At 39.7% G+C, this 70,210-nt stretch overlaps 7 protein-coding genes across 14 annotated transcripts in view; 1 reads left to right on the top strand and 6 right to left on the bottom strand.

The window, feature by feature from the left end:
* LOC104935468 (alpha-tectorin) overlaps positions 1-6,086 on the bottom strand; it is an 11,700-nt gene extending 5,614 nt beyond the window's left edge. The window contains exons 1-10 of the mRNA XM_019263779.2: positions 6,041-6,086; positions 5,106-5,221; positions 4,580-4,858; positions 4,035-4,200; positions 3,777-3,778; positions 3,431-3,577; positions 2,759-3,335; positions 2,090-2,667; positions 1,645-1,963; positions 167-765 (exon numbers count right to left, since the gene is read on the bottom strand). Coding sequence (XP_019119324.2) covers positions 167-765; positions 1,645-1,963; positions 2,090-2,667; positions 2,759-3,335; positions 3,431-3,577; positions 3,777-3,778; positions 4,035-4,200; positions 4,580-4,858; positions 5,106-5,221; positions 6,041-6,086 — 2,829 coding nt within the window. The remainder of the gene's footprint in view (positions 1-166; positions 766-1,644; positions 1,964-2,089; positions 2,668-2,758; positions 3,336-3,430; positions 3,578-3,776; positions 3,779-4,034; positions 4,201-4,579; positions 4,859-5,105; positions 5,222-6,040) is intronic.
* A 4,295-nt stretch (positions 6,087-10,381) lies between these two features.
* LOC109141262 (neurexophilin-1) lies at positions 10,382-11,861 on the top strand. Its single transcript, XM_019270919.2, has 2 exons — positions 10,382-10,568; positions 10,880-11,861. The coding sequence occupies exons 1-2, from the start codon at positions 10,509-10,511 to the stop codon at positions 11,618-11,620; spliced, it is 801 nt and encodes a 266-aa protein (XP_019126464.1). The 5' UTR covers positions 10,382-10,508; the 3' UTR covers positions 11,621-11,861.
* A 1,377-nt stretch (positions 11,862-13,238) lies between these two features.
* On the bottom strand, positions 13,239-29,248 carry LOC109141258 (speckle-type POZ protein). The gene is made up of 10 exons (XM_019270887.2): positions 29,134-29,248; positions 19,975-20,196; positions 19,761-19,882; positions 18,907-19,058; positions 18,686-18,813; positions 18,406-18,583; positions 18,140-18,195; positions 16,795-16,917; positions 16,095-16,237; positions 13,239-15,020 (listed from the first exon to the last, which is right to left on the bottom strand). The coding sequence occupies exons 2-10, from the start codon at positions 20,050-20,052 to the stop codon at positions 14,876-14,878; spliced, it is 1,125 nt and encodes a 374-aa protein (XP_019126432.1). The 5' UTR covers positions 20,053-20,196; positions 29,134-29,248; the 3' UTR covers positions 13,239-14,875.
* Positions 29,249-31,014: 1,766 nt separating this feature from the next.
* On the bottom strand, positions 31,015-38,479 carry cenpt (centromere protein T). 8 transcript variants are annotated; one of them, XM_027284915.1, is made up of 14 exons: positions 38,088-38,477; positions 37,665-37,767; positions 37,448-37,577; positions 37,263-37,356; positions 36,933-37,069; positions 36,712-36,769; positions 36,484-36,620; positions 35,355-36,126; positions 34,894-35,264; positions 34,269-34,529; positions 34,078-34,177; positions 33,711-33,875; positions 33,491-33,595; positions 31,015-31,386 (listed from the first exon to the last, which is right to left on the bottom strand). In XM_027284915.1, exons 1-14 carry the CDS (start codon positions 38,171-38,173, stop codon positions 31,257-31,259), a joined length of 2,649 nt encoding a protein of 882 aa, XP_027140716.1. In that variant the 5' UTR covers positions 38,174-38,477; the 3' UTR covers positions 31,015-31,256. The 8 variants fall into 8 exon arrangements, 7 of the variants coding, with proteins under 7 accessions (XP_027140716.1, XP_027140713.1, XP_019126447.2 ...); XM_027284912.1 differs by having other exon boundaries at positions 34,894-35,307; positions 35,392-36,126; XM_019270902.2 differs by having other exon boundaries at positions 35,541-36,126; positions 38,088-38,476.
* A 2,079-nt stretch (positions 38,480-40,558) lies between these two features.
* Positions 40,559-42,674, bottom strand: ndufa4b (NDUFA4 mitochondrial complex associated b). Its single transcript, XM_010751301.3, has 4 exons — positions 42,449-42,674; positions 41,282-41,370; positions 41,067-41,127; positions 40,559-40,857 (listed from the first exon to the last, which is right to left on the bottom strand). Exons 1-4 carry the CDS (start codon positions 42,497-42,499, stop codon positions 40,801-40,803), a joined length of 258 nt encoding a protein of 85 aa, XP_010749603.1. The 5' UTR covers positions 42,500-42,674; the 3' UTR covers positions 40,559-40,800.
* A 3,141-nt stretch (positions 42,675-45,815) lies between these two features.
* LOC104935463 (protein FAM117A) lies at positions 45,816-53,756 on the bottom strand. The gene is made up of 8 exons (XM_019270885.2): positions 52,988-53,756; positions 51,954-52,099; positions 51,208-51,303; positions 50,711-50,827; positions 50,154-50,282; positions 49,834-50,023; positions 48,608-48,779; positions 45,816-47,688 (listed from the first exon to the last, which is right to left on the bottom strand). Exons 1-8 carry the CDS (start codon positions 53,109-53,111, stop codon positions 47,397-47,399), a joined length of 1,266 nt encoding a protein of 421 aa, XP_019126430.2. The 5' UTR covers positions 53,112-53,756; the 3' UTR covers positions 45,816-47,396.
* Positions 53,757-57,376: 3,620 nt separating this feature from the next.
* Positions 57,377-69,185, bottom strand: LOC104935464 (RUN domain-containing protein 3A). The gene is made up of 11 exons (XM_027283337.1): positions 68,837-69,185; positions 64,736-64,851; positions 64,171-64,298; positions 62,871-62,956; positions 62,690-62,779; positions 62,506-62,586; positions 62,021-62,186; positions 61,530-61,687; positions 61,293-61,412; positions 58,724-58,824; positions 57,377-58,610 (listed from the first exon to the last, which is right to left on the bottom strand). The coding sequence occupies exons 1-11, from the start codon at positions 68,941-68,943 to the stop codon at positions 58,468-58,470; spliced, it is 1,296 nt and encodes a 431-aa protein (XP_027139138.1). The 5' UTR covers positions 68,944-69,185; the 3' UTR covers positions 57,377-58,467.
* Between the last annotated feature and the right edge of the window lie 1,025 nt (positions 69,186-70,210).

The following is a 70,210-nucleotide window of genomic DNA, read 5'->3' as shown; positions in this document are numbered from 1 at the left end:
AGAAAAACAACATTGGAGGATTAATAATATTATATTTATTCATGTTACAATTATCTAATACTTTTCAAAATGATGTCTTTTTATATATTTTTCAACCAGCATATACCGTATTACAAATAGTGGAGTGGAGTGATTCAATAAAGATTGGTTAAATGTGTAATATCACCTGTACAACACCATTGCTCGACCCCGATAGGTGCACTTGATAGCCCGACACATTCACAAAAACCTCTTCTGTGCTTGAAAATGGCAACCCAAACCAAGGCTCATTCTTAGCTTCCACTGAAAACTGGGGGAGATTATCAGTGGCATTACAAGGGGTTGCCAGAACGTAGCGGCAGGTTCCCTGAAAGTCATAGGCCTTTCCATCAAAGGTGAGGTAGTGGGGGTCACCAGAGGCAGAGCAGATGCCATTCGGTTTGTGATGGCAGCCAAACTCGCCCTCTACCACACGGCAGGACTCCTGGGGACCACAGGAGCTGGGGATACAGTTGACTGCCGCAGTGGTGCCATTACATGTACACAAGTTCTGACATTCCTCACCATCCCAGAACTGTTCACCAGCTTGTACATAGCGTTCTTGGTGGTAGCATCCGCAGTCTGTTGGTCGCACACACCGGTTGCCATCGAGGACAAAACCATCATCACAGAAGCAACCTTCCTTGCACACAGTAATACAGGTGAAGGGGAAAGAGAGGCTTGGGCAGGTGGAAGGGCAAGGGCTTCCACAGAGGTCATAATGACTGTTTGGAGGGCAGTCTGTACCTAAAAATAAATGAACTCCAAATTATTAAAACAATTAAACTTAATCAGAAAGTTGCTAATACAAATCCACATCCGGTCGCATTTCTCCATTGTTGTATTGTGTGTGTGTGCCTCTGTAAGTAAGGGGGAAAAATTCAAAACTAGATAAATGTACACTAATGATGATGTAAATACTATTACTACCATTGTCACTATTAATACTATTACTGCTGGCAGCATATCTGGGAATTAAGCAGCACTGGCCCACCATCAGTAGCTCCAGTATGATTATCGATGTATGTATGTATGATTCTATGTATGATGTTGCGGAGAAAACTCCTCTTCACAACCTTTTATAATCATTCTTACATCACTGTTACATAGTCAAATCACCAGATATGAACCCAACCATCCTGTACTTTCTTATAATCATGTAGTCAGTGTTCTGAGCGTCATGTGAATGTAGTGCTGTCTGTGTGTTTCCCATGAGTGTGTATGGTGTGTGTGTGTGCTCGACTTCTCCCTAATCTGGTGAAGGCCGACCTGAAAACAGACTGACTGAATGTTATCTGGTGGCACAGGAACATTTAATACCGGCCGTATGTTTCCTAGCTGTGTCATCTGTGTGTCTGTATGTTTGTGTGTTTTGTGTGTCTGTGTGTATATTCCATTTAAAAGTATCCATGTATTACTCAGAACACTACAATGACTACTTAGTATGATTACTACAAGCTGCCCATTGTTGGCTTGCAAAACTGTTCCCAGACCCTAAGGTAGAGTGTAAGAGCATCATTTCACAGAACCTCACAGAGCATCACAGCATGCTGAAATTGGTTCGTCATGTCCCACCACTGGGCAAAAGGCCCTTGTGAAAAGAAAAAAAAAAGCCACAATACTCACCAATAATTATTGTGGACTTTACACACTCTGCAGTAAGGGAGCCATTTCTCCAGCTGTCTCCAAAGACCTGAGAGCTGTTGACCAGGATGCCATTGGGTGTGCGGAAGTCATCACCTGGGTGACCATTGTAATTACCACAGAGTCCACCTAGTGAGCCATTGTAGATACTGGGTGCAGTAACATGCACAATGTGAGACCCATCTGTCTCCACAGTTACACCAAAGGCAGTGCGAAGGATGATACTGTGAATGCTGCTGTGGTAGATTTGGATTCGGTTGGACGCTAAGCTGAATGGTAGTCTGATCTTCTGACCGTCAACCTATGGGTCAAGTTAGATTTCAAGACACTGTCAAATCCTTGATTGACCATAAATATTATGTATGTGTTATAGACATGTGAAAGATAACTGTTCACAACTTATTCACTCACATTTGTTAACACTTACCTGTACAATGCTACTAGACATAATGGACACCTGTGAATCCTCTACCTCAATCTTCAACAACGTGTCAAAGCCCTGCAGGCCTCTGGGTGTTTTTTCTATTGTCACCGAAAAGTGGTTGTGACTTGACATACCCATTACTTTGGCAAGGATCAAACGACATGCACCAGGATACTGGTATGTCAGTCCATCAAATGTTTGATATGACCCTGGGCCCCTTATCGAGCATGCTGCATAGCTGTTAGGTCTGCATCCTCTTTTTCCATCCACCACCTTGCAAGACTCTAGTGGGTCACATCCATGAGAGTGACAGGTCATGGAGCCATAACTGCAGCTACAACGTCTCCTACAGTCCTCGTCTGGTATTACAGTTTCTCCAGAGCGGTAGTAGCGACCCTCAAATGTGCAGCCACACTCAGAATGAGGGACACAGACCCCAGCACTAAGGATGTAGCCTGAATTGCAGATGCAGCTCTCCTGGGCTGGAAGAGGGCAGTCCTGGGTAGAATTGGGGTTGACACAGGTAGCTGGACATCCTGTGCCTTGGGATTCAAAGTGGCTGTTGGATGGACAAGGGATTTCTAGACAAAAGAAAACAACACTGACCTCAACATCATGGACATTTTACTCAAAGAATATTTTGTAATTATGCTGACTGATTAACAGACATACCACAGAAACCCTGTCTCCTCCAGCTTGGCACCTGTATACCAATCTGTTGACATTGACTGGCATACGTAGTTAGGGCTTGGCACAGAATGGGTTGATACCCTCCTGCTACACACAGATCAAACACACAGCTTTGCACAAATGCCTCTGGGGGAAGTCGTTGATGGCAAGCAGCAAAAGGTCCAGATTCACTCAGGAGGATACCACAATAGGCATTGTCACTGTATAAAGCTGTCTGATCCCTAGTGCATGCAGCACAGTCCAGACCTGCACACACCGGCTCACAACCAGGTTCATCATCCCCTGATGCTTTCCAGCTGTTGGCAAAATCAACATCAGAGTCCACAACCTCACCTTGGGGGGTTCGGAAGTCATCCCCAGGAATATTGTTAAAATTTCCACACAGGCCACATGTTGCATTCTGGTAAGTGTAGGGAACACTGATCCTGAGACGATAATATTTGTTATAAGACACCTCCAAGCCAAAGTCAGTACTGATGATCACAGAAAAACCTGACTCATAAACTTGGACAGTGCCATTGTTGAGATAGATCGGAGTGGCCAGAAAGATTCCATTAACCTGTAAGCAGACCAGCAAACAAAGACATAGTTGTAAAAAATATGAACTAAATAAAATTATTAGAGTAATAGAAGGATTAGTTTCTTATTACTAACCTTGGCCTCGCCACGACGTCCCTTGACAAGCTCAATGGTTTCATTGTAGACATACACTTTGACCAGTCGTGTCCAGGAAACTCGACTACTGCTTAGGTGCTCATTCTTGCCCTCTACTCTATAGTAGGGCAGCCCTCCACCGCATTGCTCAGAGACAACATAAGTGCAGGTGCCCTGAAAGTGAAATACTGCGTTGTCAAAGGTAAAGTAATGTGGATCACCAGTCACGATGCAGGTGCGTCTCTTCACCATCTGGCAAGAGAACTGAAAGGAAGTTGGCCGGCAGATTTTGGAAAATGAACAGGGCTCGCTGTGACACTGCAGACCTTCTGAAGTGCAGGTGCACTTCTGTGCACAGGTGCTGTCGCTCCAAAAAGAGTCACCCAGCTGCACTGGTTGACCTTAAAAAAAGCGAAGGAAATGGTCAACTAAAACTAATATCATATTAAATAACAATATACCATTACATAATGGACAACAAATTGGATTTTTTTTATGCAGATATGTTTCAGGAGTGGTCAACATGCACACCACTGAAAGTAAGGTTATAAAGTAGTAAGGTAATAATGTTTCACTTTCTCTCACCCTCTGTATTTGGCCTTACCATTGAAAATGCAGCCTCTTGTTCCATGGTCTGTTCGGAAAGCCCAGCGACCAGGTTTATTGACATTGCTACTCCAGCGAAAAGTTGACTTACTGCCTGTAGCATTGCTAGAGAATGATCCAGGAATTGTGAAATGGTGGGTGGAGTTTATTGTGTCATAGCCAGCCTGGAAATACACAACATGTCAAACAGATAAAAAGCTTTCATGTCAATTTATTTGTGATTTTGATTATTTTGTAAATTCAAAATATGCTTCAATATACTGCAATAACTGTAACCAGTTTTAGTTACAGCAATTGGAAAACATGTTTAAATTCTTCTTCTTTCTTAATTGATCATTCATAACTTTTGCCAGTTCTGACCTGTACTAGGCGAGTTGTGGCGGCTATATCCCCATAGTTCATCAGCACAAATGAGTATTGTCCACCAGAGATCAACACTGCTTGGACTGTTGTTTTCTGTGGAGAAAAAATGTTTACAGTACATCGTGAGATGAGTTGTGTGTATCTTTGGATTGTTTCAGCATTTTGAACAAGTTGACTTACCGTTCCTGAATTTGGAAAGTAGGCCACCTCATACCATGTTGCAACAAACACCCAGTTGGCATTGAAGTTCAAGGTTGGAAAATAATCATTTATGTCCTGTGTAGCTTGTTGTAGAACAATTCCACTGGTGTATTGGTTGTAGTAGACATAGCCAGATTCTCTGTTGTCCAAATCTGTCCAGAATGGAGCGATGACGTCTTTAGATCCATGCAATGGAAACTTTTGAGGAATGAAACTACTCCATATACCAAAAAATGTCAGGTGTCCATTCTGGTTGACCTGAAAACAAATGTTTGTATAAACCAATTAGAATTTCTACCAAAGAATGCTGACTATAGCGTTTGACACCAACATTTTGTCAAATATTGCCAGATATAGCTTAATATTAACTATTTCTTAGTGCAACATACATCAATACTTTTTCGTGAGAATAAATTCAATATTTTGTCTATGCCCTTAAAACTGTTTTTCTTTACAATATACAGAAATTTGACTATTGTATTTGAACAACAGCAGTTTTACATACAAAAATTTGATTATATGCCTGCCCAAAATAGACATATGATCGTTGCAGGGTTATCTTAGGAGAACCTCCATCATCTGATCGGTCAATTTCAGTTCCAGATATTGGGTAGAGGGGTCCTAGGAACAACAAAATGCACAGTCACTAAAAATTAAATTTTTCTGCAAAGAAAAATGCTCTTTGTTCCAGACTACTCTGCAAGAAATTACAGTACAAATTTCTTCTGCTGTTCTGCTAACCTGGACCACGTGTTTATTTTTTTTAAATTTGTGTTTGTTTTATCATTAAGATATTTGCCTAAATTCAATTATTAATTTATTATTTATTTTTTGCACTGTGCTGAGAATGTCTTGGGTTATCATAATAATCTCATATTATTTAATCTTTAATCTTATACACAATATCAATGTCAGCTCTGCATAACTTTAAAATGTCACACTGCAGATGTTTACTACAATGATCGAATATTATATCCTCATACAGCTGACATGGTTTATCAGAAATTATTATCTTGAACCATCATGCCATAAAAGTGTAAGTGTAATTAAGCATTATTAGTTGTGCATACATTTTCAGCATGAATCAATGAACTCTAAGCAGTAAACTTAACTAAACAGTCACACTGAAAATCATCCAGCATTAGCATTTGTTATAATTCTATTAATGTGATGTAGTCACTATGACCCAGTAAATGTGACATGAATATGTGAATGAATATTAATGATTTATTTAGACTTCAACTTACCTGAATCCTGAGGAGTCACCATCTCTGTAAAGTAAAAAAAAAAAATGCAAAGATGCACATGTAAATATATGGATTAAACTAGATATATCAAATTCAATAAAGCTTATATTTTTAAAGCATCAACTGACATACAGCAATGAGATCATATACATAAATACAAGAAAATTATTTTACATTTATTAAAACTACTTACTTATCATCCCCAAAAGTAGCACAGGCAGCATGATGGGATGTGCCATTCTGCCTTGCTATTTAGATCTGCTTTCCAAACATAACAAGTCTTTCAGAATTTACTATAATTGTTTTAAATTTCAAGCTTGGAAAGTACAGTATTAAATATTTACCTAATGATGCTGTCCTTCTTTATCGGTTTGAGAATGCAGGGCTAGAGTAAGGCTTTATACAGTTTTTAAAATGGGTCAGTACTGAATGGATCTTGCTTCTTCTCAAAACTAGGCACACCTCATTGTCATTACACAATAAAGAAGATTATCCAATTTTTACGTGAATAAAAGATGAAATCTAAAACTTGCCAATCTGCCAAAGCAATGACCTATTTCCTTGTTCCTTAAATTGCACAATTACCGTTCATTATTGTAATACTTTATTGTATGCATATTGGATATATTTACAGCATACTAACATTTGTTGACAGTGCTTTGTCAAAGCGTTAAAAAAAATCTGTAGGTACATCCAAGGAGATTGTGCTACAAGCATGGTGTATCAGCTTTTTAGCTTTTCAGACATGTTGGTATTTAGTGGCAAGTCAGATACTTTTAGGTCAGGGGTTGCCAACCTGCAGCTTGGAAACAAAAAATTCCCCAAAGGTACTGAACTTGGCAAGCACAAATTAAACACGCTGAAAAGTCAGGCAAAAAACAGACCCAGATGTTCCAACAATATGCCAAGCATACTGAGACAGTGACTCTTGCATCCTACAAAGTGCCGTGGAACAATGGCCGTGCTAAAAAAACATACGATGAAGGAAATTTTATTGAACAGTGCCCCACTGATGTGATTGAAATATCAGTGAGTGACTGAATGAGTGAGTAAAATAACTGGCCACTGGTAGGTAAGCAGGACTTGCAGTGTGATGTGAATCTGGCTGAGCAAAAGTCTGGCCTGTAGTCTTGGGATGAGTTTAAGGCCCATTTTTGTCAATCTCCTGTTTCATAGTGACGGGTGTGTGACATTTGTGACATGGTAATTTGTTAATATTTTCTTCTCATACTTCCACCCCTTTGCCTACCTATTTCCCACCTGCTTGCTATCTGTTGCAGGTGTATTAGTATGATGTACTAAAATACTTACAAATCTAATGGTTTGTCCGTGAGGTCCTTGCCTGTGTGAAGTTGTTTTTTTAACCAGGGATTTGCCACTAAATGAGCAACAGTAAATACACAAAGAATATTGGGAATGACTCTTGGATTCAGCAATAACACTGGGAATGTGGGGAATTTATTAAAATGTGATACCTTTACTCTATTCTCTAAACAGCTCACTAGCTAGTGAACTAATGCACATATCAACTTCTAACAAGTCACAATAGTTACTTGTTGTCTTTTTTAGTATCTCTAGTGATATTATTGAAAGGCTCTCTTCAAATTTCAGCCAGCTGTGGTTATACTATATTGTGCCATGGCCTCGTTTTGTCGCACGTGTGTTTAGACACATACTGACACAATATAATGTACTAGTTATAAAGATGTTTTTAATTGTTTTTTAGTGTAGACTTTTAGTGTTGTATCAACACTTATAACTCTGGCTATAAAGGTTTCTTTTCTATTATTCCAACTGTGTTTTCCTATATTGTCATGTCACCTATATCTGCTTACAACTACATTGTAGAGTGTCATTTAACTTTTACTTAAATATTAATTTAGTACTTAGAAATGCCAATGTGGAAAATGGGAATTGTAATGGGATATTAAAAATGTGATCCCCTCATCCTACACTCTAACACCTCACTAGTTAGTGATTCATGGCAAGTCACAGTAGTATTTAGTTACTCTCTTTCTTATTATCATCCCTAGTTCCTTTTTTGGAAGGCCATCTTCTTCAAATTTCAATCCTCAGTGTTGTTATGGCAGGTATGACATTCACCAAATACCGGTATATAATTACATCGGTTGTATCTGGTGTTATCTCTTGTTTGATAGTTTGCGTTACCTTTTAGCACTACACTTTGTACCCAACTGAACCAGCTTCACAGCTTTAATGTCTATTCTCACTTCATACACTTTCCTTGAATATGCGCCCACTGACTCAAACAATTGAGATGTAATGTTGTACTGTGACTCCTGTGTATTTAACAATGTACAGTACACATCAGGTTCTACCCCTTATCCTTATGCACCCCTTGCTACAGGGGTACCAGCAGTACTCTGTCTCAACAAGGTTCATCTGTTAAGCGCAGTCGCACACTGACTTGCAGTGTCCTGCACTGAAAAGTGACATTTGATTTTTTATTTATTTTTTTATTATGCACAAAAGAAATGCAACTTGTTTCCTTCTGCAGCCATGAAAGGCAGTCTGAGGCAAACGCCCAGGTGCTACTCAATCCTATCTAAAAATCTATGACCCAAAAAGCCAACGAAGGAGGCAAAATAGGAATTCGAAGGAACACAACATGATTTCATGTGAAGAACGATATCATCTCACTGGTATTGTGATGTATCATGTCAACATCTTTCTTTTAATAAACCGAATGTGCAGGGGAAAAAAATTTGCTGTAGACATTCTTCCAGTCCGCTGCCATGAGAAAATGTGTGTTACCACATACCAAAAATGTTGATAAGCCGTGAGTCAGACGATTGTGTCTTTAATTACGGCGTGACACAAAAATCCAGTGGGTCCACTCCCTTTTTAATTCATCTATTGTTATGTTGTCTATATGTCTTGTCGAAACAAAGACATGGGTGAAGAATCATCTTACTCTCACTCCGCCACTGACAAAAGATGGATTACTGTTCATAACAGACAATAAGACATCACTGGAATTACAAAGAAATAGAACATAGTATTCATACTAATTAATAATACAGATAGTCATGTTAAATAATAACTGAGTCTGAGTCATTCAACTTTAATGATGCTGCTGAAGTTTTATTTGTATTATTAGTGTTTGTAAATGCAACACTGAAGTAAACTGAATATACGGAGTAAGCAAATTCTTTAGACACTACAAACATCTTGTAATGTATAATATTGTATAATAATATACAGTAAAACTTGTTGAAAAAATTAAAAAGTGTTGCAAATGACTATGATCTTTGACATTTGATTTCTCAAAATGGAAGGCATTGCTGCTGCATTTGTCAACAGTTTAACTATTATATTAACTACTACCCCCCACAGGTGTTTCTGTGGGGGGTACTGAGGGAGTTTGGGGTATGGGGGCTATTGGTACGAGTCATCCAATCCTTGTACAACCAAAGTGAGAGCTGTGTCCATATTCTCTGCACAAAGTCAAATACATTCTCAGTGGGTGTTGGACTCCGCCAGGGCTGCCCCTTGTCTCCAATCCAGGTTGTGATATTCAAGGGCCAGATCTCAAGGCACAGCCAGGGTGAGGAGGGTGTCTGATTTTGCATGTCTGCTGTTTGCAGATGATGTGGTTCCGTTGGCTTCATCAGACCTCATCGTGACCTTCAGCACTCAGTGGGGCAATTTGCAGCTGGGATGAGAGTCAGCACCTCCAAGTCTGAGGACATGGTGCTCTGCTGGAAAACAGTGGAATGTTCCCTTCAGGTTGGATGCGAGTTGCTGCCCCAAGTGAGGGAATTCAAGTATCTCAGGGTCTTGTGATGGGAAAATGGAGGGTGAAATACCTAAATATTTGCCAAATATGTGTAAATGTCAGGGTGCCAACCTGCTGTGCTACAATACAAAATCTCACGTACAGATATATGTGCAGGCTGTCTGCTTCATAAAATGTGATTATCGTGGCATTGACCAATCCTGACCTGAGCCACTGGTGCTTAAGTTTGTATGTGGAAACAGTCTTTTAAATATAAAGTTTGCTATTTAGTTACTGTGTTTTATAATGTATTTTTGTACATTTTGTTTTTATCCAGCGTGCTGTGGACCTTTTTTCTACGTGTGTCCATAATAAAGATGCATAAAGAGGAAATTCTGGGAATTTAACCATATTGTAGTTTCTCATGGGAGAGGATGCATTTCGCTGTGTGGCCACAAGATGGCAGTATCACACTGATTTGGATTTTTGCCACCTCAACACCATGAATGAAAATAAATGCTCATTTGTAAATGTTAATTAAATGAATACATGAGTGGGAACATAATGTATAGATGTTTTTTGAGAAAGGAGTGGGGAAAAAAGGCTGTGTGTGTGATTGGGTGGGTGAGAGAGAGGGGTAATGAAAGAATGTGTGTGTGTGTGTGTGTGTGTGTGTGTGTGTGTGAGAGAGAGAGGGAGAGAGAGAGAGAGAGAGAGAGAGAGAGCAGACACAGCAAAAACAGAGTGTTAAAAATCTGGAGATCTGAGAAAGCCTCTCAGTGTGTGTGCTGTGAGTGGAGGTGAGCATCTCTCAGCGTTTAATGTGAATGAAGCTGTTCAAACATGGACTTCCAGAAGTTATTTCAGCCTGAATGAACATCTGCCGTGAGTGGATGGATCTTCTGACAAGAATTAATGCAGTATGGAGATGTACGCCAGGCATTGCTTCGTTTGGATACTTCTAAAAGGAACCTTCTGTTTGGTAAGTTAATAAAAAAAACTAGAATTACTCAACATAATTAGAAACATGTCTCTGAAGTTTTACTTAATCCAAGATATTTAAATATAACAGTTATATGTAACAGTATTTATGTGTACGTTCTTTAATTCTTCATAAGAGGTCATTTTATATTGGTTGCTTAAGAACATTTTTCTGCATCTTTCACAGTGTTTCTAATGTAGCTTTAGTACATATATTTTACATGACATACTGGTGTTTTTGGCAGTAGTTTAACATATAATCAATATTTTAGGGACTCATTGTCCAAATTTCTCTCCTGACTTTCTTTGCAGTTGGTTCTTGGACAACATCGTGGCAGCTTCACCTTCACCAAGAGAGAATCACCTGAACTCAACAGAGATCAAGACCCTTCTTCACAGAAAAACTGGGCGTCCCAGACTAGGAGTTTGATCCAGAACAGCAAACTACCCATCAGTCCTTTTATTCCTCTGTCAAAGCAGGGACTTCTGGAAATACTCGAAGGAAAGTCACAGTCATACTCAAACCCGTCCTTAAAGATAAAGCTGAGTCCCATCATGAAAGTTCATGGAACATCTAAATTCTCCAGGACGTTCAGTTGGGGGGACTTTTACTCAAATATCAAAACTGTCAAACTGAATTTGCTGATAATGGGCAAAATTGTGGATCACGGGAACGGCTCTCTTGGAGTCTACTTCCGCCACAACTCCACAGGTGTGGGCAACGTCTCTGTCAGCCTTGTCCCACCTATGAAAGAGGTGGAGTTTGATCTGGAGCGCCAAAGTGTAGTCAACCCTAAAGACTCAAAGACGTTCAACTGTAGGGTGGACTATGAGAAAACTGAACGCAACAAAAAGGTGATTCTGTGCAACTATGACCCGTCCAAGACGTGTGCTCAGGAGCAGACCCAGAGCCACGTCACCTGGATGTGCTCCAAACCTTTCCAGGTCATATGCGTCTACGTGTCTTTCTACAGCACAGACTACAGACTGGTCCAAAAAGTCTGTCCAGACTACAGCTACCAGAATCCAGGAGTCAACCTGCCCACAGGTTAAAGACGACAGTGAAGAGTAAAGTTTGAATAAATCCACTGGGAGCAGCTGTGTGATATGAGCTGTGGAAGTTTTTAGAATTATTCCAAAGTTTAGCATTTCTCCTACAGTTTACCAAGTCTCTGTTTTAGTGCGATATCTTACTTGTTGTAGATTACAAGAGTTGTATTAGACTGTTTTTATGGAAACATAATTATGACTGCAACTAACTATTTTCATTATTGATTAATGTGACGATATTTGTTTTGTTTTAGTACACAACCTTCAAATGATTTGTTTTGTCTGATCAAAACCTAAAGATATTTAGTTTATGATCACATAAGATCAGATTTTCTCTTTTTAAAAGAAAAATTGATGTGATTAATTGATTTTCAAAATAGTTGCTGATTAATTTTCTGAATCTGAATTCTGACCTTTGTAAGGGTAATATATCTCCATCCTATAATGTCTTTTGTTTGTAATGCTACAGATATCAGACTATAGATATATCAGGATAGACCCACACACTGATTTTGCATTTACTTTGTACACTTTTGTCATACTTGTGTCACTCTTTACTGTGTTGCCCAATAAAAAAAAACAAACACATTAAAAACAAATTTTAAAAGGCTGAAACGTGATTCATTTGATGATTTCCAGTCCTCCTCCTACAAGTAGTATTAATGCAATATAGAAATACTCTATTACAAGTCTTACATTTCATTGTCATTCAAGAAGTATTATTAAAAATATTACTAGCAAAATGTATTTAAAGTATCAAAAGAAAGAGTGTTATAATATATCACTGGATTATTATTACTGATGCATTCATGTGTTAACTGCATTTTACTGTTGTAGCTGGTCTCTTTTTGTTTTCTTTATGTTCTGTTGAATAGTTTTATCTATAGCAATGAGTCGTATTCTAGAAGATGATCATATTTTGTATTGAAATCTTAGTGAGTAAAATAAATGCAGTATTAAAGATTCCTTCAGAAATACAGTGGAGTAAAGTATGATTGGACTGAAGTACGGTACTTGGGTCATTACTGGCTTCAGTCTTATTCTCAAACCAATAACCGCCTTGTGTTATTTAAATGAGACTTGATGAACAGTGACAACATACAGCTCCTGTTTGTGGAGCAGGAGAAGCTCCTCATTGTTGTTAAATGAACACTACATTGTCTACTGTCACTGTAGAAAGGTGTAGTTTATGTTGTGTTAGGACGCAAACAGACTACAGCCCTAAAATCAAGCGTTTAACGACTGAAGAGATGAATTCAAACATATGTTATGGGCTTAAAGTAAGACAGCCAGGTTTGTTCATAATTAGCTTTATGCCACTGAAACTGGATCAGGTTTCATAAACCTGTTCAAGAACTGGGAGTTTTTGTTGTTGTGAAGCTAAATAGAAGATGCAACAATACCAAAGTTTGGATCTGTTCGTTTTATTCTCTTCTAAAACTTACTTTGAGTCATCAGGGACACTAAATGTCATAGAAAAAACACTTTAGGTGTGATTTGTTTCTGTGAAGTCTCATGATCACTTCCTAATGAAACTCGTGTTGTTTTACGCGACAGCCGAAAAATAACGACTTTAATACAAACACGTAATTCATACAAAAATACCCAGACAAAGTTTGCATTGCATTCAATACAAAATAGTTGTGGTTTATTCTTTTGGGAACAAAAAATGGCAACAACTAAGTGTCACTTCTCATAACCAGCGATATCTACAGGAAAGAAACAACAATGGTTCCTTCTATCGATTACCATTTTCCACCAGGTTCAAATGAGAACTTCAAATGCATTTCATGTGGTTTGCCTTGGTGTGCATTTTTTTTCACATTCTGTCTATTCTGAACATTAAAACGTGTTCATTTCAATTTAATTTCCCCTCAGTCTTCATGCCTGCAAAGAAAACATCTGTCCACTTTTTTTTTTTTAATTTTCATGGTTGAAAATGCTTCTTGACACAGCTTCAAAAACACTATTGTCTGTACAAATTCCTATGAAAAAAATAGAAATGACAGTTCTGAGGAAAAAAAAACAAATAGGAAATCCATCATAAAAGAACAATAACGTGCCTGATTGAATCCTAATGTTATTTTCAAATAATTTCTTGACTCATTTTACCTCCTCCATTTGTTGTCTCCTGGTTGATTTGTCCGTTGACACCTTAGAATTTTATTTTCTCTTAAGGGCGACAAAGACAGATCCACACACAAAATACAATTTCCCCAAAGAATGACATCCAGTTGTGCGTTGCTATTTTCTGTATCCTCTCTATACTGATTTTTTTTCTCCCCTGGCTATTTAAAAAATGAAAACAGACGCAGATGAAGCAGAGTTCTATATCGGAGTACATGTGTTGTTTTTTTGTCACTTGCTGATAAATCTTCTTAAAGGGTACTTGTTCTTGGTGGTCCAGCTGGGTCTTTAGTCCATGAAGCTTGCTTCAATGTGTGCTTGCCTACAGTATTTCTACTTTACTGCTGGTAAGGGTTGACAAGGGGTGACCTGTGACTTTAGTGCAATGTTTTCCCAACTTTCTTTGGGATTATTTTGATGATTTCGTCCCATATCTGCTTTTTTTTTTTTTACTAGCCCTTGGTTGCCTTTCTCAGGGGGAGCTTCTAGTTTGTAACTAACAAGCCCACTTCTTCCTCTTCTTCTTCTCTTGTCCCTCACAGGCCCACGTGTCCATTAGTTTGGGGGCTTTTCCGACTGCTCTACTCCAAATGCTAAGAACAGAGCAAAAAGAAGCCTTATGATAAAATAGTTAAAGACTTTGTTTATCTGCACTTTTTTTGTCCTTCAAGCCTCCAGATTTCCAGACAGTTGGCTCTTTTTGTGTCCAGTTCTTCCTCCTGAACGGATTCCAAAGTAGGAACTAACAGGATATCGAAGGATTTAACTTCACACATGGAAAAGAGCACAATGTCAGACCTCACTAAGCCGGAACGGAGGAGTAAAGGGGAGGGGTGTTGTGGTTTCTTTGTAAACAACAAACATCCACTTCATGAGCCCTTCAGCCCCTTTCTTCCATCTCCTCCTCATTCTCCTTCTCCTCCTTCATCTTCCCTCCATCTTTAGAAGAGACTAAATACAGCAGGTTTGGATGGGGCAGAAGGGGGAGATTCGGGGGAGGCTGTAGGTAGTGTAGTAGGTAACAGCAAGGGGAAAAGTTGTCCCTGTGTGTTTGAGGGGGCAATCTGTGTGTTTTTGTGTGTGTATGCATGTGAGTGTATGCATGAGGGTAGACGCCTTGCTGTGAGGCTGTTAGGATTGTTTGAGGCGCTTGCGTGGGGGTCCGAGGAAAGGGCACTGAGCCGACGCCAGGGAGCGGTAGGCTTCGGCCACCAGGTGAGGATGAGAGTCCACCATGGACTTCCAACCTGCTGTCTCCATCACCTCTGCAGCATGGCTGGAAGACAGGATGAGAGAGACAGAGACACAAAAAGTTACGTTTCAGCAATATTTTCTTAATTACTGGAGTAGCCTGAGTATATTTTTTTAGGGTTAGGACTATGCAATTATTTGTACATAACATGTTAAGTGAGACAGAATGTTTATAGCTTTAATGTTTAGAGTTGTTTAGAGTTGGTCACCTCTAAAAGTCTTTGTTAGCCCAGTTTAACCTGCAGCTTCTGTCTCAGAGGAATTCAGGCCAATAGTAATTAATAGTTTAGGCTATAAAACATCAGAAAAATGTGAGAAATGCCTGTTATGATGTCAAACTAATGCTCCCACACTTAGAGGCAGACCAACCTATTTGGCTTGTGTTGAGAGTACGGGACAAGTGATTTAAAGAACAGATGTGTGCCGTAGCAGACAAAAAAAAAAGCCATTTCGTTTCAGTTGTACTTTGAAAAATAAAGTAATTTCTACTCTAAGCTGCAGGTGTCAGAAATCCATGAGCTAAAAATGTTGACCTTTAAACAATATTTTAGAAAACAAAGCAAAGAAGAACTCTTTTTGTTCTTGAACTGACAAAGAAAAGCAAGAGAGAAAATCCTCACGACTTGTGTAAGTGTAACTACAGAACGTTTTGACCGTTTATAAATCGATTAATCAGCTCTTTCAGTTCAAGAAATATGAATAAATCGTATAGTTGATTAAAGGAAACAATCTAAAGAGATGTGTGTGAGCTGAACACCGCCACATGTTCAGTTATTATTCCACGTTCGTCTGAGTCAACAGAAGAGGTGACAGCAGACCTTGTGAGGAGTCAGGTTGCCCTGATCCCTCTGACAGCCACGACGTGTATCCGATGGACCACTCCACGAGGGGATATGTGAAATTAAATTAGTAACACCAAGAGATGAGGTGAGAGGATTGGTACTGTCCATAACGATGGCAAGATAAAAAACATGTAACAGAAGAGACCCAACAGCCGAGACAAAATGTTCAGTGGACTCAGTGGAGGTGTGACTCTTTAAAAAGGTGCAGAAGACCTAATTATTAGTGAGGACGAGCTCTCGTCTGCGTGTGAACTCACTAGTTGATGAAGTCGACGGCCTGTGTTTTGAGCTGGTCGGCACTGTGCAGGTCAGCCAGGATGAGGATCTCAGCGGCATTTTCCACAGACAGACTGGTACACAGCGCGTCCTCGCACATCACCTTCAGTCGTTCCAGAGCGTACTGAAAGACAGAGGGGAGACATCAGTCATCAGTATTCATGTGATATTTGCTGTGATGATATTAGCAAATACCATTCCAACGTCAGTCTGGCTCTATCGTGAGTGATGTCACACCTCTTACAGAGACCATCCAGTAACGTATCTGTTTTTTGTTTTTTCTTCAGATATAAATAAAAGAGTGTGAAATAAACGAGCCGTGTCTCATAGTCAGTCTCCATTTGCTGTCATGGAGGAGTGAGATCAGTGGGAAATCCTCCAACTGTTTCTTCTGAAATCCTGATGGCTTACTAGAATCAGGTTTAGTGGATACTGTGCACTTGTATCATCTCAAGTCTTTAATGCATCTTATTACCTTTACCTGTGGGAGTATCTGAAAGCTCAGGGTACGCTGCCAACAAAATAATAAGCAGCTCTCATCACATTACAGCCAAGACAGGAATATGAAACACATGCTGCAGTCTGCAGATTCTAAATATTTTAATTACAGGAATAACGTCTCAATCCATCAAAATCTATCAATTCAGCAGTTGTACAGTTTGTTATGTACTGTTATAATACCTTGTCGGCTGCTGCCAGCAAGTCATCAGCCATCTTGTCCAGGTTGGGAGCCTTGTCTGTGTAAATGAAGCACATCATCTCTTTGAAAACCTCCGGCTCCACGTCGTTGATCTCCACGCGGTTCTGACAGAAACAGACGAAGGATGAAGAGGTTCGATTAAAAGCACTTCCCCTGTCAATTATCGAATCAGGTTTTTTGCATGAAGCATTAAAAACAACGATATGTAATGCTGATGTTTGCACACGTGTGACAGCAAATAAATATGAACTATTATGTATCATGTACAATTGTTGAAGTCATGCTGTTTGATTACATATAATTTTAATATTATTTCTATCTTTTAAGCTTCCCCTTTTTTTCTTGCCACTTTCTTTTGGGTATTCGAGATTACTAGGCATCGTGCAGATGAGACCATGACGTATGATTAAACCACACGGGAGGGAAGTAACATGACCGACCTTTAGTCTAAACAATGAGATGAAGATGAAAGTTAACTCGATGAATGCTTCTGGGTTAAAATATACAAAATTCTGTGTGTGTGTATATATAAAATAAATAAAATATAAATATACAAAATATATGCAATATTTGGGGTCAAAATCAAGAGATAAAGAAAGTATTTGTACTTAAAGTAATCTTCTATTTTATATTCAAGATTCTTAACCCACATTGCGTGTTTAATTTCCTTTTAGTATCGTGCTGGCACCAAAATACTAAATTTCTTGTACATAAAAACCTATTTGACAATAATTCTGATGAAACAGGTTCTGCCAACTCTTAAAAAAACAAACAAACAAAACAGGCCTCCCCGTGTTTCTGAATTATGTCTGCTAGAGTTTAACACATTATGCGTTACTGTGTTAACAAGACATTTTGTTAGGACTCTTTAAAATCTTTCCCTTTATTCTATCAGGTGCTTTTCAGACAAAAAGGTGCTCCACATTTTAAATATTAAAGACCAAGTGAAACATTTTAAAAGTTTGCCACATAAAATCTTGAATGGCCTTGGTTTAAAAATCATCTGGGCAGCTTCTCCTACAATTTCATTTTGAACATTCACATGTGCACAAATGGAAAAAAAAAAAAAAGCAATTCTCTGCTTCTGCAGCTTTGTCAGTGAAGGATGAATCCTGACCCTCAACCAAGGCAGGACAATTTCATTTCAGGTGCGCTATCATTCAGTTTCAGCAAACAGCTCTGCGCTTGCAGCCGTTTGACAACACACAATCCTTCACTCACTTTAACCCCTCAACACAGCAGGGAAAAACTGAGCAGTTGAGCCGCTGATGGAACAAAACAAATTTATTTCTAAGAATAAAAAAAGCTTCAGGACCTTGGGCTCACCTTTTTGCTCTCTTCCATCTCATGCTCAAACATGGCGCTGAATACAGGGGAACGTGCTGAAAGCAGTGATATGGAAAGATATCAGGACAACAGCAAAAATGTTAATGTGTGAGTAATCATGGGATCAAGCAACAGTCAGAGGCAAACTAATAAATATATATACAAATACGTATAACCCCCCCACACACAGTGAAGCATTTAAAACTGCAGGAACAAACACACAGAACAAAGACGGTGCATGGGGTGTGTCTGACTCATGTCTGTACCTGCCAGGATGGCTTTGTGGGCTTGAAACTCCTGGCCGGCCACACACAGGGAGCAGTCTGTGAAGCGGGAGTTCTCCCACAGGCCTCCCAGCTCATCTGCTAGCCGGCAGTCAGGCACCTTCACCATGTTCATGGTGTTCTGTCCAGATATGTTGACCGAGTCCTGCACCACACTCACCTGAGGGAGAGAAATGACATGAAATACTCTTTTTGTGTTCATTGAAAAAAAAAAAAGCATTTAATTTAAGCTGTAAGCGAAGAAGCATCGTCAGCGTCACACCTCACAGAAGAGCGTGAGCTTGTCGTCAGGTAGAAGACCGTTGGCCTCATCTAGGAGAAAGTCTCTCCGGATGAACTTCTTAAAGCCCCAGTCTTTCCCCTGGACAAAACGATATGCCCTCTGGCTTTCTGCACACAGCCGGAACAAAAAACAGGTAAGAACAAATAAAAGCGTGAATTTAAAAATGCAGCATCCAGGATATGACTCTTTCGTGATCTCACCCATGGCTTTGGTCTCCTCTCCCTTGGCGTTGAGGATGGAGAACTTGAACTTGGCGCGCACCTCGGCCTTCGGACAGCTGACCAGCAGCAGGTAGAGAGACAGGTAGTCTTTGCTCTCCTCATCCAGCCCCTTGGGATTGACCCGCAAACACCTGATGGTGGTGGAGGAACGGTTAAGATCTCCAGTGAAGGGGATGGAGGTGATAATGTATTACAGACTGTATTATAGATCATTTTGATATGCCACACATGACCAAATTTATAAAGCTGTATTCATGTTTTTGTTTGCTGTAGTACAATTTTTTTTTCAATGACATTAAGATAAATTATTATCCTGACTGGGACACATGGGGATATTTCTAATTAACATAAAACAAAGATCTTCTCTTGATTACTCCTGAACATAGAGAGCACAGTTTTTAATTTAAATGATGCACATGTAAACCAACTCTAAGACAAAAGGCAATTAGTTTACAGTAACTGATCACAATGATTATTTTGAGGTGCATCACTACGTTAGTGACTTTTCTTTTCGGAAACCAGTTTTAATTATTTTATTATTATATATTTTAAATAAGTGCTTTTAAAGATCTCACTGAGAACTGATAAGGTTCTGCTGTTAAAACGTTGATTTGTAAGGCGTTATGTCAAAGCTGTTTGCTTGATAAAGAGGTCGAAATTAATGTAGATTAAAAAAAAGACCTTCATAGGACAGAATGTCCAAAGGTTCAAATGAAGTTTACACGACATGTTTGACTATAATGGGAGAGGATGAGACTTTAACAGTTCACTGCCTGCACAGTGCAGTAAGACTACAAATACGATGAAACAGAGCAGCTCTCTTGCCCGCCCACCATTTCAGCTTGTCATTGGCCCCAGAAGAGAAGGTGGAGCTCTTGATGACCTCGCCCATCTCCTCACGACAGAAGCTGAAGTTGTTGATGGTCCACATGTAAGAGAACTTCACCACTTTGATCTGGCAAAGCGAAAGACATTCAGTAAAGCTTTGTGCACTTTGAGATTAACACATAACAGTGTTACTGAGTTTGTGATCAACACTCATTTTACCTGTGTGTAACACCAGCTCTCGGCCACAGGCCCGCTGGACATTTCCGCAGGGGGAGGGGGACTCGGGACTCTTGACATTGCCAGCGTGACAGAAGGTGTCGGGGGCAAGAGGGTGAGGAGGAGAAGGAAGAGGAGGAGAAGGAATCCGTCACTTCCACTCGTCAATGCTCAGTCCCGACGTCCATCTGCATCAGTACACACCAGATGGAAGCAGTTTGCCCCCTAGAAACAGACAACGTGAGTGTGATTAATTGATCGGACTTGAGTTTCAATCCCATCTCCTTGATTTTCCTTGAAAATCCTGAAACATGATCTTCTAACAAAGAGGCAGTCGACCACACAGAAAACTGCTTTACAAAAAAAAAGGCTCAGCTGATTGTAATGCAACAAACAGCCAGTGTATCTTTCATTAATCCAGTTAAGATTCAATATCATTTAATTCATGTGGCCACACTGCCTGCTACAGAGGTTTGTGGTGTCAGGGCTAGATGAATTGTCCCTGACCCATTAGGGGACAGCAGGAGATCGATGGCCCATGCCTGTTCTGCGATCAATAGCCCCTGCAATTGCAATTAAGCCTCAAAAATGAACTGTAAATAAACAAGCTGCCTCACAGGACCGGTGGTGCGGGTTGGAGACACTGGCCAAATCCAAGGACCCTAAATTACCTTGAAGACACGCTGTAAGATCATGCAGATTTGTAACACACACACACACTCTCTCTCTCTCTCTCTCTCTCTCACACACACACACACCTCCCAAACTTCAACATCATGCTCGTATACTGTAGGTTATTCAACCCTGAAAGCCTGGCTCTCTTCAAAAGCTTAAACTGATCAGCAGTAACAATTTAATGCCAAAAAATCTCTTACATAATCCTAATCCTATGTAATTATTGCACTGCTGTCTTTTTGTAAACTTTGTCTGCTGCTGCTGTATCCGGCTTTATTATGTATCCTACTGTTATTATTTTATGATTTTATTGCCACGGCTATTCATCTTACTTTTTTCTTTTGCGACCATGTAATTCAAGTAGGTTATGTGAGCTGTATGTGTTGGAAAGATGTGGGAGTGCTGGGGAGGTTACGTGGGAACAGTGTGTGACATTGTATGTTTTCATGTGGGATCCTGAATTAAAAAAAAAAAAATCAACATAAAATTAAGAAATACTACAATTCTAATGGTACCTGACATGTCACACATGGATTTATGAAGGGAAACGTGAGTGTGAGCAGGTCTATTTGGGTTGTTGGCCTTTGAAATACAAGAACAGTCAGAGTTTAGACTTGACATTAAACCTGAGACTTCATAATCTACACATCAATAGATAAGACCCGTGATATATCATTATATGCTCTATACTTCTGTTATTGTAAACAAATCTTGCGATAGCACCAAGACAAAGTGCCTGATATAGCTTCCTCCTCCGTGTCACACACCTCTATTGTTGTCCAAAAACACAACTGTTGCACTGACTGAGTCATTCCCACATATACATCGTCCCACTGCCGTAAATATTCACCAAAGCATCGCGGTGTGTTAAACCACAACTGAAGATCCCCCCAAAAAATGTACTATTCATCGAGTCTGAGTTAAGTTTTTAAAAGCTATTTAAAGACTTTATTTAATCCCTTTTGGAATAAAAATCTAAATGTGTTCTGAAAGATTTACATTTGTCAAAAATAGGTTAATAAATTGCTGGCTTTGGTCTTTTTGAGTTATTCTGGACTGCAACTCACAAATTTTAACTAAGATCACACAAGAAGAACCCAATAATCTTAAAATCAACAGATATAATAACTGCAATTACATCTGGTGTGTGTAGTGTCAGGTAGAAACACCACTGGACTGGATCTGAGCCGCATTTATTGATCTTTTACCACTAATGCCTAACCTTTTTACTGTACTTACTGTAGGCTTATTATTTCTGGACCGTCTACCTTTAATACCAAACAAAAAGAAGTAGTGTTATTTTTATTCATTGTGTGGTTATGAATTAGGTCGTTGTTAATACTTATAGTGCCTTTGCATATACTTTGTATATTTCCAATAAATACATCTACACAAAATCAATATCTAGTGCGTGTTGGGATAAACTCCAGCCACCAGCAACCATAAACAGAATAAATAATGTAGGTAATATAAGAGAGGAATTTACAAATGCAAACACAGTACATCTGGCCTGCTGTAAAAAACTATTTGATTGTTAAAGTCATATCAGCAGCATGAACGGACGTCCTTTTTCCTGACTCATACAGGAAACAATTCCCGGCCCAGTGAAGGAGAAAACACATCACACCCACAATGCCCACCATTATAAAATGCCCGTCACTTGAGGCGAGCTGACAGCGGTAATGAGGACAGTGAGAACAAAACTAGCAGTTTGCCTCAGACGAGAAGACACACCCGTCAGTATCTCTGGTTAATTGTGTGATAAAGGTGTGCGGGTACTGTAATGCCCCCATTTCTACACCCAGCACTGGACACCGTCTTGACACAATGCCAGAAGCATAAGTCTTTTTCATTTTGCTGCAAGGTCAGTGGTTGAATGCACTCCGATATAACCCCAGTCTGTTTCTGTCTGAGCTCTCATGTTATTCATCTGTGGCCATTTTTTTTTTCCTCCACTGTTCAATCTTTTTTTTCTCTCTCTCACCAGTCTTCCAAACCTTCATCCATCTCTACTGTTCCCTCACACCCCAGAGCCTTTTAACGTCTTCGTCCATAAATTCAATTTGGGTCAAAATGCAGTGGAACAAATTGTGACGGCTGTGAGCCCGGCTTTCTGCTCCTGATGAATACGCTGAATGGAGGCGAGGCGTTGACAGCGATGCGGCTTAGAGGCTGTGAGGCACACTCTACAACAGATTTAAAACAGATTTCAGTCATGTGATGATGTGAACTAACATCCTTTAGGCTGCTTTGGATGAGCTGAACATTTAATGCTACAGTTAACTCCTTTAAAATAAAATGTATCTGACTGTCCATGTTTCCATGACATGACAGCACGTTCTGCCCACAATCAATGCAATGCGTCCTATTTTATAGATGTCGAAATTACCAATGTGTGACTGCGATGATACAGAAAAGTAAGAAACCTATCGCACGTCTATTAAACAGGGACTGAAGAATGATTAAGAAAAGTTTTTGGCCTCATCCTGTGACACAAAAGTCTTCTTCGACATGTCGAATACAGGAAGGTGTTAATAAAATGAATGATGGGTGAATTCCAGTTTCAGGGTGCTGGTATTGTCCATGCTCGTATGCTGTCGTGGCTGACGAGGATTACTGTATAGAACAGATCCAAAATGTGTGCCGCGTAAAAGGCCAATTTCATACTATATACCAGTCAACTGGAATCTGCAGAGTGATCACACCATAGATGATATAAATATGGACGGCGTGTCCATGACTTGATGAGGCTCAGAGTGCGGCGGCTCTGACACACAGATGTTGAACATCGACAGACCTGAGGCAGGCTGAATGACGCTATCTGTAACACAATACGCTCACAATAAAAAAAATAAAAACACCTCAATCTGTTACTTATGTATACAGTTGTCCCTCACTAAAACGCGGTTCACCTTTCGCGGCCTCGCTGTTTCTCAGATTTTTTTAAGTGTAATTTTGCATGCTTTTTTTACAGCGTACTGCACAGTATGAACGTGCATTGTGTTCGGCATCCTGATTAGCTAAGGGAGTACTGTATAAAATGTGGCGCCAGGACAAAGAGGCACCGTCAGAGGAACTGTGAAATACGCGTGAGTTACTGGTAATAAGTGTCAAACCTCAAAGATTGATCATTAAAATTAAATTTGTTAAAAATGTTTGGCCTTGAAAACAGGTTTTGATCTTTTCGTTTCATTTACTAATATAGTATTGTACTTATTTTTGTTAAATCCGCGAAAGTTTGAACTTTGAGAGTGTTTAAATAAGAGAGAAATGAGAGAAAATGTTAATGCCTGTCTGAGAAAAGTGCACAAAAGTGTGTGGTTAGGGGTTTTACAGCCTTAAAACATGTATAATAATTGTAAAAAATAAAGCTGATTACTTCGTGGATTTCGTCTATTGCGGGTTATTTTTAGAACGTTTCCCCCGCGATAAATGAGGGACCACTGTAAACTTAAGCCTTGATATAATTTAACGGGTTAATTATATATATATAAAAAAACTGTTTTATGTACCAGGCTGTAAAAATCTTTATTGCTGCTGTGAAGTTGGACGTTTTAACATGGCAGTCTAGAGACTGACTTGTCTGCAGCCAGCCTCAAGTGGCTGTTTGAGGAATTTTGAAGTTTTTGGCACTTCCAGCACAAGCCACAAATGTTGCCACTTACAGATTGAGTGACAAAAGTTAGGATGCATACAGCTGTTGGCGACTTTCGTCTGAGAAAAACCCTCAACCTAGTGTACTTAGGGTAAGTCCAGATATTTAATTTAATGTAATGTGACCGCAGTGGATAATTTGTTATCCACCCCTCTCGTGAAATTAGTCTAGACACAAAACAATCTGTGTCAGAAGCTCGGTTCAGCCCAATTCCAACTCAAAATGAAGAACCAACCAATCTTCTTGATTCTTTAAGTGTGGCGACTGGTAAGATAGAGTGAGACGAGGATTTAAAAAAAGAGGGGGGGGGTGTACGGGGAAAGAAAATGAAAAGAAAAGTGATAGAGAAGCCAAATGGAAAAACAGGTGGCGAATGAAAGATGGGCCACCGTCTGTGGAACCATTCAAAGAGATAAATTGCCACAAAAAGTGGTTAGATGGAGACAAAAGAAAATCAAACAGAGGTATGAGGGAGAAATCAAATACAGAATCGTGGACAGGCAGACTCTGATGAAGACGCGCGCTGCATTGAAACAGCCTCAGCGTCATTTTAACAGTTTGTGCTCTGCAGTTTTACCACAGATGGACTGAAAGAAAGAAAGAAAGAAAGAAAAATAAACACAGATTTTTCACAGATGCAGAAAGACTTATAGTCCATTAATTATGAAACAGCTGAACACACATCAGCCAAAATTATAATGAAAAAAAATATATAAATAAAAGTCTACTACAGCCTTCCAATGTATTTATGTTCAGCGATGATCTCTCTAGTGTCTAGCTTAGTGGCAGAGTCCGCCATTCCCACATTGTAGTCATACTGTCTACCTGAACATGGTGGACTCAAGACTGCATGCATGTAATCCAGTGCGATTTCCTCACACTGATCACAGCCTGACTGTTAAATGTAACACTGTGGCAGAGCTGTATGAAGCTGTTGCTGATGCAAACCAAACGTTTCCTGCTGCTGCTGCAAGTGTTGTGAAAAAAAGTCTACAAACAAAGACAACTGCAATTTTCTATATTTTTTGGGGGGGAGGAAGTGGAGCAGCCACAGTGAGCTGTCAGTAAGGTTGCAAAATGCTGGGAACTTTCTGAGTTGGAAACTTTCAATGGGAATTAATGGGAATAAACAGAAATTAACCCCAGGAAATTATAAAATTGAAGGTTGGCCCTTAACAGGGAACTTAAATACAGCTGGGAAAAATATATTTTAGCATAATTTTGACTAAAACAACCAGATTTCATGCAAGTACACATGAATATCTGCTATTCCTTCATCACATGCACGGATGATTTCTCCGAATCTCGACCACATTTTAGAGCCCAGAGGACAAGATTATTGAAGCAACACATTTGAGCCCAAATTGGAATATTTTCAAAACCTTCTCAAGGAAAGTTTCTTGAAATTGTTCCCACCTCTTTTCAACCCCAGCTGTTAGATGATGAGATTCAGCAACAGGCTGCACACCTTCAACTCCTATGACAACCAGATATATACTGCTGTTCTTCTGCAGCATGAAATCAAAATGATCACTGACTAACCTCTTAATTAAGTGTACATGCACTGTAAACAGATGAACCAGGCCCTCAAGATGAAACAGCTGGAGGAGTGTTTGCTTAACACGTGTCACCTGGAGTCAACTGGATGAAATCCTAAAAACTTTGTTCCTCTTACGATATGCAGCAGTCTACGCTGACGTAACTCTGGAAGATATATTGATCTATGTCACTTGTTTCCGAAAAACAAAAACTACCACCAGCACAGGTCAAACACAGGGAGATAAACTCCTGCAGTCGTCATCTGAACTTTCACCAGACAAACTATACACACAGATTATCTATGTCTAATAATCTGAGCAAATACAAAGACGTGACAAGGTATTTACAATGTAGAAGGTGGTTCAGGAGAGGAAAACAATCTATGAACTTTTCAATAAATGCAGTCTCAGTGAGAAAGTTCGCTTTTTCACTTTTCCAACACCAACAAACCTGTGGATACAAATCAAGACTGAATTACACAGCACTGTTCATACAATCCTGTTGATATTTGTGCCTGCAATAACACAGAATTAGATATGTTAAGTCCAAAAGACAAAAGTACAATGGTGGCAGTTATGAGCATGATGCTTTCCCCCCCTCCTCACTCACATTTCACTCTCCTGACCAAGTGAAAGAAAAGGGGTGGGGGGGGAATCAATCTCTGCTCTAAATTAAAGACTGAAGGAATGGAGGCATTTCAGACAGCAATATCCAAGAGGGGGATGAAAAAATTGCAAGCCTTGTCAAAGTGTCAGTGAACACAATGTCTATTTCCAAAGCTTTGGTCTTTGAGGACTGCAGTAAGCCAGAGACAAACCTTAAAAGTATAATTGGTACAGGGACCTGGGATCGATTGCACAGCGCGTGTTGGGCCTCTGTGGGAGTGATTTCATATTCTGCCCTTGGTCATGGTACTCCTCCTTTCCTAAAAACTCAATCTCAGAGAGGTATGAACTATTGATTTTGTTACAGCGATCAGCTTGCCTCGCTCTCATCCCTGACTTTGTGCAGACCTACAATTACATTGAAGGGGATTTGACAGGGCAAAAAAAAGCATTAGCACCCAGGCCTCACCTCCCGCCTGTACTTCCTCACTAAAACCCTTCTCACTTCACCAGGCACAGGAGGTTAAAGGGGGGAGGGACATCAATGCATATCTAATGTCTCCAGTCACCTGTTTCATAGCGCTACCAACAGTTACACCTGACACGTTGACCTCTAAGGGCAGACGGTCCTGGAGGCTGCAGAACATAGCAAGTAGTCCAGTCATTAGATTTAAAAAGGAGGGTTTCATGGGTATCTGAGGAGCAGTGGAGCTGTGCTACTAATTTATTGGAATTTGAGCTTTATCGTGAATCCGGCCACGCTGGAGTTGTTTGGTGCGTTAAACTGAAAGCATCAACATTGTGTGACAGACATTGCTGTTCATTATGATGCTGTAAAGTCACTGTTTCTGGACCCTGAACAAGAGTGCGACAAAAAAGCTCCAACACACTGTGAAAGCTCTGACTCAATATCAAAATGTGAATCTGATGAAACCAGTCAGTCAGGCCCGAAAACACAGAAGCATGAGCCGACCCTATTCAGCTGCAGGCAGTTTACGCAGGAGGCAGGTTTATTCTTAATAAGAGGATTTTATGTTGACTGTTGATGAGCTAATCGGGTGGAAAACTCCTGATCTGAATTTCTCTAACAATTATTGCACCATTTGGAGCCACGATTGCAGTGGCTGCAGAGTTTTTGAACTATTAATTTCACCTCCTTTTAATATCTCACCATCACGGATGCATGTACACATGCTGTGCATGAGCGAGAGCATGTAGCAGGCTCATACCGAAGTAAACATTAAAAACAGCAGTGATCTCATTTGAAATTTTGATATATTCTGGTGCTATAATGTGTTTTTAAACTGAGATTCTTCTGTGTACTACCTGTGCTATAGACACCACAGCCTGAGAACAATTACCATGAACTGAAAACTGTATTTTTTTTATTCTAAGACACACTTAAGACAGATAAATCGAACCTCAAAGTTACATTAGGAGAATAAGTACTTGTATCATGATGAGTTTCATGATATAAACATTGATCACATGCATCGCTGAGCTGTAGTAGCTGCAGTAGTTCTGTTTTTAGACATCATCATAATCATGAGCGGATGTTACTTTATGTCATAGCACTTGACGGTGAGCTCAGCTCAGTTATATTCAGGATACCTGGAAGGTAAAAAAGTAAAATAAAATAAATTTGGACTCAGGAAAAAGTTGAAGACCGTCTTAAAACTGCTGCGTGTCAGCACTTTTGTCTTTCAATATTAGGCAAAAAAAATGTTGCAAAAAAAAGACAATTCATCAGAATTGCAAGTACTGCAAGAAAGTACAGCCTCACACACAGAGCTACAACACATAATGAGTATCGCTGCCAACGCATTTACAGTGGAGTTCAAGGAGACCTGGCTGCAGGAATAGTTGTTTCTAGTTGCATATAGTCAAACATATCCTCAGCTGCAGGACAAATACATACAAAATATTGTTCAATTTAACCCTTCTGGACTAAATATGACAAGCATAATCTCAAAAAAGAGACTTTAAGTGATAAGACAAATCACTGCTGTGGTGTGTTTGGTCTGTTTCCAGTGATCCTGACTCATGTCCTGATGCGCAAACACAGAGGAGATATAACCCAGCCTCAGGGACACACAGCTTCAGCTTTAATTCATCCCCCTTTCATAGAAACACAGTTATAAGCTTAAAGAAAACAACAACATGAGCACTCCTGAGACTGAAGCTGCATTAAAATCATCCACACATGAAAAGTATGAGGGTATATATATATCTTTCTCCTGATATCTACTTGTTAACCGCACACATTTTAAATAGATTTGAGCCTTTATTTTAAATAAAACATGTTTCTAAGTTACCCTGAGCTTCCAGCAGAGACATTAGGCGGTGACAGCTGCAGGTAAATAACCTGCTACAGATGAACGCTCTCTTGTTTTAGTCTGTGTGTTCACTTTAGCTTACAGACCGCTGTGTTCACACGAGATAACAATAATAATAATTAATACATTGTTTACAGTAAACAAACCGTGTGAGACAATCTGGCGATAGCACGAGAAGTAGCTCGACCGAGCTAGCCACGCTAGCCCTGTTAATGTAGCTGAAACAAAAAGGTCGGCCGTGAAATATGCGACTTAAAAAGCCAAAAAACACCACGCAGCCGCCTCTGCCGTGTGATTTTAAGTGTTCAGTCCGTGTGTGCGTGTTTTCTGTTTCATTCATCCACAGGCTTACCTTCGTGTCAGGTTGAATTATAACGCTAGCTGCTCGGGAGCTTCTGTTGTTGTTTGCTAACAGGCTAGCTGTCTGTAGAGAGCTGACAGAGCCGGGCGGTGCCGCGCAGCGCGCCCCCTGCTGTCCGGGAGGAGGCACCACACACGCACACACGCACACACACGCACGCACACGCGCACACACGCGCGCGCGCGCACACACACACACACACACACACACCTAATTAAAATAATCATAGCTCTGTTATGTCTATAGTTCATTCACATAGTGATTAATGTTACCACCACTGGAAACTAATTTATCTTAATTTTTCATCAACAGACTGGATGAGCTAATGCCTTGATGCCAAGACAGCTTGCCAAGATTATAACAGATATCAACTGTTAAAGGTTGGATTTAATTAAAATGCAGATGAAAAATTAATCTCGCCCTGATTGTGTCTTTAATGCATCTTTAACCTCCAAATGTTTCGTAGCCCGACGTCTTTGTACTCTTGCAATGAAGTGTATGAACACAATGAGGTTTCTTTTCATTAATACTGCTACAGTACTTTGCTTATGTCAACAGAATAATTACTTTGCACCAGTTTGATTGATTGATTAATTGAGATGAAGGTTATTCATGATACATTTGCAGTACTGGGTAGTACAACCTCTGCAAAACATCCCACTTCAATTCACACCGGTGAACATCCAGGGGTCGGACATAGAGGTGGTGGAGAGGAGGTGAACTGGACTGGACTGATAACACACATGCTCTCTACAAGAAGGGCCAGAGTCGACTCCATCTGCTAAGGGGGCTGAGGTCTTTCGGAGTGTGCAGGGCTCTCCTCAGGACTTTCTATGGCTCTGTGGTGGCCTCAGCCATCTTTTATGCTGTGGTCTGCTGGAGAGGGGGCAGCACGGACAGGGACAGGAGCAGACCCAACAGACTGATTAGGAGAGCGAGCTCTGTCCTGGACTGTCCTCTGAACTCCATAGAGGAAGTGGGTGAGAGGAGGATGTTAGCTAAGCTGACATCCATCATGGACAACACCTCTCACCCCCTACATGACACTGTGGGGTCCCTGAGCAGCTCCTTCAGCAGCAGACTGCTACACCCACGCTGTAAGAAGGAGAGGTCCCACAGGTCCTTCATCCCTGCTGCTGTCAGACTTTACAACACCTGCACCACCTGATCATGTTGTAGTCTCCTGTTCATGTCTCATTTTTCTATTTTATTTTATTTATACCTTGCAGTTATTATTTATATCATGGTCACTTACTTTGTAATATTATTTATATTATGGTCACTACTCTTGCAATAATATTATTATTTGTAACATGGTCACTTTCTTTGCAATATTTCTTACATTATGGTCACTTTACATTACAATACTCTTTTTATATATCATGCCACTTTTATCCTGCCTTTTCTACTTTTTTCTAATTCTGTAGTGTATGCTACACTTTCCTCTGCTGCTGTAACAAGGAAACTTACTCGTGGTGGGATGAATAAAGTACATCTACTGTAATCTAAGTGTATGAACACAATGAGGATTTTTTTTCATTAATACCGCTACAGTACTTTGCTTATGTCAACAAAATAATTACTTTGCACCAGTCTGACTGATTGATTGACTGAGATGAAGGTTATTCATAATACATTTGCAGTACTGGGCAGTAAAACCTCTGCAAGACTTCCCTCGCAAATCCCTCAGCAAGAATATGCTTATTAAAAAAAATACACTCTTTTTTCCCCCCACACTTTGTTTTCATACAAATGAGAACTGGCCCTGTGTTAAGGAATGCTATTTCAACTTAAACTTTGACTTATTTCTTTCCCCCGCTGAGTGCAGGGGAAAGAGTACAGTTCAAATACTACAAATCACACACACAGAAATATGAAACAGAACTTTATTTCAACACTCACCCACTGTGTAGTGACACAAAGAGTTATACAGACATGACATACAAATTAAGTTTAGTACATTTACACATTTACAGAAGAGTTTATATTCTGATTCACAACATTGAATGAAGTCATCGTTTTACCAGATCAAATGCAGTGTGAGTAAAATATATATCGCAGTCCAAGAGATGAAACAAGATGAAACAAAATGTGGCTGTAAATTTAAAAAACGTTCACCTCCTCTTTTTAGGGATAACAACGTTCCCACTTGTTGCGATGGGGATCAGGAGCTTGCGCTGGTCCATGCGAAGATATTTTTCGATAAGCACTTCCACCGGCACCTTGTCATTCACATAACCCTGCCTGCAGAGTGAAAAAACACACAAGCTATATATATTAAAATGTAGAAAAACCCACATGTTAGGCATCAGTGAACATTGAATATTACACAGACATTTCAGAATTTCAGGGTTTATGCAGGAATCCCGAGGTTAAATTTAATGCCATTTAATACCTTTAATATTTTTTTAAAAACCTCAACGGCAACTAGTCATATAGCAAAAACAGGATCGATAAATACGGTTAATCCCTTAGTTATTGCCATGCAATAGCGTGCATGCGCTCCTATTTGACATCAGCTAGAGAAATGACACAATGTCTAAGATTTCAGCACCACTCCACAGATAACCATGTTCTCTGAAGACATTTTTTTTTGTCTTTTCATGTAATTTTCAGTCTATGAAATCAAACTTTTTTGTGCAAAGCTTGTTTCATGTTTTACTCCAGCAATCAACCTTGTACATAGTACTTTTCAGTACTTTTACTCCAGCAATCAACCTTGTACATAGTACTTTTCAGTACATGTTTTCAGGCTCAGGTTGAGGCTATATTCATGACTTTGTACTGTCATACTAACCACAAACTTCTTATTGAGAATCATCACAAAGTTCCAGGGCGTTCCCGTAACCATGGTAACTCACGGTGCCGGAGGAGAGGGAGCCTGAACGAAGCCGTTTTTACACGATAAGGTCCAGAGTAGAGTTGTTGTTTCACACATGCAGCACACAACAGGAGGCTCTGTGTGTCAGACGTGTTCTCACATGTTGACAGTCCATGCTGGCTGAACAGCTACACTTTAGCACCGATGCTCAGTGTGTGGGTCACACGCACGCTTTAAAACACCAGTGGCTGTGTGACAACCTGCCAATAAAAACATCACCCCCTCCTCGGATATACACTGATCTCATAAATGGCCTCTCTGAACTCTAAATGACAGAAATAGCGACGCAATGAGGCATTTAATACATTTTAATACTTTTTAAAGGTCTTTAATTTTCACCAAGTTGATTTACCACCTTTTAATAGTTTCCTTTCTTATAATTGCTGCTCATGGCACAATCACCTGTGCTTCTCTTGGAGCTCAAGCTTGCCACCTGGAGGTCAGTATAACCCTAGCGCGGCAGTGTTTCTGTTTGTTCTCCACACTACATGTGTGAACCGATCGATACCTGATGCCCGAGGTCTGTTTAGGATTTAACAAGCGTGTAAGTGTAACATTTGTGACTGCTGCGCATGTGATTTTAAAAAGCCATTTCATCTTGATTTGTTAAAGCAGCTCTAATCAATATTTTATATTAATGCGTCAAACGATTGTGTGTAATGTTGAAGGGGTTGTTCATACAGTCGAACCCACAGAGAATTATCAAAGGCTCTGCAGGTCCCTTGAGATTTACAGAGCCAGGCCAGTGTTTGTTCTCTTTACTCTCAGAAGTGTATTGTTGTGTTTATAGCTTTATACCAAAATATCCCTGAACGCAGGTTTGAGGATTGTGGAGTTGATTAATTAATTAACCCTAAATAGAAAGTTGGAACTGAAAATAATCTATAATTGAAAGTGTTTTACACCGAAACAGCCAAGTGTTGCATCCAGTTAACAAACATTCATGACATTCATGAGTTTCTTGTCACACACAAAGTCTTTAGTGCTGTCCCAATCTCTGAATTTCTATTGTCCAACAATGCTTTTGCCTCTAGGGGCATTGGCCAAAGATTCTGGGTTTCAGGTGTAGCCACCGGATATCCATTAAACGGATAACAGCCATCTGGGCCAAGACTTACTCTGCAGTTTCATCAGCAATTTAATACATTAGAATGACGAGAAAGACACATTTCTGCTAATCTCAATAAACAGATATCTGCATAGGAATGCAGATAACTTTCCAAAAAATCTAATAAAAAGCTAAATCGGCATCAGACGATAGCTGATGCCGATTTAGAGATTGCATTTTGCTCGATGCGTTCTACCTCTCCACGTGAACTGTTGCAACCAAAGCACGATCAGAGGTGACGGGTCAGTACTATTTGGACTACAAACAGAAACCAGAACTCTTCTGATGCCAACACCTTGTTTCCTCACCTACAGTTTCTGTATTCATATGCAGATCTCTGCACGCACATTCACACACACCTTTTCAACAGAAGTTCAGCATCTTCGACCTCTATGGTTTTCCTCTTTGCATGATGAGCATACGCCTCCAAGTCTCCTGCCAGCCGCTCAAAGAATTTATCCATTCTGTTGAAGACCGTGACAATGAAGCAGGTGTATACAGTACAGGTAGTAAAATTCACTCACTATATGACAACACAAAATTAGCACAGACAAAAACACTTGTATAATAGTTACTTACGTTTCTTTTAGGACAGGATACACATCTGCAGACACCTTCGTCTTGGCAAAGTGCTTGAACACGTTCATAAGGTAGCTCTTAGGAAGGCCTGCTTCCCGTTTAGCTGGCCCTGCCCTCTTTCTCACCTGCTTAGGTTTAGCTGCAGGCAAATCTTCATTTGAATTACTGGTGGCAAATATTAGAAGAACTTGTCAGTAACATAACACATATCAATAAAATCAGCACAATCATTTGACAAAACATTTGATGTCTGATATTCTGCACAGTTGGACAATATTTTATCAGCCTGGGATTATTTGAATGGGAGTTTTTATAATGTAAGAAATGCAGAAAGTTGTTCTTAAAAGATGTTTGAGTTGTAACTTGCCTGGCTGGAGCATTCTTAAGAACAGATGGTGATGCCAGAGGATCAGAGTAAAACATGTTCCTTTTCTCTCGGACAAATGCTGGAGTCTTGCTGGGAACCTCTGAAATATTTAGAAAAGAAAATTGTTTTAATTTTATTCTCATTTTTTTTAAATTAAAGAAAAAAAAAACAAAACACTAAAAGCGACTGACCTTCACTCTCTTCTTCTTCCTCTTCCCACTCTTCCTCCTGTTCAGCGGGGTCCTCAGCAGCAGCTTCTTTGGGTCGATTGTCATTCAGGTGTTCACCGTCTTCAGTAGATGGATGAAAGGAGTTCTCTTTATCAGCATCGGGCTCTCCCTCTGTCAAGTCAGGGATGCCAGTGTGAGGCTGACTGCTCTCGAGGCCTCCCATTTCCAGGCTGCTGTGTGAATCAGTAGCACCGTGTGCTTTGGACTTATCTTTAGACCATCCTATGAGCAAACAACAACTTTTAGTATGACATGCATTTGGACCGTTTATTTAGAGCTGGGAAATATTTTTTTTACTTATTTCAGCTCGCTTATTTTCTGTCTTTTGTTTCACTTCATCATTACACACAATCAGTGTCTTTTAATGATTAGCTGATGATATTAAATAGTATTATGAATGTTGCCAGATTAAGTCAAAATGCCAGACATTTACTGGTTTCACATCACTCTGAGAACCTCTAGTGGACATTTTTAATATTTGGAAAAAGAAAACGTATGGACAAATCAGCTAATCTAAAAATATTTATCAATAAAAATAGTTCAGCCTTTATGTCCATAGTCATATTATGTTTTTTGACATCCTCACCTGCGTCTGCTATATCCCCCCCTGCTTTTATAACAGGCATGACTCCACCCGCAGAGAGACGAGTCCTTCGACTGATGTGTTCCAGACCACCTTCCAGATCTCCTGATGCCTGCTCATCATCTTCCTCCTCCACCACCTCCTCCTCATCATCATGCTCATCTTCAGGTTGGGAATCAGTCAAACCACCTTCTGCTGGATCTTCTTGATCACTTTGATATACTGCAACTGCACCTTCTTCTTCTTCTTCTTCCTCCTCCTCTTCCTCAGACTGAGACCTGGCAGCAACATCATCTTCAGACTGGGAGTCAACTCCACCTTCTTCTTCTTCATGTTGAGAGTCTGCTGTTCCTTCCTCTTCCTCAGACTGAGACCTGGTTGCAGCATCATCTTCAAACTGGGAGTCAACTCCACCTCCTGCTTCTTCAGTTTGAGAGTCTGCTTCCTCTTCCTCAGACTGAGACCTGGCAACAACATCTTCAGACTGGGAGTCAACTCCACCTTCTTCTTCTTCATGTTGAGAGTCTACTGTCCCTTCCTCTTCCTCAGACTGAGACCTGGTTGCAGCATCATCTTCAAACTGGGACTCAACTCCACCTTCTGCTTCTTCTTCAGTTTGAGAGTCTGCTTCCTCTTCCTCAGACTGAGACCTGGTTGCAGCATCCTCTTCAGCTTGAGAATCAGTATCACTTTCCTCTTCTGTTTGAGCTCCCATTGTTTTCTCCTTTTCTTCAGACGGTGCTGTATCATCTGTTATTCTGGTCTGAGATTCAGCTTCGTCTTCCTCAGATTTCGACATGGCTGCAGCGTCTTCAGGTTGACCACCAGCTGTACTCTTTCTTTCCTCCTTTTTAAACTCAGCTGCATCCACATCTTCCTCTGACTGAGAAAAACACTCCTCATTCTGAGGCTCTGCCACAGCCCCCTCTTCAGTTGGAAACAGATACGCTGATTTCTCTTCTGCCAGCTTACTCTGCTCCGCTTCCATCGGCTCCTCCTGCTCCACCTCCACCAACTGTCTCTGAAGCTGTGACGCCATCACTGTTGGTTTGTCCTGAGGTGCAACCATGGAAAAGCTGGAGGTCATGGCCTCAGGTTGGGCATAAAGAGCCGTGTCACAGTGGACAATATCAGCCGTGATATTAGGTTCACTGAGTTTACTCAGGCCCAAAGTGAAGCCCTCGGAGTAGGTGGTGTCACTGAGTCCCCGCTCCGCCATCACAAAGCTTTTCACTTCTGAGTGACGAGAAGGGAGAGAAAAAAAAAAATCATGAAGGAAAGAAGAGCATTAGTCACAACACTGAGGACAGCTGCTGCAAATTTTCTTTTCAGACATTACACCGCTTAATACTCCCTTGAAAAACCTACAGGTATATGCTGCTTCCTTCCACCTGCTTGACATCATGTCGCTATGTTTGTTTTTCCTTTTTTGTATCCTTAGGTTGTATGATGTATGTACAGATGTTCTATTTTGCTTCACAAAAAGCAAACTAATAAATAAAAAAAATCTGTGATCTTGTTACATAAGTGAATACACATCCAAGACAAAGTAATAATGCGGTAGATCACAAAGAGTATTTTAATCATAATCACCTCCCATCTGCCTTTTATCTACAGCAGCGCCAAATTCTTCCTCTGTGATTTTGCGGCGGTTAGAAACTCTTCTCTGCAGGCCCCTTTTCTCAGTCCGTGCATCCCCAAAAGGTATTTTCAAACTCAGAGAAGTGGAACTGCAAAACAGATTGGACAGGACATATAGTTTCAAGTGTTACAAAATGACAAAAGAAGGAACTTTTTTACAATAATTTTCAGGCAATTTACCTCGACAAAGACAGTGACGAATGGTCGTCTACCGATTCCTCATTTTCCTCTGAAATATCTGTAAACACAAACAAACAATCATCAGCTAGTCAATACACACATGATAGGCGGTCACTAATAGAACTTTATATGTATGAATGTATGAATCAAAGAATTTTAAGATCTTACAAAATCACGACTGATAACCCATTAAAATATACCAGTTGTGGCTTTAACCTTACCAGTTCCATGTTTAAGACGCTTTTCAAAAGCGGTCACATTGAGGCTCCTGCGTGGTCTCTTTCTGCTCAGTCCCTTTACAGTACTCGCTGCGTTGCCAATGGTTATATCAGGCAAGCTCAACCCTGATATCTCAATACTGAAAGTCGAGCAAATATAAACCTGTTATTCATACACAACATAATTAACTAGTTGCCAACATTGCTGTAAGTCAGGGTGGATGTTGTGCTATGGTCCAGTCGATTCCTGAGAACTAACATTAGTGCAGTTATTTAAAGTACTGATGGATGGACATCCCAACATGAACTTCCTGTAACACACACACAGCTCACCTCGAACGCTTGCTGCTAATGCTGGAGTTGGCTGAAGATGGCTGTGGCTCTTCTGACGCAGCTTTCTCGTGAACCACAGGTGACCTCACGGGATCTAAAAAAATCACATGACGAACGGCGTGACTCAAAAAGGACAAACAGCCACATCATGATGCAAGAATAAAAGCAGAGGCCCACACCCATACCTGTCCGCAGGATGTTCATGAGTATGTGCCTCGGCGTGTCTCCATCATCAAACAGCATGGAGGTTGACTTTCTGAGCACGGCTGAGGTGGTCCGCCTTTTAGGAGCAGGCAGGGATTTCCTGGTTATACTCTGGAAAGGAGGTAGACATGCAGACTTTAAAAGAGACCCAACAACAACATGTCCACCATCAGCGTTAAGTCTGCTCGACTTCCTCACCTCCCGTAATTTTTGCTTCAGGCTGCGCCTCAGTAAGTCCTGTGGAGTTTTGGCACCAGCATCTTTGTCACCCAGTCTACTGCTGCGCCTGGGTGCAACGGCACTAAAGACAAAGACAAAGACAGGTCACGATTAAGTTCAGAAAGTCACAGAGACTCATTTGTAACTATTTAAAATGATTAAAAATCAAAAAACAATGATCCGCCTCCTGTGTCAGGTGTAAACATATAGACTTTGTAGTGTGGATAAACATATCTCTTTCCAGTCTTATTACATTTAACACAACTTAAAGTTCACTAACGCCTCATCCTTAACCAGATAGAGGAGAGCATTTGATTTGTTCAGCCAGCTCTTACCCAGAGAAACTTAATAAAGATAATAGTTACAGTAATATTAGTCAGAGATACTGTTGGAGTAAGTTACCTGCGGGTGATTGGAGTCCTGGGTGGGTCGGTGCTGAGGATATGTTTGAGCAGGACCCGAGCAGACAAGTCCTCCGTGGGATCCATTTAGAAAATCAGCTGTTAGCTGCTGTTAGCTCACAAACGGTCAAACAGTTAAACCGTGTTTACCTGCGGATTTTTATTTTTTTTTAAAAGGCGATTTTTCCGACTCCAAAAAACAAAGCAGAGACGAGGGCCGTGTCATTTCACACAGGTTCGTATCTAATTGATCATTATTTACCCTCTGTAGACTGTCTAATGTTTGTCTTGTCGTGGTTTCAACGGATCCTGACTTCACACCGTCCCGCGTTATTTTTAAGTGAAGTCTCGCGAGAAGACGACTTCTCGGGCGGCCAACCAGAGCGCTACCGCCCCCAAGTGGTGGATCCAGGAACGACACGGTCAGTGTTTTGTTATGATATGAAAATATATTTAATAATATGTAGTTTAGGTGCATCTTTTATCTTGACTTTGCCTTATTTATTTATTTATTTATTTATATTTTTTTATTATTATTTATTTTTTATTATTTATTTATTTCGAATTATTTTTTTTGTTTTTGTTCTTCCAATGTTCTATTAGTTTAATCTTGTAAAATGTGAAACTCAATAAAAAATGTGAATCATAAAAAAAATAGTATGTAGTTTAATTTAATAATACTATTTTCTGAGAGAAACCTATATTTAAATCAGTTATCTGTCTTTGTCTGTTCAATGAATTGATCAAAGTTTCTTCTTGAGCATACAGAAAATACAAATAAATAAAAGCAAATGCAGTGAAAGGCAGAGGGTGTAAATCTTATTTTATGATTTAATGATCATCCACGTGTATTTTTGAAAGCCACAAGATTTATTTCTCTTATCGTTTTGTGTATGTATTTATACTTTAAAACCTGCCCAAAATAAAAAGTGTTTGACAAACACTCCATCTCTTATTCGCTCAAAGTAACACCATGTCCTTGCAGGATATATTCCCCCTATTGTTTGATGTAAAGGCACCCTCTGCTGGTCTAAAATGAGTGATAGCTACAGCTACAACTACAACAGGAACTTGTTAAAATTAGACATCAAAAAGTGGAGAATATAATTAGAAGAATAATTACCATATAAAAATGAGATCAGAAGGTAAAATAAATAAATCAACAAATATAAGCAAATACAAACAAAGTTTCAATTTGAAAACAAGTGATCCAACTTTCCTCAGTAAATATTAATCCAGTGGTTGTTTTGGAAGACTCTGTACAAACAAGAAAATATTAATGGAAATGCTGGATAATCCTTAAAAATTCAAAATGACAGTTATACTGAGCAACAAACCCATTTACAACCATTTTAATAGACTAAATAAGTTTTTTTTAAAAAGACCTTTTATCTGTTTAAACATTACGTTTTTTCATCTGGGTTGTCTAAATATATAAAATATATAAATGACTCATTTAAAACACTCGAGATCCTTGTCAGTATTTCAAAGATGTTCCTAATAAAGTGATTTGTCTGAAGTGTTCTGGTGTTACAATGTGGAAAACATTTGATTTGAATGCCGTTATAGAACAAGTAGAAAATATATCTCCTAATGTGGCCATTGTTTGTATAAAACATCATAAACTGAATCAGTGAGTGGTCGTCATCTCTCGTGACCTGCCGTGGCGTCACTGACATGGACTACGATAAGCTCACGAAATCAAAGCAGCTGCATTTTTCAGGCGTTACTCTCCACAATGGATTTATTCTCCACAGACTGTAAAACCTCAATACGTGACAGGAAATGACTGGACTTCCCCCGAATTACGAGCTCATTGCTCACTGTAATTTCTTAAAGAGGGCTGAAAACGTGTTCCTGGTCTTGTCTGTACTTACTAATGACATATTCAACTACAGTTCCAGTGAAGCTTTGACATCTGACGAATACGTTGAATGTTTACATACATATACATAGTTATAGTATAACAGCAGATTCATTCATAATCACTGTTTCCTATTCATCAGCTTCCAAACACTGTTTTATTACTAGTTTTTTTCCTTTTGTGTTTAAACCAAATGTCAGGTGTAACCATATAATTTAGATAAAAGTTCAAGCTGGTGTCCCTGAGATGAACTGGCAACTTGTCCATGGTGAACCCTGCCTCTCACCCAGTGTCAGCTGGGTTCAGCTCTAGTGACCCTGTTAAGGATAAGCAGCTACAGGAAATGGACGGATGGAGGAAAGTTCATGTTTCTTTCATGAATTAGTAGCAGTGACGCACAGACATCCAGCTAGGGTGACACAGACAACTCTGATTACAGACACCTTTCATGCCCCTTGTTGAATAATAATCGTCTCAAAATAGCAACAATTAAATATATTTAATTGCAACTCAACCATTACCATACCAATAAATGTGCAAACTTTTGCTTATGAAACCCTTAACATGACTTTTTTGGTGAAAAAAAACAACATACAGATGCAACTGAATAGTTTATGATTGTTTTAATCATTTACAACACAGTCAAAAATAAAATTCATTAATTAGGAAAACAGGTGGTTGCCTGTTTTATTTCGTACAGTCAATGATTCCTTTCCCCTTCACAATGGAAATGAACGGGTGCACTCTCAACCTTCATTCAGCGTCATGGGTTGTTTGGCAGAAAGTGCAAAGGCCCGTCACGCTGACGACAACGCCAGAGATGTGATGAGAGGTGAGGAGACATGTCGACTTAGAAATCAGGCCTGTCCTTCTTCAGCTTGGAGTAGTCCATGTTAATAGCGAAAAGCTGGAAATACACACACACACACACACAGACAACAAACGTACACAATCAGTACGAGGAAGGCAATGTGGACTTTGAGGCAAGATAACAGAGGAGATATGGCTTGTACACCACAGAAATATGTTTTGAGTTTAAATCTAACCAAAGATCCATATAAAGAAATAAATGTTCAACATGCATTAGGACTGCAGACTGTACATAAAGGCTCATACTTTGTACTGCTGAGTAGGCTCAAGCTTGTTCCAGGGCTCGGGGTTGTTCTTGCGATCCCATCTGAGGACAAGCAAATAAGAAAAGTCTTTTAACGTTATCAGCGACCTCCTCGTAAAGCTTGATATTTAAGCACACACGCCGAGACCGACAAAAACAAGGTCATGCCAACAACAAGAAACCAGTTTATGCTTTCTCAGATGTGACTGAGACTTACGAGACGTCAGGGTTTTTCAGCGCCAGCCGACCCAAGTACAGCACGCTCATGGTTGCCCCGCCACCGATGAAGATGAAGAGTGGGATGAGCTGGTGAAACAAAGATCAGTTAATTATAATGCAAGTTTCATATGAAATAACCAGCAATGAACATCTGCTGTTGTTCATATTAGCTCCTATATATATATATATATAAGATATATAGATATATATATATATATATAATATATTAGCTTACTATTCTTTACTCCAGTTGTTGTCTAAGATCTTGTCTTAGACTTGCCTAGTAAGGCTGTGTTTATTCTATACCAGCATAGGTTGACAGCTTATATACAGTATATTTAAAACAGTCATATGCTGTGTCATAACATTTCCCCACCGATGACAATAAGGAATCACCTAAACGAAATCTTTCACTGTTCAGTGTTGACATTTATACCCAGGGATCTATTAATATGGAGGCTGCCGTAAACCAAGCTGTCACCCCGTCGCCCTTGGATAAACACACCAGTCTCCATGCATTGCTGAGGCCCTTAGTCATGCCAGCACAGAGACCGTATAGTCCTTTACGTGCTGCAGCGACCTACATATATGGTGGACGGGACCATATATACGGGAAACGCTCCGATCATTGCTTATAGGTCATATATAGAGAGATTTTAACCTCTAAACAAGCCAATTACAATACTGGCTCTCATTTAATGCCGCACTGGGGGCAGGTGCTTTCATTTTTAATGCTGACAGAGAAAAGAGAAAGCATAATCATGTCATAAAGATTAGAGGTTAAAAGCATAAATATGATCCCGAACAGCAGGAAGGTTAATATATAGTGATAATATACTGATGAGAGAGGGAGGATAAGGAAGATAAATTTTTTTTTGTGATTTTAACGCCCAAATTATCCGAAATATGCGCGTAATGTCGAGGAATTACACCTTTCTGTCATCCAACTATAATAAAAAAAATACTGTAAAATACCACAAATGTTGCATTAATACATCACACAATGAATAAATGATAATAGGTATTAATAATAGGTCATCACATATCAATATAAGGTGGGAATTTAAGGTAACGGGAGCGCGCATAACCACACCGCGTCCTCCTCCACGCTTTCAATGTCACCGGGTCCTTCACATGTTTCAGACAAATAGAGATCAGGACTTACAGCCGGGTGGTTCCTAAGCTGTTTACCGACGGTCTGTAACATGGACGGCATGGTGGACAATCCTCCCGCTGATGGGGTCCGTTAACGCGAAAATCTGCCGGTAAAATAAAAAAAGAAATGCGCGCCTGTGCGGAAGATCTGGTGCTGTTCCCGCAGGCCTGAACGTACAGTGAAGCGCACACCACCTCCTCTGACTGTCAGCCAATCCCACAATGCAACGACAAAACGACAACAGCTGTATGTGTGTGTGTGTGTGTGTGTGTGTGTGTGTGTACTCTGTGAGGATTGTCATGTGGATAGCGGCACGGCTTAAAGAAAACTACTCACTGGGTAGATATTTTTATATTTTTAATAATAAGGAGCCATCATCAGGGAACACAAACATAAACCCACATTGTGCTTTTATACTCTTATACATAAGTTATGTCACGACACTTCCCATACAGAGCAGGTCTAGACTCTTTGTACATAATATTATTTACAGAGACCCAACAAATGGCATTTGGCAACAGTGGCAAGGAAAAACTTCCTTTAAAGGTGCCAAAAACTGCAGTTCCTCAAACGTCCACTTGAGGCTGGCTACAGAACAAGTCAATCTAAATAAGCCCCCATGTTAAAATGTCTAACTTCACAGCAGAAATAAGCATGTTTACAGACTGGTACAAAAAACAGTTTTGGTCTCAATAGCCAATTTCCTTAATCATGACACCTGTACTGAGGGTGAATTTCAATATAACTCACCCGTTTAAATTACATTCTGGCACAGTGGCAAGGAAAACTTCCTTTAAAGGTTCAGTGTGTAACACTTAGGAGGATCTATTGGCAATCAACTGTAATATTCATCCGTGTGTCTTTATGAGTATATAACAAGTGGCAACCTCTGTGGCTGTGAAGTGAAACCAATGCAGAAGTGCCAAAACCTGCAGTTCCTCAAACGTCCACTTGAGGCTGGCTACAGAACAAGTCAATCTAAATAAGCTCCCATGGTAAAATGTCCAACGGAAATAAACATGTTTACAGCCTGGTACAAAAAAAACAGTTTTGGTCTATATAGCTAATTTCCAGCACCTAAAATGCACTATAACCTTTACAGGTGAACTTAATTTGACCAGTGTCCAACTGTTCAATGTTTCAGTATTTATTGCATGACATGCTGTTTTCTAACAAGGTGATTAACCACAAAAATCACAACAAGTGTTTCATCCATGAATGGACCACTAAATGTTCTGGTTCAATGGCAACTGTATATAACCCGTCTTCTACATCATGCTATTCACATTTTGATCAAGACGACACCTACATAAGTTATGTCATGACACTTCACATAAAGAGCAGGTCTAGACTCTTTGTACATAATATTATTTACAGAGACCCAACAATTGGCATTTGGCAACAGTGGCAAGGAAAAACTTCCTTTAAAGGTGCCAAAAACTGCAGTTCCTCAAACGTCCACTTGAGGCTGGCTACAGAACAAGTCAATCTAAATAAGCCCCCATGTTAAAATGTCTAACTTCACAGCAGAAATAAGCATGTTTACAGCCTGGTACAAAAAAATGTTTTGGTCTCAATAGCCAATTTCCTTGTTCATGACACCTGTACTGAGGGTGAATTTCAATATAACTCACCCGTTTAAATTACATTCTGGCACAGTGGCAAGGAAAACTTCCTTTAAAGGTTCAGTGTGTAACACTTAGGAGGATCTATTGGCAATCAACTTTAATATTCATCCGTGTGTCTTTATGAGTATATAACAAGTGGCAACCTCCGTGGCTGTGAAGTGAAACCAATGCAGAAGTGCCAAAACCTGCAGTTCCTCAAACGTCCACTTGAGGCTGGCTACAGAACAAGTCAATCTAAATACGCTCCCATGGTAAAATGTCCAACTTCACAGCAGAAATAAACATGTTTACAGCCTGGTAAAAAACAGTTTTGGTCTATATAGCTATTTTACAGCACCTAAAATGCATTATAACCTTTACAGGTGAACTTAATTTGACCAATTTCCAACTGTTCAATGTTTCAGTATTTATTGCATGACATGCTGTTTTCTAACAAGGTGATTAACCACAAAAATCACAACAAGTGTTTCATTCATGAATGGAGCACTAAATGTTCTGGTTCAATGGCAACTGTATATAAACCGTCTTCTACGTCATGCTATTCACATTTATTCACATACTACATACTATACTATATACTATATTCACATACACCTAACAATCAATCAACAGTACCTGGCCAGCGCGAGGCCTCAAATGGGATATACTCAAAGGGAAGTTGCTACTGAGCTTAGAGTGTCACGGAGTGTCATCAGCAGGTAATCGATGGTCGAGGATACGTGACAAGTTACTGAGACATTAAATATTTTTGTTGTGGTATACCCACCACTGTTGTTTCAATAAATAGTTTGAAATAAAGATATTACTGTTGCATGCTTCAATTAACTACTTTCATGATATAATATCACTGTAGCATGAACTTTTTACATTTACAGGTGTGTCATTGCAGATGCCTTGTTTGAGCAACCAGGTGACATTCAGCTCGCCTCAGGTTTTTTATGTTAACCAGGAGGTGAAAGAGGCAGGACTGCTAACATAGTTCCATGACTCGTCATCTGCTGATGAAGACCATGTGATATAACTGAAAGCCGCAGCGACAGTTACGGTTCTCAAGGAAACTGTTACAGCAAACAGAATGCAGCTCGATCTGATCAGCCTGAGGGAGAGATAAGAAGTGCTGAGCCACTATTTACAGTCGTGACATATCAGCTCCATCAGGACTAACTCAGCCAGCAGTTAACTTTATGGTTTTCACCTTTTCCATGCTTTGTTTTGTTTGTCTTTCCAAATAACTGAAGATTTCTGTGAAATGTCCCAAAGGCAAATATCCTATCTGACATACCAGAAAAAAGCAACTCCATATTATTGCAAGAACAATTTAAAATAGTAAAAACAGAGGAGTCACAGTCTTAAATGGCAAACTATGTTCATGTAATAATGTGGAGCTATAGCTGCAACTTGTTTTCCTTTGTCTTCTGATTATTATTACAATCTTAATGAACCATTTTGTTTATATGCCACAAAAATAGTAAAACAAGGTTGGTTGCAATTATCCAGAGATCAAGGTGGCAAACTGAAGAAACAAATGTACAGTTGACTGTACAGGGAATTATTTAAAATGAAAACTATAGTTTCACAATGTAAACCCATTCTGTTCATGTAACAATGTGGCAAGAAGAAGCATAGTGTGTGTTTTTTTACCCTTGTTCTGACTTCACACTGACTCAAATGAGACCAATTAGAAATTCAGACCAGAGCATTAAGAGTTATGACTTAAGACCAGTTTAATAAATCACAAAGACAACATGTTATGAATCATATATTTATGTGGACAGAACACAGAACCTGAGATAAACACATCCACAGCATCCACACAGAGTCAGAAAACATTGAATTTGAGGCTTATTTGGGGGGAAAAAAAGACAATGTTTCACCATGTATTTCACCAGGATACTAAAACTTGAAGTCAAACAATCAGACTAGTTAACTTTCTATCCATGTGCACACACATAAACAAATCTCCTGTCAGAGACGATAAACCCAGGACGAACGTGTGGAAGAAACGTCTTCTCCTCCATATGAAAACCCTCTCCTGGAAGTGCATAAAAATCCACCCGATACAGTATCTCATGTAACACCTGCCTCAAATATACTGACGGAACAAACTAAAAGTAACAGGATTTTTTTTTTAGCTTATGTTGCAGGTAATTGAAAAAAGATGTAGAAAATACACATTACTACTCTTAAAGTACAAAAGTGAATATAAAAATAAGAATTGCGACTCAAAAGTAGCAGTTCAATTTGTGCAAACATGTCTACCAGAAATAAAACTATTTGAACATCAACTTGTCAGCTTGGCAGAAAGAAAAAAAAAACATCTTTAGAGAAACATTATGGATGACAAATCTACACCACTAAAACTGGTTAGGTAGTCAACTAGGCTGTGAAACCTCAAAACTATAAACATACCATTAAGCACACATCTAGAACATCAAGGAATAACAGGTTGTTTTTCTTAATCCATCAACATGCACAAGTTACTTTTTTTTTTTTTTGCAAGTAAACAAGATGACAACAAAAATAATCTGTACAATATTTAAAGCAGGAATGCGTGAGCCGAAGCCTTTAGGTACTAATGCTACCCAAGTCCAACAACTGAAAAATTCCCTTCAGTCTACAATAATCAAAATGTGATTTCATTGTGGGGTTTTTTTTTGTTAAATCAGGTAAATAAAAAAGTACCCAACTGATTTGTCATGCTTTGTACACCAGCAACACGTGCAGGGTCAAGTTATGTAAAACATTTAAGATGAATTGTAGATAAATATCTTTGAATACTTTAAAAAAAAAAATTATCCAAGAAGAGTTTTTAAACTTGACCCAGACTTCTAATATTTTGGCCAGAGATGACACACTGCAGTCAGAGTTTAAAAAGCAGTATAGACAAATAAGTATATGTCGTGGTTTCTTTGGGGAAACTGAAACAAAAATGTGCAGCGAGCGAGGTGGTCAGTCATGCAACAAATCCCATCTCACACAGAGTTAAGAGGAGAATGAGTGAGAGGTTGATCACACAACCTAACACTCGTGTTTGGCCAGAAATATCTTTGGATTATTAAATCACAAAACCAAACTAATGGCCTTAATTAAGGAATGTCAATGCCCGAAAACCCAAAACAAGTAGCTCATAAAGCACATCCATCGGACTGCGTACGAGTAAAATATTTTTTTTTTTTTCAATATTATTATTTTTTTTAAACATAGGATTATTTTACACCTGTATAGAAAAAGAGAGGACCTTCCCTAAAATAAAGCGACACCAACAAATCTGTCCCAGACCGCTGGAATATCTGCATTATGCTTTTTTTTTTTTTATTTTGCAGCTGTGATTAGAAAGCGAGGCCCTCCCCTGAGCTTTCTCCCATCACAGCAGCGGTGGCAGGAGGATCTGGAGGAGCGGCCCGGTTGCCAGAGGACGTTACCTGGCAGGAGCTCGTTCCCTGGCTCGAGCAACTGCCTGCTGGAGAGACGGAGAGGCTGCGGAACAACAGGTCCATGGAGGGGAGCAACGGCTTGAGGAGGCTGACGGGGCAGAAGGCTGAGCCCCCATGGGGGGTGAAGTTTACCTTGTTGGGGTCTGGGCAGGAGGAGATGAAGGCTGGCTTGAGTTGGTCTGGAGTGCTACAGAAATAAAGGAGAGGGGCTGTTGAACAAATACATCTATACACATGTTCAACATATACGAATAAACTAAAATGTAGGCACTAGTATGGCAGGCTTCATTCTACATAAGACAACAAGATATTACAATGTGTAGTCTCAGGGGGGGAAAAAAAGTAAAGTAAAAATAATTGCAGCTGTAGCAGAAGTAATATACAGGTTGGGTAAAAAAAGGAGAACTTAAAAACAGACACACTTTACATAAACACATAACTGAATACCTTTAATTTCCTCCATTTCTGTTAGTAATTCTAACCTTATTTTTTTACTTAACCTTGACCAAAACCATTTTGTAACTTTAGAAAAGTCGGTAGACTTAAAGAGGAGGTTTTAAATGTCTAACCATCACCAAACTTGTTCTAGGACGTCAAATAAATGCCTGGTTGTGTTCATAAAGTCATTGTATGAAGACACACTGATGCCCACCACCAGAGGGCATCCACACACTGAATCACTTAGAACTGATGCACTACGTTTGTTCAGTTAAACTGACTTTGAACACTTAGTTCATAACATAAAGAGCTATTTGGATATTTTTCAGTGCAGCAGGTAGGAAAGGCATCTAAATAAAACAGACAGGTAACTCATGTAGTTAAAAAGGGGAACGCCACTTTTACACATTAAAGTCTGTTTACAGGTCATGGATAGTGAAAGGTTTAGTTAAGGACAAAGAATGAATGGAATAAAAAAAAAAGATTATATCTGATTGTGCTGCATACTTTCTTGAATAAACAGTCCATTGTGAGTGTGACAACATTATATACGAGTACAATGCTAAAGCCAGTGAAGTTCTCTTTATAGTTCCTTGAACCCGATGATTACTGTAGCTGTGGTTTAAAGCAGACTGTCAGTTCTGTTCAGATGCATAACAAAAACGTACCTGGTTTCCTCCCAGACTCGGACCTTTTCGCAGCCCTCTGGAGGTTCCCTCTGGAAGCAGCAACTTTTGTTGGGTCCTGGGGAGGACGACAGCAGCAGGGGCAGGGAGAGGTCGGCCTCACTCTGGGAGGAGAACGGCGACAGGAGGGACATCTCTGCACTGTCTATCACACCTGAAAACAGGCAATATGATCAGAGTTTTGAGCATTAACATCGTGAATTTTGTCACCGGTATCAAAAACAAATATCTTTTGTTTAATTTTGAGTGATTTACTTAAAGTATTAGTACACACAACAACTAAGTATTTTCAGATTTTCACTTACTAAGCAACAAATGTTTCCTTCTTGGTTGTTAAGAATGTGTGAATGCAGTCTGTGTAACACCAAATTATGAAAGTGTGATCTCTACAGTGTAGCAGTCTGTCCAGTTAGATTACCGTCAACATGAACTACTACCACATACTTTTTTCGTATGTGGTAAAACGCTTAGTTTCACAATCAAATATAAGCACACGAAAACGTGATTAAAGATTTTAATCACTTTAACTTTGACTGTCAAGCTATGAAAATTAGTTACCTTTAATTAAGTATAGCAAAAAAAGCAAAACAAAAGCACAGATATGCTGGTATTATATCTGATATTTTGGCATGTGAGGAAGAAAATGTAGCTCAGAAAATTTGTGTTTCATTCCAGATAATTATGTGTCTGACTGATGTAAGAGAGTTGTATGAAGGAAGTGGTGTTAAACAGGGTTAAAGTAGCACGATTCCCAGCAACTCTGTGTTTAAACACATAACAGACATGAGGACAAAGACACAATATTGACTGTTACATGACCGGGCCTTGAAAAAAAAAAGAAATTCCAGCCTGGGACTGCTGCAGAACTTTGGACTATGACTGCAAATGAGCTTTGAACTATTAACTCCTGTTTAGTTGTGATAGCATCCTGTTGTAGCGTTAATCATAATGATAGCCGACATTTGAGTGAACCGTATGTATGTGGGTTTATGAATACAGGTTGTGTCAGGGTGGTTTTCTGATTTGGAGTAGCTGCAGCAGGTGTGAATGTCACACCAGTTCACTTTTGGTCTTCCTTTCTATATATTAATCTATTTTTTAAAGCTGTGTTTTGAGGCACATGATTTACTCAGACCTCCAGTCAAACATTTCCAAACAGTGGATAGAAATTGGAACCCAGTGAATGAACACATTACACTTGAACTAACCTTGGTGCAGATCCAGAGGTACATCTTCAGTGTTGGGTGGGGAGATGGAGATGTAGGTGGGAGGAGAGCTGGGTGGTGAGCAGGAGGAGGAAGAGGATGACAGTGGTGTGGTGGCAGGGTCACTCTGAGATCCACTGCTGCAGCTCTGCGGAGGGATGGGAGCCCGGTGACCGTCTGGAACCTCAAGGAGCTGATAAGACAGAAGACACGTGTGTTTATCCATCAGCCACTGTGATATTAAATACTACCTTTCAGGGGTCTCTAAAAATCCTGAATCTGATCACATGTGTGTGCTGTGTGGGGGTGGAGGAGACGGTTACCCTGTGCTGAAGATGTGGTGGCTGGCAGATGAACATGCCTTCCAGCTCCTGATTGAGGCCTTCCACGCTGCAGCGCAGTCGAGGGACCAGTGTAGACAGGGGAGCGAGGGGGATGGGAATTGGCTGAGTCTGTGGACACAAAAACAAGTTATAAAGAATTTAGGCTGCATCACTCAGTACCTTTGAGCGGACCAAATGTTTGCTTTTTTAGACAGGTTTATCATGTTTATCATGTCACCACGCCTAAAGTAAGTCTGAAACCGCCTCAGCCCACTGGAGTGTGGCACCACGGACGGTGCAGACCAGCTGTGCTGAAAAGCAGAACTACGCGTTTCCTTCTGAAAAGCAGAAGCAACATGATGTAGTGGTCTTCCTGTTGCTTCTGCGTTTTATTTCATTCGCTTCCTGCAATGAGCTGCACTGCAGAGCTCACTCTGATCATTACACTCGTCATCGCCTGTCTTTGTTTTAGTTTGTCTGTAAAAAGCGTACACAAACACATCTATATGAAGGAAGGCAGTGTGGTGTGTTTGTATGTGGTGATGATGCTAAGGTACCTGAGTAGTTCCTAAGCTGCAGCTCCCCTGAGGATAGCTACGCTGGCGGTCCTTGTCATGCCCCCCTGAGACTGCAGGTTTGTTGCGCTGCTGCAGCTGTTGTTTTAGTTTAGCGATCTGTAATGAACAGAGGTTATTGTCAGTCAATCAGCCGGCACACACACACACACAAAGGAAGTCCTTGAAACTCGAAAATGTCACACGCTCTACAAGAACGTCTCCTCAGGAGGCGTGTTGTATGCATTTTTAGCTGTAGATTTTCGGACAGTTTTGATAAACGATGTGATGAGGAGTGAGATCCTAATGAAAAAGTGGAAGTTTCATTGCAGATGAGATCATCTGATCTCCATTGTTGCTCAATGCTGTCCAAGTAATTGAGTCAGGCCTTTTCAAGAGCTTGCCCTTTTTCATACAAACATTCAAAAAACATCCTGTTTAGCAAGCCCGTTTCTTTTTTTTTTAGCCATACATGTTGAGCAATACAGGCAGAGATTCACCTCTCGCAGATTTTCAGCGCTGCCCCATGATGCTGAGCGTTTGTGACTGCTGCTACTTCTCCTGTTTTGGGACTTATCTGTCCATGAGTCTGGAGTCTGGGGATGAAGAAAGCAAGTGTAAGTTGTATACTTCAAATTAGATCACATATGACTAATAAATAAGCATACACGTAGATTACTGAAGTCAGAAACTGCCTTGTAATCATGGTGAAATCTAACTGTTACATTCAAGTCACATATTACATCAGGACTTCACACATATTTCACCAATTGTTGCACACTTAGCACAGCTTTTCATGCTCAAAGGCTGATCTGCAGCCACATCACACCATCCACACCCACAGACTTACAGAAGAGCGAAACAGCAGGAGAAACTGAAAAACAGAAAAAAGAAAGGGGAGGATGTGGGCAACCAGAGAGCAGTGGCGAGTGCCTGCACACACAGAGCAGAGAGGATGGGTGCAACCAAAACGGCCTCATCAGCTGACTTCGGGGACTGTTCTCATGGCTGTGGTTCTCACTCTGTAATAGCTGTGCAGGCACTGGACACTCCCTCACACTCTCAAACTGTCTCCTAGCAACTTCTTTATCTGCAGAAACTGAAAACTACGAGTCGAACCCACCAGCCCGACAGAAAGTAGTGCAGAGTAGTCTAAACTCTGCTAATAATAAATGAACTACAGCTCTGATTCAAATGCACCAAAGTCATGTTCACACTTAGGGAACATTCTTGATCCTGAGCTGACCTGGGTGGATTTGTCCTTGCGTGACAGGCTGCTCTGGCCCTCTGGTTCTTTCGGCCAGTGTCCCTGCAGGTACGGCCCGATGATGGCATCAAGAGACATTGTCCGCCTCATGCCAGAGCTCAGCTGATGTGGTTTGGCCTTTCCAGCTGTCAGACGCAGACAACTTTTTATTTAACATGCAGCAACAGATTAAATTATCCTGTTTTTTATTTATTTATCTAACTAACTTGCATCAGATTGTAGCTTTGTAGATCATTATTTTCACCTAAATCTCAGAAATGACACATAATATTACTGGTATAAAGTACCAAACTAAACAAATCATACACTAATATGTTACATTAGTCTAAAAAAGTGTAATACAGTTACAGGGGGCAAGTTTTAAGCTACTTTATGTCACCATTAACAACATGTGGAGCTTTAATAGCCTCTGAAACATGAAGATTTCCTGTTTCAATAAACAGGCTCAGAGGTGGAAATTTAAAGATGTCTCCCTGCGTACTGCATTTTTATACTTTCTGCTATTTAATGTATCGATATGGTATTTCCAGATCAATCAAGATGAATAGAAGCATGTGTGGCAGCTATAAACAGATTTATAGTAGTAATAACTGCTGGGTTGTAGATCTGTATGCTTACATTTCTATATATTTTACTGTTATATTATTTAAATTAAGTCGATTTTATCGTTTAAAATTCAGTGACAGTATGATGTCATACACCCATATAGTATACCCACAGATAAATGCACATATTAAAAGAATAAAATAAATAATTTAACAATGAATGAATATCAAAACTTTACTGACTTTACTGTTTTATGACTGGATGCTGCTACAGATGTTTTCAAACCACTGGATCTTTACCAGGTTTTATATATATATGAAGTTTAAAAACTAATGAATGAGTTAGTGATGTGGGTGTAACTGATGTGAAACCATGTTTTAAGTGGTTCACATTTCCCGTTTTGTCTATCAAGTTTTTAAAAACACACATTGATCCACACACAGTCTGGCAGGTGTTTGAGCTCATACCTGACTTTCCATCCCTCCGGTTGGGTCGAGGCTTGCTGGCCAGCTGATAGGGAATAGTAGCCTTGAGGGGCTGTGGACCCAAAGTGGCTCCCCGGATCTGTCCAACTCCACTTCGGTTGGACATCTTCAAACAAATCTGGGACTACTTAGCACCTAAACTTACTGGGAAAAGAGGAGGAGGAGGAGGAGGAGGAGGGAGGGAGGGGAGTGGAAAAGCAATGGATGTGCTGCCTGGTGGAGATCTAGGGGCGCTGTGTGGTGCTGGCTGGCTGGTGGAGTAACGTTACCAGCTGCAGCCCTTCCTCCACTGGTGATGATGACTACTCAAAACCGTTACAAAATTCAGCCTTGAGTCATTCAGAAAAACATTTCCAGCTACCAGAAAAAAAGCTTAGCTCGATGAGATGAGACAGCTTCAGATCAAGTCCTCGGCGGTGATCATACTTTTCTCTCTCCCTCTCTCTCTCTCAGGCTTGTGTGCGGGTTAGCAGCCCAACTAGCCAGAGCAAAGTTTCTTTGTGAGGATGTTGAGATATTTTCACCCCGTTGTCGAACAAGGAAGCAGCTCCACTTTCAAAAAGTCACTTTAACCTTCAACTCCTACGTCTTCTGAGAAAACAATAAGGTGTACTTTCATGTTTTTGTTTTGTTTTTTTCTCTCTCGAGGTTTGGACCGTGGTGGTTCTGGTTGTTTGGCCCAGAGAAGTTGCGAGGTTGCTCACAGTTTAGGTTCCCCCCCTCGGCTGCAAACACTTCCACCACCACGCTGGTGTGGATTTAATTATACGGAGGGGGGGCTGGCCTAGCATCGGAGCTTACTTCTGATTGGTCAAAGGGCTGGTTTAGTTTCAGAGCTCACTTCTGATTGGTTGGTGAAGCCCCTGACTCGAATCCTATTGGTCAATCCGCCATCAATCCGTCAAACTTCTGGACAATGAAACTTGCTCTCACCGCCCACCCCCCAATTCATATCTCATGTTGAACTTTCTTTTAAATTCGTGTTGAAATTAACAAAATGTCAGACATTTTAAGTCTGAAATCGTCATTTTGTAAATATATGAGCTGCTTTAAAAAAACTTTATGAATGATTTAAGTTAAAGTAGCTTACATTCTTAAGTGCAGACCTGTTGCCCGTGTTTTTAAAGGGCCATACCATTGTGTTTACTAACTACAAATCATGCATACCAGTGTTTGTCTTAACTTTTCTTTTCTTACAGCTACAAACAGTTCATGCAGGAGGCTTATTCCCAAGAAGATGATTATTTATGTATTTCTTTAATCAAGGGAGGCCAGGCTAAGACAGTCAACACATAGCAATCAAGAAAAATAATAAAAGTGCAATACAAGCCATGAATTTAACAGTGTCAGTTAAAGCAACAACACCCCAATGATTCAGTCTCCAGGTCTTTCAAGAGTGTTGACTGTTGATGAATGCTGAACAGAACCGGTTTCTTGCTTGGAGCCATGATTTCAGTGGTTTTGAAGCATTCATTTAACCTCTGCTTAATATCTTCACATCACATTGTAACGTTCGGATGTATGTGCACACTATATGAATGAGCGTGTCTGTGTATCCGGTTGATATTTCAGGAAATGCAAAAGTTATTGTAAATTACATTTGAGGGATCCCATAGTTTAATTTAATTCAACATGTTATAGATGGTTTGATACGTTTTAAATTATTTTATTTCATTAAACCACTACAGGAAAGTCAAGTACCACCAGTCGTACTTGTACCATAGTTTGACAACCAGTTTTTGTATATATTTTCCCTGCTTTAACTGGCATAAACTGGGCTATCGGTTTTAGTACAGCATGAAAAATATCTATGCATACTCGTGAAACTTGATTGATTTGTGTAATCCATCACCAGCAAGCATCAAGTCCACATTCATTTTTGTTAGTGTTACATTGTTGATGTATGTTGATGCAATATAAGAGCAGATTGATTAGAAAAGTCTGCAGTGCATTACCTCATACCAATAATGGGGTTTGACAAAATTGAATGCAGACTTGATGTTCAGTGTGATGGATCACACAAAGTACAAAGCAAGGTTCTAGAGTGCACCGAATAATAGATTTCATCATACCTTATAAAATTGATGGAAACCTCTTCTTGTATACCGAAGAAGTCTGAAAATTGTGCCAACATTTCTAAAAACATTGGAGCATTATTTGCAGAATGGTTGGTTGTCATGTAAAATAAATGTGAATTTGGAGCTACAATATACATTTGTCATCACCTTCATTCAATCATTTGTTAGCTAATTATTTCATCATACTATTAGGTCACCCAAGGTGGGTGTGTGTGCACCATCTGGGTGGACTGCGGTTTTGGGTGTTATGGGTGCGTATGTAAGACAGTGTGCATTGTGGGAGATAAATGTCCTGAGTCTGTGTAAAAGGGAGTGCCAATGTTAGGACATAAGTAAAGCGTAGAGATAACATGCATGCACTTTTAGGGACAGATCTTAGACCAGCACTAAGGCCCCCAGTGTCGCTTCACTCAAAACCAAGCTGTCCCCAAATCTACACTTATGTACACGAGACCTCGGGCCATTCTTAGATAACATGTTCGTGTGTCTGGCACACCAGGATGGGAGTGAATGTGCTTTATCACGAAGGGGTGAAGTGCTGAACCATGTGGCCAGCAGCCTGGTCATCTATCTACTGCAACTCCACCCAACAATTGATGTCACGTTCACAAAACAGCCAAAGACAAAGCTAGAAAACCCAACTTTTCACAACCATCCGGTATCCATTCATTTCACAGCTAAGCATTTAATTGGACAGTATGTCGATCTGGAATGTGTCTCCTGCATAATGCATTTCCAACGTTTGCCAAAGGACCATCAGCTGCTGTTTGTTTAGCTCTGTGTATTTGTCTGTGTTAATGAATGAATGATCCTAACCTATGACCTCACGGAGGCTATTTCAAACCCATCTGAAGAGAGACGATGTCATGCTTTACAAAGTTAAACTACAAAGGGGAGACATGAAAACAAAAAGTGGCCTGGGCAGAGGGGGAAGGAGCACGTGTTGCATTTCTTGGACCTACAGTAAATGAAATGGCTGAGGTCAGTAAATCTTATTTTGCCCTGTCATTCATTTCAGGTTTGTAATAAATTGACACAGCAGTTTCAGAGTGGCCAGAAGGCAATTAACATGACTTGCAGAAAAAGGATACAGCTGAATGTAAATGCAGAAGTAAGTCATGCACAATATGTGCATGAGCAAGGCCGAGAGTGCTCGGTCAGGCATTTACAGACACAGCAGTGCTTTGAGCTAAAGGCTAACGGCATCATGATGACATGATGTTTAGCAGGTTTTCCATCTTAGTTTAGTGTGTTATTTAACAATAATGTACAAAGTTTTATGGCAATCCATTCAATTATTGCTGAGATATCTAAAGTGTAACTAAACCCTCTGCTGTCTGCTAACTCCCTCTTTCAAAGAAAATTTAAAAAATGCAGCAGAGGACAGTTACTATAGGGGGTGTGGCTTTATTGCCAATGACAGACTGACCACCATTCAGTGTGAACAAGCAGAAACCTCCATGGCTGAGAAATTAAGCCAATGCGGAAGTGCTAAAAGCTGTAGGCAACCAATCTCCATAAGCGCCTGTATTAAAATGTCTGACGTACACACACAGCAGAAATAAACATGTTTACAGCCTGGTTCAAAAAACAGTTTTGGTCTCTATAGATCATTTTTTTCGTTCATGACAACTGTACTGAGGATGATTTTTTAAAAACTCACCCATTCAAATTATATTAAGGCTTAAAGTTATGCCTAATTAACAGTGTGGCCACTTGAATTGACAGGTAAGTACAGATGGCTTATTAGTGAACCCAGACATCATTTGGCCTGCCTCAGGTCCACGTCTTTGCTGATATTTAAATTATCTAGGAGGCCTATGAAGCAGTACATCCAACATGGCAGAGGCCAGCGTCACATATTTTCGGCTTCAAAATGGTGCTTCGGGAACCTGCGGGTGACGTCACTCATGTTTTGTCCATTCTTTGTACTGTCATTGTGTGTGGCAAGAATACAAGTGGAGGTGGCGGAGGTTGGATGGTGAAGAAAGCCACCATACATCATCTGCCGCCAAAATCAACCAATAGCGACATTCAAAGGCAATAGCCATGTAGAGGGAGGTAGCTATGCATATTTATAACACATGTAGAATTTAAATATTTTGCACTAAACTGTTGGAATATGGATCTGAATTGATAAACGCCACCGCCACTGGTTTCCATCTGAAAAAAGTGGTTTGAGGGTTTATTTACACTTTAAGATGAGGACTGATTGACATTAGCATTCTCAAGCAAAAAAATAAATTAATAAATAAAAATATATACATCCATTAATGTTTCAAAAAAAGGCAGTTTTATTGCAATTTTAAATAACACAACATATCCCAACTCTCAACAACGCTGCATGAGATTGCAATTTATATGAAGGTAAATGATAGAAGTAAGTATGTAATGACATGAATTATAATATAAAAATAACAGATCATAAGAAAGAAAAATTAAATGACACGCATACGCACGTTGCACATTCACTATTTCTCTCCTGCTCAAACTACTATATCAAGCCAGGTTTGTCGAAAAAGACAATGAAAACATTCATTCTGCATAGTCACAATGCACTCTGCATTTGTATGCAACATATGTCTGTTTTTTTTTATGTTCACATTGTAATGGCTCTGCAAACCTTGGTAGCCTGACAGTCTTGCATGTCACCACCTAAAATCTGTATCTAACCTACTGTATGATTGAAGAAGGCCTAAACTGTCATTCACTCTAATATCATGAATCTGCATCTGTTACTGTAATCCATAAACAATCCTCATCATAAAACAGTCTGGCCACTTTAACTCGTTAACACATTATAAGACTCCCTTTTGTTATCTCTCTTCTAATAGTGTAATATAATATGGCAAAAACATTGTTTCTGTTCCCTAAAAGTTTATAATAGCTCATCCGTCCTGCACTGTCAGTATTATGCAAGAGGCAGAATAAGATACACTGACGGACTGATAAGACACAGACAACTTGACAATATCGAACAACCCTACAGTGAGTTTTGATGAATGTGACCGGTACAGACACGTGACTGTAAGTGCACAAAATCAAGCTTTGCGACGTAAGAGACGTCAAACTTGAACCAGTTGTTTGCATTTCAGGAGGCTTAATCATGTCAAGACAATTAAAGACAGTGAAACTGAAGGAGGCCGCCAGGCAGTAGAGCAGCTATTCCTGTATCTTTGTTGGACAGTCCCAGACAGAAAGGCTACTTTTTCGCTTAAAAGGTGTAAGTTGAGAGAGAGCTGGGCTCAGAGTGTAAAGGTAAAGGGACTCACGCAAGGGCCACGAAAGAGAGCATTTGTCCGCCTACCAAAAGTAGTCTTTTTGTATTCATGTTGAATTGTCTCAGTGTCTGTTAAGTGGTTGGCAGTGTTTCTTTGGTGCCCCCTAGCTGGGAGAGAGGGCAGGACTGTTCTCTGTGCTGATGTTAACCAGGCACTCGCTGGACTTGAGGCTAGCCAGAGACTTGCAGCTTGGGAGGGAGGCCAAGGACCCACACAGGCCCATCATAGAAGGGGTGTAGTCCTTTTCTGGAAGAGTGGGTGGGATAGACATACAGAGGAAATGTCAGTTCATGTATGTTTACTCACTTATTATCTGACGAGAACACTGTGGTAGAGTGTGTGACTGTGTGAAATGTCACCTGTGCACCAGGCTCCTCCATTCTGTTTCCCCTCTGTCCTCTGGGAGTCTGAATCCAGGCTGATCTCTACTGACAGCAGCTCTGTGCTGGGGAAACTCCTCCTACAGGTCAACAGAAGTTCAGGGATAGACTGAACAATACAGCGGTTCAACAAACAAGCAGAGTTCCTCCAAACAGGCCGGAAAAATTGCCATTTATTAAATTAATGGTAAAGTGGATTATTAAATCAAAAGAATGTTGTTATGGACCCAGGAGATGCCACCTGAAATATTATAGACATTTGAAGATGCTGAAACCATTAATCGATAATTCAATTAATGGATCCACTGAAAATATACAGGCAACTATTTTGATAATCAATTCCTTTCATTTTTATTTTATGATGATTTTTTTTTGTCATATAATACAATACTCTGAATATCTTTAGGTTTTATTGCACAAAACAAGTCAACACATCAACTCTGCTCTGGGAAAAATAACTTGATTAATTAAGAAACTAATCCGCAGATTAACCAGTGATGCAAATTACCATTATTTGCATCATATTATCTTTTTAAAAATAGAATATATATATCATATGATGACAATTAAACACTATAATTATTCCAGTTGCACATACTTTATATATAGACTGTTGTTTGTGTCAAACAAAGACTGAAAAACACAAATATATTGTATATAGACAATTGTAGAAGTACTCAAATAATTTATGTAAAAGTAACAATATCACAGTGTGAAAATATTCTGTTACAGGTATTACAAGTAAAAGTCCTACCTTCAAAATCCTACTTGAGTAAAAGTAAGTTTTGGGATAAAAAATACCCATACTATAGTATCAGAAGTCAAAGTGCTTCTTATGCAGAATGGCCAATTTCAGATATGATATCACAAGCTGCAGCTGGTAAAGGTGGGGCTATTTTCAACTACTTTATATAGTGCTGAGTAGCTTAATCAATAATGATAGCATAATAATTATGCTATTATAATAATTTATTAGTTGATTTGTATTTTGCAATAATAATATGAATCTGCAAATAACTAGTGACTACTGTTGACAAATATTGTCTTCCTAAATGTAGTAAAAATAAAATGCAACATTAAAGTGAAGTACAAGTATCTTAAGAATTATACTCATGTACAGTATTTAGGTCAATGTACTTAGTTACATTTGCATGCAATCTACAGTACACACATATGTGCAACATAATATATCTATGAGTAGCACACATGCTGTGTGCATAAAATTAAAATAACTTAGAGAAGCAGGAATTTGCCATATTGCAGGCTACATCCTTCCTTATCACAAAATCATTCTCTCCATGATAACTGCTTGTTGATGATATAATGCAGAGTGTGTGCACGCCTGTTTCTCCTTCAATTACACTGGGGAACACAATTTTTGTTGAGTTAGGTCTGACAGCTGTTTATAACTAATTTTTGGGTGTGGAATCCAAAACTGATCTCAGTTTTTCTCTATCACGTCAAGTTTTTGAACTATAGGATCCCACTTTTCTTTAAAAAATATGAAAAATACTGTACTTAACAGATACAACAGATATGTGCTTGTTTGTTGAATCCTCGTGAAATTCAAAACAGATATGTGCTTGTTTGTTGAATCCTCGTGAAATTCAAAATCTGTATCATTGCTGTCACTGCGCTCTTCAACATCACTCAGATCTTCTAGAGGAGGTAGTTGTTTGAAAACTGGCACTGGAATTTCAGCTGAATAAGGCATTGGTTTTATAGCTGACGGTAGATTAGGATATTCTATTTTACTTTTATTTTTCTTGTTAAATCCTGATCCTGAATCCTGATTTTTCACTAAACAAAAGTAACAGTCTGTGGATACCAGATGCCAACTTTTCACATGTTTCTTTGGTCCACATCTGTAAACTCTCGACACACTGCTTTTTACTTTAAAATGTGCAAAATAAGCTTGTTGGACAAATGCACTGATGTTTGCCCTCTGACTTGAAATGGTGAAACTACCATAAATATAGCAAAAGGAGTCAGGGTTGTTTAGGCATTTACGACGAGAAGTAGCAGGAGCAGACATGATCTGCAACAAAGGAAATAAAACACTAGATGGAACAGTTACAAGCTTTGAAAACTACAAAAACAGCATAAAACGAAACAAAACTTACAACAGTATGCCCATGGTTACAGGGTTAAGAGAAAAGCCAGAACAAATCCTCTTAATTCCTACTATGCTGGCTTTCTGTTTGCAGATATTGATAGTATTGACCTATTGGGAGCTGCACACACCTCTCACCACACTGTCTCAATTGTGACCACGTAGCTGTAGATGAGTCCAATCGTAATCAGCTGGCAAGTCTTATTACAGCTAATCAGTGGAATTTTGCTTATGAGGAGGGTAAGCTGTGGAGAAAAATCTTGACGTGCTAGAGTAATTTTGGAATCAGCATGACAATTTTAGTTTTAATCAGCATAAAAATCTAACTCAACAGAATTGTTCGCCAGTGTTATTTCCACGAAGAAACAAAAACCTGTTAAATTACTCGTGCTATTGTAAGTTAAGTTATGCCAAGGCACAGACACTCAGTCAAACCTGCGGAATAGCTTGACGTCGTCTTGGTTGTTGTATGACTGAAGTGCCGGCCACTGGTTGACCAAAGGGATTGAAAGGTTTTTGGCCAGGTGGTTGGAGTCACATGGAATCAAGCTTGTCCTGATAAACATAAAGATACAATACATTACTAAGAAGTAATCAAATCCAGACAAACGCTTACAACTAAACCAACTGAAATGCTTATGATGAGTGAAACCTGGAGTCTCTATCACTTACAGTTGCTCCTGGAGCTCCAGGACTATGGCCTCCAGGTCCTTCTTCTCCTGCAGGCTGTGGCTCTGTAGCTCCTCCAGCCGGGCTTTTAGCCTTTTGTTCTCAGTTTCGGTGTTCTTCAGCTGGGACTCACGCAGGCGCACAAGCTCCTCCAGGTAACCCTGACAACGCACATCCACACTGAGCGAAAGGAATCATCCACCCTCGGATACTCAAATTAAACATGATCCATCTGTGATGCTCATTGTATTACAGAAATTATTCTGTGATGCTGTGGTTTAGAGGCTGCCTACTTTACCTCAGCCCTATGCAGCAACAGCAAGCACAAAACATTCAACGTTTACATATTCATCATATAAGAGTAACTTACACTCTTTGATAGCACCAGCAACTGTGACTCTCAATTTTTTTGCTTTTTTAGCAAATGAGCCCTTGTCCCAAAATGTCAAACCGAAACATAATTCCTGGTCAAACACAACAAAATGGAGGCTCACCTTCTGAGCATTGACGATCTTGAACCTCTGCTCCATCTTGCGACATTTTGTGCTCCAGCTCTCCTCGTCAGTGACCAGGGGGATGTAAGGGTGTTCGGGGATGCTGTCATCGCTTGTGCTGCTGTCAACACTCTGTCGATCATCGTCATCACTCTGGTAATCATAGCTACAGCAGAAGCAGCCAAATTATTTCTTTTCAAGAGCCCAGCATCGTTAATGTTATTAGTAACACCTGCGCTTTTTTTTTTTTTTTACTATGACAAGTCAAAATGTCTGCTATGAAAAAAAGAAAAACAATTCAACTTCTATCTTGTGCAGCACAGTAATAAATGATGATGATAATTGATTTGTGAATTATTATTATCAAAGAGGAATTTCTGCAACTGTTTAAAGTGGCATTATGACAGCATGGTATCTCCAAGGATATAAAACATAGAGATATTATACCAAGTATAATTTTTTTTACTCAGAGTCAATGAACATACCTTTGTGTGAATTTCAAGTATGGTGTGTAGTCAATCACGGCAGAGGATTTCCCATCCAAGGCCTCCCCTTTCAGGCAAAAACTATGGAAGAGAAACAACGCAGAAATAAGACAAAATGCTATACAAACCTATCTAAGATGATCAGTTTGATGCATGAAATGTTACAGTATTAAAGTCTCCTCACCTAAAGTCTATGGCTCCAAGACCTATGAGCATCCCTGTTAGAACCTGGGCTTCCTCTCTTAACACGATGGCTCCTTCTGCATACAACCTCCTAAAGAACAGAGACAAATACAACCAGGTGGTAACATGGTACTGAGTATAGGATGGTAAAGCAGGATAGTTCAGTGTGTGGGGCCTCTAACCTGGTCGTTCTGCTGTCCCTCAGAGCAGTGGCGATGTATTCAGACAGCCTCTTCTCCATCAGGGCTACTCTTATCCAGGCTCGCCCCTGATGGAGTCACCAGATGTTAGGAACGTAACTTAATGTGAAGAATGACTCAGCATGCTCATGTACAGCATGTGCAGCTGTTTACTGACATTATTGTTGGACACACTGAAGTCTGCTATTCATAAAAACTCCTGCGAGAGGCTTCCCGCAACCCAGACCATCAGCAGATCCACTTTAATTATGTACACAGGACATATTTAACCCCTCGCAAACTCCACTGTATGAAGTTGATAGCTGATCCTTTGTGTAGCCTATGTTCTATGAAGGCCGTTGGCACTTTTTTGCATATGATGTGGAATTGCCCTCCAGTTTCACAGTTTTGGTCTAAGGTGGCAGCCAAGCTTTCTGATTTATTATCAGTGACCATACCAGTGACTATACCTGTCCTTTTGCTAACTGATTTGTCAGAAGTTAATATTACTAAACTCAAAGCGCACTGTATTGGCCGGCTGCCACGAAGTTGATGGAAACCTTAAGATGGAAACCTCCCCATTCTCTTACCATCAGACAATGGGCACTTCCCTTACTTGATGTCTGGTTGGGAGACTCTGTGTGTATGGATGTGTGCGCGCGTGTGTGTAATAGTCATACACTCCGTATGGATGTGTGCGCGCGTGTGTGTAATAGTCATACACTCCATAGGATGTTAGTTACTTAAGAGATCGTACCAGGGTGAGGGTGGTGTTGGGGTGGGGCAGGTGGGGTCCTTTTTTAAAAAATTATTTATTTATTTATTATTTTTATGTGCTTTTTTTTTTGGTTTGGTTTGATTTTGCTTGCACCTATGAGGTGCAAAGTTAATGTAATTTAATTTTTACAGTCAATTTTGTACTGTTTTCTACTAATGTCAATTAATGAGTCTTGTCCTTTGGTTGTAACTTGTATTTTTGTTAAATAAACATTTGATCACAAAAAAAAAACCCCTCTAACTTTAGTTTAGTTACATATTTTCTTTGTTTTACTTTTGCTTGGCTATGATCATTACAAAAAGAATGGGAACAGCACTGATAACAGTGATGCAATGAGCATTTATTCTAACTAGGGCAGGTGTTTTAAATCAGGCCGATCCAAAGAAGGCCTTCAACAAAAACATGTCGACATGTCAAGAAGCCAACAAGCACAAACTAGAAGAATAAAGTAAGTTTTCAGAGTTTGATGTTCCATTTTTCTAAAATAGGTGTTTTCCCACGGCTGTAACTGAATGTAGGACTTGCCTTGGCTCGTGAGGTGCTGATGTTTTCCATGCTCTCAATGCTGCTGATGCAGCTGTTGGGGACTTTAGCACAGGCCAGACGAATGTAGTCCCAGTAACTCCTCTGGCCATCAAACCAGCTGCTTGTGCCTAAAAATAGAGTGTAACATGAATGTTGGAGGCATTTTCTATATAGATATATTGCACTTAACTGTCAACATGCATAATGTGTATTTGTATTTCAGTGAGCAGAAGGTGGATTCCTCAGGCAATGGATGCAGCTACAGTGTGAGAGACTTCACAAAAACAAGGAGCAGGTGCTGCTGATGGAGGAAACCCACTGTGTTTGACCAACCTTGTAGCCACTGAAAATAGACTGATGCAGCAGATTACTTATTTGTTATGTGTTGCATCTACAGCAATTTACGCTACTATATTTCAAGAAGTCTGAACTAATATATACATAAAATGTTAAGACAAACACAAACAAAACAAAATCTGCTTTTTCTTTGGCTTTCATGTGATTTATTTTTCAGTGTTTTAAGAATTTCTTTGACTTGCAATCTATCTCAAACCTGCTATGTTACCTTTAAAACGGTGGCTGAGGATGTGTTCAAGAATGGCTGCAAAATTGATGAACTCCTCAGATGAATCATCGATGGGCTCTGCTGTGTATTTCTCTAACAGCGTCTTTACTGAAAACCTAAGTGCAGAAGAGAGCGAGAGAAAGAAGAGCAATGTTATACAAAGAGTTTAGTTTCCAGTAAAAAGTCATCAAGGGAATAGATTAGTCAGTGAACAGATTAATGGATTACTGCTTTCTTTGTTTCAGTTTATGGTAGGAGGAACACGTCATACATCAAACTATAATTAAACTCTTTGGAATCTCTACTCGGTAAAAAGAAATCACATGCAGAGAAATCTAATCATGACTATTGTGTTTTGCCAACATAATGAATGTAGTTAAACAAAGTCAATGATAATAAAATCTGTAAAATGGATAAAATCAATGTCCAATACACAATATGTTTATCTCTTATTTTTGTTTGCTGATTCCTGCCCACGATCACATTTTCCTGCTATCCATTTCCAGCTGACTCTCATTTCTACACTCGGGTCTAATGTCACCCATTTACTGTGAGGAAGACGTTTATGGAGAGCTTTCAGGAAGCTCCAACAACTCAATTTACTTGTTATTGAACAGCCTGAATTTATGATCCCAGTCTGATGTAATAATGCATTGGAGGCTGCCTGCTTGTGACGCACATCGCTCTTGCCTATAAAGTACATTCTGAGTACATGAATACATTTTTTAAACAGCTAAATGTCTGTGATAAATAGTTTGAACCAGAGTTACAGTCAGGAGAAAATATTTTTAGTTCTGTAACAAAACAGTCTAAGTTATAAAGTAATGTAACCACCAAATGTCATATGTTCATACATTCACCAGCTTACAGTCACAACATGCAGTCTAATGTTCCTGTAGACTTCCATCCATCCATTTTCTGTAACTGCTTATCCCCATCAGGATAGCCTGTCCCAGCTGGTATTGTGTGAGAGGAGGGGTACATCCTGGACAAGTCGTCAGCTCATATCAGAGCTGACACATAGAGACAAACAACCATTCACACTCACAGGCAATTTAGAATCACCAATTAATCTATAAACCTGCATGTCTTTGGACCGTGGGAGGAAGTACCCGTAGAGAACCCACACAGACACGGTGAGAACGTGCAGAAAGGCCCCAGCCGGGGATTGAACCAGTAACCTTCTTGCTGTAAGGCGACAATGCTAACCTAATCTGTAAGGCCCCGTTCACCTATCTGTAATACAAATAGCAAGAATGTGACATGACCTACATGAAAGGTCACAGGATCACTGAGGTGATTACAGTTCATCACGAGGAAACATTCATGTCCAGCAATTCCATGAAAATCCACACAATACTCATTGAGACACTTAAAACTTCAAAAAGCGTCATCCTCTGAGCACCATGAATGTGTGTGGGTACCAAATTTATGGCAATCCATAGCTGTTATTTTAATGTTGTGCATCAATTGACAACCATGGCCATCTTTAAAAAGCTGCCCTGGCTAAATATTTAAACGACTGCATGATTTAATGTCAACTGTGGTGACCGCCTGTCATCGTATTTTCACTGACAGACCCTATAAACCTCCATGCTGTTGTAAGGTTTTTTTTTGAGGCAGCATCATCATTCTCCTGAAATGACCACTCCTAAATATTTTCCCACAGAATAAATAATTCAGCACTTCTATTTGCTGCAGGAACACCTGCCAAATGATGTTTGTCCAGTGACACGGATGCTGTGTGGTGAAGGCCGTACAGACCAAACAAACCTTGGTAGACATGGCCTCTGTAGTAGGAGAGACTGAATCTCTGATGGATTTTGGTCATATTTTGCTGACTCAGAGTTTGAGTTTCAGTGGCCTGATATAACATATCTGAGCACTTTATAGTGTGATGTGCGCGTGTCCATAACACAATGCTTATCCTAACACAGGCCACTGAGGCAAGTGATTTCACTCCCCATTGTTCCAAAGGCAACAATGCCTCATTCAGCTGTTCTGACTGTGGCCCGATACTGGACAATAATTGGCTGACTATCCTCAAAGTGAGCACAATCCCCTGTGTTTTCACTGTATTACAGATAGCAGGGATGTGACATGACCCAGATAGGCTCAGCAGTGGCTCAGCAGAGGTGCAGTCTTGTTCACCTGCGCAGATGTTTGAATGTGTGTATGTGAAGTGTCCATATGTCCAGTCTGTGGCCTTAAAACAGACCCATGAAACATTTAAACACTTTAGACTTAAAATCCAACTAAACATGATCAATTTGAATCTGAAAAAGCAGCATATTCAGAGACAGAGCAGACATGAAGCCAGAGTAAGACTCTGCTGCTGTGCTTATGAGTAAATGGCTGCAGCATTATGGCAAAATTTCATTAAGGTGTCTACTCTGTACTTTATCTGTATGGATGGAGAGAAAAGAAAGCTTACATTCATAATCTTTGCATGAAAAGACAAGATTAAATCTGAATTCAAACCCATGTACATTTTATTACCACTTTATTAGCTTAATATATTTGAATTGATCATTACACCCATATATACCCATATCTCCTTGTACAATAATTTAATAAGTCTGGAAAAGTAAACAAAAGATGTTTTTGCAATATATTCATGGTTTAGGTTTATTTACATCAACATTTATCACCTTCTAAGATGATGAACTTGTTAGAAAACATCTGCCAATTTACACATTCAGCAGATAAATATTAGCTTGAATTTGGGAAAATGCTTCTAGACATCTCACAAATGTAGTTCCAATAGCCGTTCTTATTTTAGCTCTTACTTTGGTCTCTACCATCTCCTGAGGAATCTCTTTAGCTGCCAGGTGTTAGGGTACACTACATTCACTAGCTAGTTGCTAACTCTACAGAAAAGTACATACGTGTGTTCACACAAATGCAGCATACTGAAGCGTAATATATAAATGTAATACTTTTATGTTTATAAATGTACATATGGTTTATATTGTTGTTTTTGCAGTCAAATGTGCAGCATGGTTGCAATTTGGCAAAGAAGAAGAAGTGGTAAAATGGTGCAATTGTCATTTCCGGTAAGTGCACAACGGCCGGCTCTAACTGAGACAACGCTGCCCTGCTGAAATTTGCACGCTGCACCAGGAAGTACATGGTGTACACAGTGTTCTACATAGAAGTGTACTAATGGTATCCCAATTTATTCGTCTAACTGCTTGCTGGTGGTCTTTAGCTGATCAGAGCTGTGAGAATGAACCAAAACAGTAACGCTGCAGGTCGGAAAAACCAAAACAATGAGCTGAAAGGCGCTAAAACTTTCCACAGAGCTGAGAGAACCTGCAGAGTCAGGTGGTAACTGTGTGTGTGATTCATCACTACTGGCAACCACATTCACATTACAGACAATCATTTGATCCATTGTTATAAGAATATTGATGAAAGCAGCTTTAAATTAGCTGGCTGTTTATATCTTACATACAAACAGAGTTCAGACTGAACTACAGACAGCATGGAAGTTTAATTTCCCATGCATGCATGTAGACTGTATGTTTATGTCTGTATGTATTTAAAGACATAAAGGCATAAAAGCAATCCTCCGTCTAAAAACCAAACAAGGTCCCATCAGGACTTGATGTACAGGACTTAAACTGATTCCCTGCTCCAAGTCCCTTGGGTGCCAGCTAGTCCTTGCCCCAGGAAGGTTGTCGTCATAGTAACCACACCATCAACGGGGAGAAAATAAATCGCACTGACAAAGATGACAGGGCTAAACTCACACAGAGAGGCCAGCCTGTCTGCGGATTGTGCGCATTTGATGCAATAAAACATTTGTAATGTAAAGGTCGTTAATGCTCACAGAGGCTCCGTGTCCGTATACAGGCCCACTGTCAGCACAGAGTTCATAAAAAGGACTTATTATGAGGATGACGTAAGGCTGCATGTCAAACTGTGTGTTATGTGCATTTTATTGTAAGGTTAGAATAAAAACATTTGTTCTTAGAAAACACACACACACACACACACATGTCCACTTGTAATAAATGCGCTTAGTCCTTTAAAACCATCACTTACATCAGGGCACAGACACTTAATCACACACAGTCTCTCTGACAATAAACTGACCTGCAGACGGTGATGAGGTTTTTTCTCTCCACCGCCACGTTCCGAGCTGACGCTTTTTTCGAGACATCTCCCATGGCCATCGCTGCCTGCAAACAGCCGGACTCCATCCAGGAGGAGGTAGCCCTGATATCAAAGGACCCCTCCCTGTCCTCCTCATTCACTTCAGGATGGCCAGAGAGAGAATGCTGGCTGCCCGCATCAGAGCCTCTGACAGCCGGCAGCAGTAGTTTGTCTTATGACGGAGGCAGTGCGGCTTGAAACATGAGATACAAACCGCAACATGCAGTGTGTTGATCAGTTTTTATTATCACTCTGATAACACAGAGGACTGAATTATATCAGTGCTCTCTCTCTCTCTCTCTGTCCCCACCTACTTTTGACGTCACCATGACGCCACTGGTCCAGCTCTCATCATGCAGACTGAACATGACGAATCTCCCCATTTGGCTTCAGTGACATGTAGTTTTAAAGCAGTATCTATCTATCTATCTATCTATCTATCTATCTATCTATCTATCTATCTATCTATCTATCTATCTATCTATCTATCTATCTATCTATCTATGTTATAAAATATTAAAAACCTTTTACTCACTGATGGATGAGTCATTACAAATACTGAAGAGAAGATAGCCACATGGGTTGCCCTGTATTGCAAAAAAGCAAAATTTTTCAATATATTTCAGACACACAATTTAGATAATGATAAGTGTACATACACCGAGGGAAAACTGCAGCTAAAATCAAGGACGACAAGGCCTAGACAGATAAACAGGGGTATATATAATAATAAATATATAAATTTATTATTATTATTATTATTATTATTTTTATTATTATTATTATTATTATTATTAATTATTATTATTATTATTATTAGTATTATTATTATTTAATATTCCTGTATTTTATGTTAAAACATTTATCTGTGCTTTTTGTTGTTACACGCTTTGGCAATGTAAACATGTTTCCCATGCCAATAAAGCTGAATTGAATTGAATATATATAAATATGTAGATCTCTTTCTATATAAACAACAATATTTGTAGACAGAACACAAATAGGACAATGGTGCAATGTTGCAGAGTGCAAACAATGCTAAAATAAATGGTTTATGTAGCAGGTTGATACATATTTTCTCTTTAATGTTCAATGCAGCTAGATGAACCTCGTGTGTATCAGTCCACCAAAGATCTTTTCTACTTGTCTGTATTGTGGTTATGTGTCATAACAGAAAGTTCTGCAGTTTAATTTCTTCTGAAAATGCGTTTACAGTACAATAAGGGTGATATCATCACACCAGCAGCATGTCATCATGCTGGATCATTTCCTCCCTCTGTAATTTCCGATCACCATCCTATTCAATCTCTTCCC

Source organism: Larimichthys crocea, chromosome I (assembly GCF_000972845.2).
Source record: "Larimichthys crocea isolate SSNF chromosome I, L_crocea_2.0, whole genome shotgun sequence".
Lineage (NCBI taxonomy): Eukaryota > Metazoa > Chordata > Actinopteri > Sciaenidae > Larimichthys > Larimichthys crocea.
This window is presented reverse-complemented; position numbering and strand designations above follow the sequence as displayed.

Bases quoted from the DNA above. Each gene is read 5' to 3' on its own strand.
- ndufa4b (XM_010751301.3), bottom strand. From the start codon at position 42,499: ATGCCGTCCATGTTACAGACCGTCGGTAAACAGCTTAGGAACCACCCG. The intron at 41,371-42,448 runs GTAAGTCCTGAT...TTGTTTCACCAG, and splicing joins AGCTTAGGAACCACCCGGCT to CTCATCCCACTCTTCATCTT. The intron at 41,128-41,281 runs GTAAGTCTCAGT...GCTTGTCCTCAG, and splicing joins CTGAAAAACCCTGACGTCTC to ATGGGATCGCAAGAACAACC.
- LOC109141258 (XM_019270887.2), bottom strand. From the start codon at position 20,052: ATGTCAAGAGTCCCGAGTCCCCCTCCCCCTGCGGAAATGTCCAGCGGG. The intron at 19,059-19,760 runs GTGGGCGGGCAA...CACCACCATCAG, and splicing joins GCCAATGACAAGCTGAAATG to GTGTTTGCGGGTCAATCCCA. The intron at 18,196-18,405 runs GTACAGACATGA...CACTGCTTTCAG, and splicing joins CCACAAAGCCATCCTGGCAG to CACGTTCCCCTGTATTCAGC.
- LOC104935463 (XM_019270885.2), bottom strand. From the start codon at position 53,111: ATGTCCAACCGAAGTGGAGTTGGACAGATCCGGGGAGCCACTTTGGGT. The intron at 51,304-51,953 runs GTCAGCTCAGGA...CTTCATCCCCAG, and splicing joins GCAAGGACAAATCCACCCAG to ACTCCAGACTCATGGACAGA. The intron at 50,024-50,153 runs GTAACCGTCTCC...CTGTCTTATCAG, and splicing joins CACCACATCTTCAGCACAGG to CTCCTTGAGGTTCCAGACGG.
- LOC109141262 (XM_019270919.2), top strand. From the start codon at position 10,509: ATGGAGATGTACGCCAGGCATTGCTTCGTTTGGATACTTCTAAAAGGA. The intron at 10,569-10,879 runs GTAAGTTAATAA...CTTTCTTTGCAG, and splicing joins TAAAAGGAACCTTCTGTTTG to TTGGTTCTTGGACAACATCG.
- cenpt (XM_010751300.3), bottom strand. From the start codon at position 38,173: ATGGATCCCACGGAGGACTTGTCTGCTCGGGTCCTGCTCAAACATATC. The intron at 37,070-37,262 runs GTGAGCTGTGTG...CTCGACTTTCAG, and splicing joins ATTAGCAGCAAGCGTTCGAG to TATTGAGATATCAGGGTTGA. The intron at 33,876-34,077 runs GCAAGTTACAAC...ATTTGCCACCAG, and splicing joins CTTAAGAATGCTCCAGCCAG to TAATTCAAATGAAGATTTGC.
- LOC104935464 (XM_027283337.1), bottom strand. From the start codon at position 68,943: ATGGAGTCCGGCTGTTTGCAGGCAGCGATGGCCATGGGAGATGTCTCG. The intron at 64,852-68,836 runs GTCAGTTTATTG...TTCTGCACTTAG, and splicing joins AACCTCATCACCGTCTGCAG to GTTTTCAGTAAAGACGCTGT. The intron at 58,611-58,723 runs GTGACATTTCAC...CCACTCTTCCAG, and splicing joins TGGAGGAGCCTGGTGCACAG to AAAAGGACTACACCCCTTCT.